The 72,089-nt window shown below is 36.1% G+C and overlaps 1 pseudogene; it reads left to right on the top strand.

Annotated features, from left to right (window-relative positions):
* Window positions 1-45,693: 45,693 nt before the first annotated feature.
* On the top strand, window positions 45,694-46,709 carry LOC124989261 (MAP/microtubule affinity-regulating kinase 3-like; annotated as a pseudogene).
* The last annotated feature ends 25,380 nt before the right edge of the window (window positions 46,710-72,089 follow it).

Here is a 72,089-nt window from a genome sequence, read left to right as displayed (position 1 = left end):
TGACTCACCAAGTGGTCATGGAATCTTCTTTCTAGAGATCTTTTAAAATAGGATTCTCATTTGATCAGAAAGATGTAAATTTCTGTTTTGTATTGCCCTTTGGAGCTCACAACATTTGATTTAACTGATACTTATTTTGAAAGTTGTATTATTGAGAGGAGAAATAAGTAAACACAAAGACAGAAACCTAACAAAACTAGATAAATGGAAAAGTGCAGAGTCAGAGAAGGATATGTGGAGTCAAATAAGAGCATTTTCTTTATTCTTTCTAGCAAAGCCCAAAGATTTGCTGACATATATTAATATTTTGAATCTTCTGGTTGTTTTAAAATGTAAACACATTTCTTTAAAATTAGGTAAGCAAAAGATACTCATTCTAACTTTAATTTACTCTAAAATTAGTTTTAAGGTGACGTACCGCTTCGTTTATTCTTTAAAACACTGATGATGACAGAGTCAGGGTCTTGCTGTTCAATTCTGAGTGTCATTTTTAAAAACAGTGTGTTAGATGAATTCTACAGGTGTTTATTGAATACCTTTTACTTGAAAACCTCAGGATCACATAGATAAGTTTCCTGTTTTCAAGAAACTTTCACTCCAGGGTGGTGAGAGACAGTGACTGACAAAACAGAGTTACAAGTGCCAAGGAGAGAACATTTTAACCATGTGTGGAAGACTAGAAAAAGGAGGGAGACACTTTGCTGTCCAGGAGCAGATGAGGCTGCTTTTGAAATAGGCTTTGGAATGTAAAAATAATTTGTGTTTGGGAGAAGGTGGTAAGAAATTCCATATAGGATCAAGAAACTGAATTTTCAAAGATAAGATGAATAACTGCTTGACTCATTCAAGAAACAGCAGGTAAAGCTACAGAGAAGTAGCATAGGTCCCATATAGGATGGCAAAGAATTTGGCTTTTGTCATATACTACCTGGTACTCTCCTGGAGCAGATACTGTGAACTGCCTACCCCACAACTGTGTCCTTATTTGTAAACAGAATCTCCATTTGATTCATTATTTTGTGCCCCAGGATTTGAATATCCACTAGCATAAACCAATTAAATCATGCAGTCCCTCTTTGCAGTGATTGGCTTTCACATGAAGGGGGATAAAAACCTGGGCAGTACAGATAACAGGATGTATATGAGGATCTCCTGGAAAAGGGATCCAAGACAGCAAGTTGATCTTTCCAGTCTTTGGATATTACTCTGGAGATCAGTTGCTTGAACAAATGGCAATTAACCTGTGTCTGTGAGTGCATCAGAGAATGCACTGCAGAGCCTTCTTGCTATGGAAAGGCTGACACAGCCACGCTGGGAACCACCTGCTGGGGCTCTTACTGTTGTGAGAGATGAGGAGGGAACTTCTTGCTTACAGCATTCTTTCCCTTACTTAGTGAAAACATGTGCAGTGAAATATCTCTTCTGCTTTGACCCATACGAATTCTCCTTGGGACATTCAGAATTAAAAGAAATGCTTACTTTTTTGTATGTCACTCATTGTAAGAAGCTTTTTCTTCTTAATCAGACTTTGTTTTGTAAATAATTCCTTTCTCCTTTAGAAACAAGTTCACTCCCTGAAGATCTGATCTGTTAAATATTTATTCTGTTGTTATGCCCAAGAGCAGAGGAACAGATGAATATGGAAAATGATCCAAGAGTTAACAGTATTCAAATATATTTGCATGCTAGAATTTTCTTCTATTGTTTATCGGAGAATATGATTTTTTTTTTTTTCTGCAGAAACATGTGAATATTGGTACTTTCTGCACTACTTGGGAGAATGACAGTTATCTTTATTAGACTTCTCATTTAAAACAAACAAACAAACTTTCAGCAAAGTTTTCATGAAAGAGATTATTTTCCTCACTCCAGGGAGTACTTTAAGATCTGTGTTGTGGATCAGAAAACCAAACCATGAAAAAAGGACTCCTTTGGAACCTAAATTTGTGGTTGAGACTCTGCCAACTTTGGTTTTATTCTTTTATCCTTGTTCCTGATGATTCTTTTATTCTTCCTTTCATTTTATCAAACTTTTCTGGAATTTCATTTATTCTAATTTTTTCATTCAATGAAGGATTTACCTCTGATCAGTGTGTTCATGGTAATTATAAAATTAATTTATATTTAGAGTTACCCCATATAACTTGAACAGTCTGACCAAGTGCAGTATGGCAGTTGATTTGCAAGGTACAGTCTCTTTCCCCTTCATGGTTAATAGGTCAGGGCAAAGCAATTCATAACTCACAGTATAACAAATAGCAGGGACATCAGCATGTTAATTCCAATCTCTTGATTTTAAGCCTCAAGGGACAATGTGGTTGCCTGCATGGCCCAGTATCTTTTGCAGCAAGCAGTAAACAAGCCACTCTTGAGGCTTGTATGGTAGTTATGCTGTGGTCAACTCAACCAACTTAATTGTTATGTGTCTAGCTACAGAAATTTTTCAGGTCAGGGGACATTAGACCTTGCAGCTTGTCATCCAGAGCAAGGATGTTCAAGGATGCCAGGGCCCATAGCAGCTTCCTTTCCTAATCGACTTGTAGTCAGATAAATTGATCCATATGATTGCTCATATTGTAATATCTTCCATCTCACTTTGAAAGTTTACTACAAATTATTTGACTAATTACATTGTTTGGGTTACAAAGGTTATCTCTATTTTTTTTTTTTACTAGAGAAATAAAGTACCATAAACAATCTTTATACAAATATTTGCTCACATTTTTGATTATTCACTTCAAACAAATTTCTTGAACTTGAATTATTGCATGAAAGGGAATGTGTATTTCAAGGATTTTTTAAAATCCCATTGCCAAATTTACCCTCCCCCATTATGTAGTTATTCCAGCAACAATTTTTTTTCATACAACAGCCTGTTTTCTCCTTTTCAGTATTTAGATCTCAGAGTATCAGATAAACTTTTCTTTGTCTTACTGAATTGACTAGAAAATCCGTAACATTGATATGGGGCATATTTACCAAGTAAAAATCTTTATTTTATTTTTTTTTAAATTTTGTTTTCAAATGATTTGCTTCCTACTCAAATAATAAAACATGTTAAAAGTCAAATTTATTTGTTCACGTTTTGTCTTCTCTAAGAGTCAAAACTTGGATAAAATAAAGTTAGTATCTTATAAAACAATAAAGAGAACATCTATGTCCTGAAAACTATATATGGTATTGCTGGATTCTATAATTATGGGCTGTTACAAATCATCATCATTGTTTTCTTGTAATGGAATTGGTGAAAATCAGAAAGTGTGGCATGTGGGTGATTTGTTTATATTTAGTTTTCATGTTTCTTCTTCCAGGTTTTGCTGACAGTCTCCTGTACCCATCCTGTTCTTGTTCCATAGTATTTTAGTACTATGTCAATCTGTTTCAGGATATTTTGCTGCAACTACAATTTGAACAAGCTTTCTAGTTGCTGCCTGTGTCTTTGGCTTAGCTTAGCATTCATTTGAGCTTGACTTTTTATCACAATTCTACCAGGGAGTGTTTACTTCTCTCCAAAATGCTTTGCAAAATGCTTGCTCTTGATTACTCATACCCTGGGAGCAGATTTGCTCTCCGCGAGGCACCAAAGTTCCAACTGTTCCTTTACTCTCATTACTCTGTGCTTTTGCTGCCTCTGGCCTTTTGTGCTTTGAACCTCCTGTGGCCCATGGCTGCTATGAGAAGGTCAAAGCTGTCCTGTGACTAAAATGATTGGTGGAGGGCCAACCTAAGAGGGTATTATTGATCAGTTCCTACCTGGGATGACACTCCATATTGCTCTGTTTTTAGCATTCATCTTGATAAAAACTGAAACTTTCAGCATTGCCAGAGATAAAATAGAGTTGAATCAAGAGTATACTTTATTTAATATGCCTTCATGTTGTGTCTCATCATATTGGTTTATCAAAATGTCCTTCTTCTGAGATGTTTTTGAGACCCAAGGGAAAGCAGCTGTGATCCCAGGCAGAAAGTTCAACTAGTCAGTCTCACAGGCAGTTCAATTACTTGAGCATTTCTTCTGTAACAGACTAAGCTCCATAGTCATTCTAGCTTTCCCAGGTTTTGCCCATGGGTATGATCTCCTTATCTGATCTCCTTCAGAGCCATCCTGAAGATGTGTTGGGGAGAGTTCCAACTAAAGAATTACTCCATCTGTAGGAATGTTTATCAACATCTTTAGTGGTTAAGTGCTTATATCTAAAACACCCTTGGTGTTTAGTTTCTCATCTTGGTTTGAGTCATTAATGTCTGTTGATCAATTTGTGAGTCTTCTCCTCCTACTCCTTATTTCTTTTCTTTTCTTTTTTAAACATTTTTTTTTTTTTTAGCTTTTAAGTTTTTACAGACTGCATTTTGATTCACTGTACACAAATAGGGTATATCATTTCATTTCTATGGTTGTACACAATGTAGATTCATACCATTCGTGTAATCATACATGTACATAGGATAATGATGTCTGTCTCATTCCACCATCTTTCATACACCCCCTCCCTAATGGTTTTAGTTTTAAAGTCTAGAAGAAAAACTGGCCAGAATTTCTTTAATCTACTCATGCTTATCACTCACAAGTCTTGAAATCCAATTTAGTTTTTGCAGTGTTTGCTTGTGTGTTAAGTTGTAGCTGGGGCAGGGAGTGGGGTGGGGAGAGAGGAAGTGGCCCACAGCAGGAGGCCGTACTCTAACTCACAAAAGGGTCATGGATAAGAACTCCTTTAAAATGTTGGTATAGTACTCCTCCCATTAATGACACCTCCCATTAGTGACATCCACCTAAGTTGGAGATGCAAGAGCACTCAGATAATTTGGATGTTGCCTTTTGGCAAGGTACATAATATCTTGCCTGGGCGCCCAGTATTTTCCAGATGTTATCCTGCTTTCCTCTTTGCCTACAGAGAGAAAATTCTTCTCTTAAACTTGCCTCTGGTGCAGCACATTTCACATCCTATAATCTGCATACTCTGATATCTTTAAATTGACTATGACACTCTACCAAGTCTCACTTTTTGTGAAAATATGATCTGACAGTCAGGGATAAGAGCTGATATCTGAACTATTTTATTACTGCCAAACAGAAACTGCCCACTTCCCATTCCTTGATTGAGGAATCTTCATTGACCTTGAAACTTAGCTTCCATCTCTTCCAACATTACATTTTTTTAAAAAAGATATTCTTCTAGTCAGCTTTGCATTGCTGTGACCAAAAGAAGACCTGACAAGAACAATGTCCAGGAGGAAAAGTTTATTTGGGGCTCATGGTTCAGAGGTCTCTCAGTCCATAGATGGCTAGCTCCACTGCTCTGTGCTAGATAGAAGTGAGGCAGAATAAATATTAAGACTGAAGAGTGGGGTGGAGGAAAGCAACTTGGGACACGGAGACAGGAAACAGAGAGAGAGAGAGCTCCACTCAACAAGGACAAAATATAAGCCCCAAAGGCACACCCTCAGTGACCTACCTCCTCCAGTTACCACCTAGCTGATTCATTCAAGTGAGTTAACACATTGACTTTATCAAGGCTCTCATGACCCAATCATTTCACCTCTAAACTTCTTGCATTGCCTCACACATGAGCTTTTGGGGGCATCTCATATCTGAACCATAAGGGATGTGTATCTGTTAATTATAAATTTATTTCTCATTCTAATTTTTATTGGCTTTAAGGCTATTTTGGCTCCAAATAACTGAAACCTACTCAAAGTGAATTAAGTAAAAAAGAAGTTACAGATGTACACTGATAGATGTACACTGCAGGCCTAAAGAAGAACCTATGTTAGGCTTTAGGAAGGATGTAAAATATGAGCATAAACAACTACCCTCTTAGTTTCAACTTGGGGGATCTCTCACCTCTCTATAGCAGTATCAGTGAGATATGACCTCATAGAACTGAGGAAAGTCTGTTGCCATTGGGACTCCAAGGGTCGGAATTTAGAATGGGGTAATGGTCTGGTAGACGTCCAAAAAATGATCTTCCACATCTTCCACTGGAAAAAGCATGGATGCTGTGGAACAGCACTAACTATCATCTCAGCTGAAGAAGCTCAGACTCTTTATCCATATTAATATGAAGGCTGCATTTGGTTTTGAGAATAATTTCAGACTATCGAAATTAACATTTTTGTTTTATTTCCTAATGTTTGCATAATAGCCACACATATTTAGCTTCGGCTCAATATTTAAATTGATTTTTAAGCTTACTTCTGATTAACCTTGTTTTTCCTGGTTTCCTCATTTCACTTCACATTTTCCTCTTTGACTGTATTGAATTGGCCAGTAGTTTTATGATCGAAGATCATGGATGTTGTAATCCCTGAAATTCATACTACTTTAGAATGTCTGTTTTCTTTATAGTTGCAGAATGGCTTAGCCAGACAGGAAGCTCTGGGTCCTAGCATCTTTTCCTCAGAACCCTGGAGACCATGCTCCAGTCTGCCTGACTATGTTAGTGTCATAGAGACCTCTAGGATTGTCTATTTTCTTCTTTCTTGAGGTATCCTTTACCTACCTGAAATTCTATATGATTCTACTGATGATGAAAGTTCAATAAATTCATCAAGATATACCTTGAGATTAATCTTTTGTGCCTATTTTTCCTGGGATATAATGTGCTCATGTTTCAGGGAAATACTCTTATAAAATATCTTTTATAAACTGAGTACTCTTTTTCAGGAATAATGAATATGTATATTTGGATCTCCTTTGCTGTCATGTTCCAGAAAAAGATTATTTATTTTCCCTCAAATCTCCATTGTCATTTAATCTCCTCTTGCAAATACAAGAACTACTTTACTGGAGTTTAGTCATGTTATTGTACTTAAGGTGATTAAAACCTGGCTTTCTTCTGGTGATATTCTGCATTGTTCTTTCTTTAGTGAGCTCTGATTATTCTTGACTTTCTTCTAGTTTTATGAAATCTCTTCTTTGAAGTCTCCTTTTTCTTCCTTGAACTTTGCTCCTTTGTAGAAGTATCAATTTGTTGCAAATTAATTGAGAATGAAAAAAAAATGGAGAAATTTTGTGATTTAATTTGTTCATATATCTTTTTTCCTCTTTATCTATTCATAGATCCTATTTGGTTGCTTTTCAAATATTGCTGATTTTTAAATGGGACCAGTTCCAGTGTTCTCTCTGATATGCAGATGCTGACCCACAATAGGTGGGAGGGTGGAGTTTCACCAGATTGGGAGAGGGGGTAAGGAGAAGGGTGTGGGGGAGGGAATGGGAAAGACAGTAGAATGAATCAGACATAACTTTCCTGTGTTCATATATGAATACAAGACCAGTGTAACTCCACATCGTGTACAACCACGAGAATAGGAAGTTATACTCCATGTATGTATATGTTGAAATACATTCTACTGTCATGTATAACTGAAAAGAACAAATAAAACACAACAGAACAAAAAAGGGGCCAGATTATATATTTTACACGAATAATGTAGGAAAATTGTTAACTGAGCTAGTGTAGCCCAAAACTTTGATTTGGGGTTTATTGGGTCTAATATCCTCTTACCAGATCTCCTCTTTTCTTTGCCCTAGATGCACATTGCCTTTGATGTGTGTGTGTGTGTGTGTGTATGTGTGTGTGTGTGTGTGTGTGTGTGTTTGTGTGATTGAGAAGTTGGTAGTTTCTTAGCTATAATCATTAAATCTCTATCTTTCTGATATGAAACCTGCCTTTTTCTCCTTACCTGTACCTTTTTCTGCTTCTCATAAGAACTTCTCAGTGAACTGTTCTTTGCTGTTCATCTTAGATATCCAGATGGTGTCATCTTAATCAGTGATTGACTAGGACTGGAAGCCTGTGACACTGATTTTTCTGTTTCTACTTTTTAATCAACTATATTAAAATCTAATTTACATACAACAAATGCACATGTTTTAAGTGAGAAAGTCAGGCGGAAGTAAAAGTATTCAATAATGAAGTATGACAAGGAGGTACACAGATTAAAACAATAGGAGAAATGGCGGGGGGCTACTCTTAGAAGACATCAACACCAAGGAGTCATAGACTTTAAGAGAAGAATGGAGAAATTGTTTAGAAGTGATAACGGGGAGTAGGGAGAATGCCCAATCCACTTCCAGGCCTTGAGGTACATGGGAGAATAGACATGAAATGGACTTCATTCAGAGAGGAGCAAGGAAAATTTGGTCCTCAAGGGTGGGCTGCATTTCATATAAAGCAGGATTGTGACCTTTGTCATGGGTCCCCACTGCTCACACAAGAGTCTTATTCCCATGAACACTTGAGACTGTTTTAGTTTTTTAAATTAATTTTTGCCAAAGTAAAATGTAAGAATTTTAATTTATTATTTTTTTTTTTACTTTTTTTTTTAACAGACTGCATTTTGATTCATTGTACACAAATGGGGTACATGATTTCGTTTCTATGGTTGTGCATGATATAGATTCATACCATTTGTGTAATCATACATGTACATAGGGTAATGATGTCTGTCTCATTCCACCATCTTTCATACCCCCGCCCCCTCCTCCCTCTCATTTCTCTCTACATAATCTAAAGTTCCTTCAGTTTTCTCTCACTCTCCATACCCCACACCTCCATTATGTATCATCATCCACTTATCAAGGAAAACATTTGGCCTTTGGTTTTTGGGGATTGGCTTATTTCACTTAGTATGATATTCTCTAGTTCCATCCATTTATCTGCTAATGCCATAATATTATTCTTTTTTAAGGGTATTTTTAAAAATGAAAAAATCACTATAAGATTTATACAGAAACAGTCAATTGCTTTAAGAGCCCTTTTTGTCCTGAGATTTCTGATTTCAGGAGGCAATAATTCTTGTACTGTCTACGTCCATATCTTAGTGAAAGCTTGCTTTTGTTACTGTTTCATAACTTGTTTTATTTCTGAATGTACTTTCCTAGCTGTACCATACACCTTTTATTTAAACTTTCCCAATTGATTCTCCCAATATCAAAATTTTAGAGTAAATATATGGGGCTTAATAATCATATAGTGGCTACATGAGCACTACTCAGTTCATTATATAACAAAGGAAATTTATTTTCTTACATAATTTCCTGATGTAAAATTTTTTATTACTTCAAAATGTGTTAATTTTAATAAACCTGTTGGTAATTTACCTAGAAACTCTTCAATACAACTGTTCATTTTATAAATGTGTCCCTCTGGGAGTCTTTTATCCCTTGGTTTTACTCAGAACTAGCATATGGCATAACCATCTAGAACTTTTCTGTTTGTCCTTTCTTCTGTTTGATTCCCTGCTTCTGCATCTTTCATTTTCTGTCTTCTTGGTTCACTCTCTACTTCAGTGAGACTCACATTGTCTAAAAGTTTATTAAAAGACAATATATCAGAATAAAATTTTGAGTGCTTGCATAGTTAAAAATGTCTTTACCCTTCCTTCAGGCATAATTGATATCTAACTGACTATAGAAAGAAGATTGGGCTGGAAATCATTAAGCCTCAGAAATTTGAAAATTTCATTATGTTCAAGTTTCTAAAGTTGCCTTTTAGAAGTTTGTTGTTTTTTGGTTTCACAGTATTAATGTTTACATTTTCCCCTCATTGCTTTCAATAGCTTCTATTTGTCTTTGGAGTTCTCAAATTTTTGATGTTGTTCCTTGCTGAGGACAATATTAATCCATTTTGTTTTGCATTCAGTGATCTGAAATGAATGTTTATGTACTTTGGGTTGGGTCTTGAAAAAATTATTTGTGTTATTTATTTGAGAATGTTTACCCTGTCAATTCTCTTTTCTCACTGGAATTCCTTTTACTTGAATGTCAAATATTGCCAACTACTGTACATTTTTCTATCTCTTTGCTTTTAGTTTTTATAAAATTTTTACCTCATTTTAAAAAGTATTTTTGAGAGATCTTAACAAATTTTGAAAATTAAAATAGTTTCTGTGACCAAATTTTTAATATCTAAAAATTATTATTTTCTGAGTGGCTTCTTTAAAAATAGCATTCATTTTAAGTATGTACAGTATATATTAATTATGGTTTATGTGAAATCTACTAGTTAATAGATGACACATATATATCATCTCTCTATACATTATTTTCTTTTGATTCTAGGGTAGTCTCTGTTGCCCCTGACTGCTTGTTTGCTTTGGTACCTAGATATCACACAGCAGGTCTTTCTTAATTGTCAGGTGATTCTTAAGGTTTATTGACTGCAGTGTTTCACCGATGAGTCAGGGATTGGTCATTTCATTAAGGTATCCATAGTAGTCAATGTCTATTGACCTTTTCTCTTGAGTTTCTGTTTAAGAGAATATCCTTAATCTCATACTAGTGATATGAACCAAAATTCTGGGAGTCCAGTGGACCTCAATCCTCTTAGGTCATATTTTGCTCAATTTCCTGGATTTTGGTTCCAGAACCTCTCCCTGAGCTCTGTCATTTCAGCCTCACTGGAGAGTTACTGACCAGACTTCTCACAATGGAGAAGAATTGCTTGGCTATTTCAAGTGGCCTAGGGGTTTAACTGCAAACTCTTAAAGATTTTCAGTCAATCCTTCTTTTGTTTGGAAACTACACGGTATGTCTGCTTCCTAGATATCTCTAATTCTTTACTAATTGCTCTTCTCATTCTGAAGATTTTACAGGGTTTTTAAGGTGCACATTTTCTGACTTATTGGTTTCCATACCCTTGAGCTCTGAAGTAACATCTTTTATTCTGCTTTGCATAGTTAGCTACTTTTATTTTTTATTTTTTTTAATTGAACCAGGGTGCTTTACTGTGGAATTACATCACCAGTTCTTTTTTTTTTTTTTTATTATTTGAAGCAGGATCTTTCAAGTTACTGAGGGTCTCTCAAAGTTGCTGAGACTGACCTGAATCCTGGACAGGATTCTCCTGTCTCAACCTCCCCAGTCACTGAGATTATAGGTGTGCACCACTACATACTTAGCTGTGATGTACTATTGGCTTTCTATTTTCTAAACTTTAAAAAAAAAATTTGCTTTCTATTTTTTTTTTTCTCATTCTCATTGTTTTTATAGATTAGTATCTCATTAATTCCTTCATTGTAACTGTGGTGGGGTTTTTAGGGGTGTTGGTGATAAATGCATGTATTTAATCAAGAGTTTCACTAGAAACTCTAACCTATATTTTAAAGACCTCAAACTTTCTTTAATAAAAATAGGGAGTTTTTCTGAGTCTATGGCAAAATGGATTCGAGATAGCAGTCAAGTACTTCATGTTGTGAGAATGATAGGTATGGCTCATCATGCTGAGAACCAAGTATGTTTTCATTAAATCTTATAGTTTCAATAATAAACCTTAGAAGTACTCTTTCGTGGCAATGTAAGTCTATATATTGTCATTAACTAAAATATGAAAAATTTTCCAAGAATGCCAATTGAGTAAATTCTTTCAAAACTTTTGGCCTGAAATTTTGCAGGAGGGAAAGGGAAATGATGCAATAAGTATAGTATTAAATCCAGATAGCCTCATACAGTGGAAGGATTGTTCTAATCTAACCTTAAATGTTCAGACTGCATTTAAACTCTGTTATTTTATATTGCCTACATATTTGCTTTGTTTATCTTTGGAAAGTCATGGGATTTAACAATGAGGTAAACTATTGCAGAATTGTGTCAGTATTATTTTTTGTACTAACAATTGCAGTGATTTTCCAGGGTTCTGACTCTAGGATATCCTTTCAGGAAAACTCAAATTTATTAACTTTGATGGATATCTGTTAAAGATTTTTACATTGTAATTTTGCCCTCTTAAAAAATACTCTCTCCCTTTTTTGACAAATATATATCTTAATGATGACTTTAATGCTGCATTTCCGTGGAATTAACATGTAGTCTACCATATATGCCATCTCAGTTTTTGAAAATATTTATTTAACAAAAGAAAGAAGAGAAACACTCTATAAATATTTATGTCAGTGGAGTAAGATGCTTCAACATTTTATAAATATGTTTTTATAAATATTCGAAAGTGAATTCCAGAGTCCCTGAAATATGTTAATTTTATGTATACTAACTACTATATATGTATGACAAGTTCTGGTATCAAACATTAAAATAATAATATAATTTTATACTCTAAAAAGCAAATTACAAAGTGTCAACTTTTATAAATCTGAAAAAAATCTTGAAATATTCTAAGTAACAGAATTTATTATTAATATATTGTTTTCCATCAAGAGTCAAAATTATCATTTATTGTTTTATTCTTTATGTTAATTGATAGACTGTAATTTAAGGAAAATGGATTTTCCTTAAATTATAATATATATTTTTATATATATTTCTCTATGTATTTAATTATTTATTATTTATTTTTTACAGACTGCATTTTGATTCATTGTAAATGGGGTACATCTTTTTGTTTCTATGGCTGTGCGCGATATAGATTCATACCATTTGTGTAATCATACATGTACATAGGGTGATGATGTCTGTCTCATTCCACAATTTTTCATACCCCCTCCCTCTCACTTCCTTCTACATAATCTAAAGTTCCTCCATTCTTCTCTCACTCCCCACCCCCACTGTATATCATATATATATATTTGAACTTTTTTCAAGGTTTATAAAACTTTGAATGGAAAATAGAAAAATTCTACCTTAAGTTTATTTTTTTTTGTTTTAGAAAGAGTGGTATTTCTTTGACTGACTTAGCCCTTTTTCTAACAAAAATAATGGAATCCTTAATTTAATTCTAAAAAATAATATACTTGCCATCTATACACACTATACTTCCAGTTGCTTAGCACTCTTAAAGCAACCACATGAATTGTATCATGGACATTTTACCTTTACAACATATGTAGTTATATGTATGCACTGAACATTTACCTATCTTTTCTTTTTCTTCCCCATTGATTCTTTCTCATTTTGCAATTGAAATTTAAAAATCTATGATTTTTTTCTTTCTACTTTTCAAGTTATGGTAGTACAGATCTTATGTACCCTCATAACCTATTTCTTGTGTTTCAACATAAGAGATAAGGAGGTAGGGTACCTATGCAATGTTTCCCTCTTTTATTATTGTATCATTTATATCTTCTAAAATAACTTTACCTTTTGAATATTTCTTGCAGAAAAAAATTAATATTCTTCAGCTTTTTTCTGTACTGTGACTAGAAAATAATTCAGTTTCAATCTTTTCAAGGGCAATATTTTTCTCTATCTATTTAGATGCCTTTACAGTGCTAAAATAAACATTTTGAAGGCATCTTCAAAATAATCTGATTGCACAAACCTTGTTGAATTTTGTGTATTTCCCTATAATTTTTATGACTTTTTTCTGTATTAATTTTCATGCCACTTTTATTTTAGTAGCAAAAGGTATATTTAATAAGTTCTCCACAGAATTCAATTCAGTTTTCTTAGGAGCAGTATATTTAGCACTTGAATTTCTTGTGTTATAATTAAAATAACATCTAAAACTGTCATAAACTTGTTTGTGTGAAAACATGACTGACTCCTCAAAACTGGTAGAAACACAAGAGACCCGGCATAATCTTGCTCAACAGCTTTGAATATTTAGTGTGCCATAGTAATCATTTACTATATTTTAATGTGACTAAAGAAATGCAGAGCATTGGTCAGTCCAATGAGTCAGTTATGCTGAGGCCTATAAAGGGATTTATTGCCATTGCAGAATTCTGAGCATATGCTAAGAGTGAGAAAGGGGTGATAGAACTAGAAGAACCCTGTGATACACTTTTTCAGAAGCAGGGATAATTTCTTTCATTAATATGCAAAGCTTGCATAGGTTTAAGTTTATGTATGATTTTTATTTGCCAATTAAAAATTAATTAGAAAAAGTTCTTTAAATCAGTGATGGAATTTCGTTGTGATAGACTATCTATAATGTAGTACCACACACATCAAGAAGTCAATATAAAACCTTAAAAAGAAAGATGCCCACGAGGCATACTTAAGTCTTTGTGATTGTCTATGTGTGCCTGTGTGTCTGTTTAACTGCTCCATAGTGGAATTACAGTGGGTGTGTGGAAAATTACTCTTTATATACTTGGAGCTATGTTTATAGTACAATCGTGTATTGCTTCTAAAATGCTACAGAAAAAAAAAAAAAAGAAAAGAAAAACAGGATGGATACCCTGGTTTTGAAGATTTATCTTTCCATTTGGGATATGTCTTAATTTCCTTCCCCCTGCACTTTTTGTTGACATACAGAGTCTCATGGGTGTTATTGACATCATTTAGTTTTATATCACCCACTGAAAGCAAAGTAAAGGAGAAGCCTAAGGAAGAGAATTCCAGCTATTCAGTGTCTTTCTTAAGTGGAATAATAGGGGGATTAAATGAGATAATATATGTAAAGTACTTAGAATCTTATCTTGCACATAATAAGCACTATATATGCTTACTTAAATTAGCAACAGTCTCAACATTACAGAATCTCATCAAATCTATGCTCATGGAAGTTCTGCCTTTAAGGCCATTCTTTTTTAAATATATATATATATATATATTTTAAATATATATATATATATATATATTTATTTGTCTTAATTAGTTATACATGGCAGTAGAATGCATTTTGAAACATTATACATAAATGGAGTATGAATTCTCATTTGTCTGGTTGTGCATGAAGTAGTTACACAGGTCATGTAATCCTATATGCACAGAGGGGAATAATATTCAGTTCATTCTACCATCATTCCTACCCCAATGCCCCCAATCCTTTCTTCATTCCCCTCTGTCTAGTCCAAATTACCTCTCTTCTTCCCCAAATTCCTTACTGTGAATCAGCATCCACATATCAGAGAAAACATTCAACCTTTGGTTCTTTGGGATTGGCTATTTTGCTTAGCATAATATTCTCCAGTTCCATCCATTTACTGGCAAATGTCCAAGGCCATTCTTGACAGATTCAAACCTCGAGAGAAGAAAGAGTAAGGGTTTTGGAGTCAGATCTGGTTCTGAATCCAGGCTTCATCTTTTACATCTATATGTTTGTTGACAGTTATTTTCATTCTCTGAGCTCCAAGTTTGTGTTCTATAAGATAATTATTGTAATGAGTGCCACCGGGGTTTGTGACACTAAAAGAACTTCAAGGGGTATAGACACTGTGTGGTGGGAACACTCAGGTGCTCAGGTGCCTCCTCCCTCTGTCACCTTCCATGCCTTCTTTCTCACCATCACTTCCTGCTTTTCTCTGCATGGTTAAATAATTTTTCTTTTCTCACTTCTTTCTTTCTTTCTTTTTTTTCTTTTTCTTTTTCTTTCTTTCTTTTTTTTTTTTACTAGAAGGAGCCTGTGTATTCTCTCCCTCTCTTTCTTACCATTTTACTTGCATGATACCTCCTCTACAGACATGCACCAAACACTGTTTTATTGTAATACTGTGGTTCTAATTGTTATATTTGTTATCAAATTATTTTATACAATTTGAGCTTCTATCAAGAGAGAATAAACATTAAAAGTTATCTCTTTTCATACTTTCTTGATCTTCATGGATACTGAATTGGAGCACAACTTTAATTATTCATTTCTACTCTCTCTATTCATTTTTTATGATCTTTGGAATCATAACTCACTTGTCCCCCAAACAGACTTCTTTTGTTGCTATACCACTGACAACCTTCAAATGAGTAATATGCCTTAGTGTAGTTAAGTTTTTGTCTTGTGAAATTGCATGGGATTCCAGAAAACACGCACACACATGCACATGTATATGTGGTCTTTTTTTAAAACTGATTCTCTTTATAGAAAGGTAACCTGAAAGGGGAAGATAGGGAAAGTAGGGTGAAAAGATTGTTAGGATGTTATCCCTTACTTTACACCAAATATGTCTACATTTTCTATTTCATGGATATGAAGAGCATTTCCAGCATGTGTATCACATAAGGCTGATATCATGTGCACAGAGCTTTCTCTACTTCTGCACTGTGTTTTCTGAAACCACTTTGAGTTTTATGGTTCATGGAGGAAGAGATCCTGGTTTTGTTTCAATTGAAGATTATTTAATTGTGAAGAGCCCTGCTCAATAAAATGAACACAAAATTTAAAATACAGAGTTAGATGCAAATGTGAACATATATTAAGATAAGAAAATTAAAGCACAACTTGCAACATTTTAAAAACTTATGTATTTTACAAATATTTGAAAATCCAGAAAAGTAATGCCTCACAAATTCTGCAATATTGTTGTACCTTGATTACCTCATTATAAGACAAAAAATTTTGTAATATCATATATAAGACTATAGAGACTATTTCTTCTAGGATGACTGATTAAAATTTGTGCTTTATTATTAATAGCTGGGGTACATTTAATATGAGATTTTTATAATGAAATATACCAACTATTTCTATTACCCCTCTTGATTTGTGCCATATTGATTCAGGAATTCTAATAAATTCTGTTGGAAGGGATTTTCTGTAAAACACATTATGTTGCTGGTAGTCATATATGCAGAGTTAGTGAAAAAGTTCCTGAAGGAATAGAATTTCCATTTTGATGGGCCAAAATAAGAACTGAATCATCTTAATTTTACATGTTTTATAACTTGAAGGATTTTCCATAATCTGGCTTCATGCACCATTGATTTCAAACCTAATTTCTTCTCTATTACCTATGATTCTTCTGTAATGAGGACCAAAGGGCATGTTTATATTGTATTATGATTTTCAGGTGTACATGTCATTTCAGTGTTGACTTGCATGTCAGCAACAACTTACATGTGAAAAACTTGGAAACAAATATATATTAGATCCAAGTAAAAATGCCTCCAACTTAACTTTTTTAAAAGCCATATTCTAAAATACCACAGCCACTCCATTGCTACCTGACTCCAGATATTTGTGAATGGGAGAAATCAGAGAGAAAGGAGACAGCAGCATAAACAATTGCTGGTTAAATGCCTCATTAAGGTGGGATCCAAGATGGCAGACTAGAGGGTGACTGCATCTCCTGTCGCTCCAGAACCCAGGATTCAAGAAGAAGAGGCATTGAGAGACTTGAACTAACATAGAGCCATGGGGTGAGTCTCCCCCACCGGGTGAAGCTCGGCCTGAGCAGCAGGCCCGAACAGGGGCAGCTTCTCAGAGCAGGGCAGGGCAGCTAGAGTCTTCCCCAGGTAGCCCTGCTCCCTCCGGCGGCGGGCTCCTTCCATGGCCAGCTTCTCAGAGCAGACTGCCCAGTGAGAGCCTTTCTGCATAGAGCCAGCTCCAAGTCCCGGAGCCAGCGGCGAACGAACTCAGGCCCACAGGCAGCCTCTGGGACCAGGGCAGGGCAGCCAGAGACTTCTCCAAGCAGCCCTGCTCCCTCTGGCAACAGGTTCCTTCCAAGTCCAGCATCTTGGAGCAGACAGCCCAGTGAGAGCCTTTCCGCACAGAGCCAGTTCCAAGCCCTGGAACCAGTAGCGGGCTAGGGGCAGCTTTCTTCAGAAACACTGCATTATCAAGTTCCTCCAAGACTTCAGGCTACTGAAGGCTGGGAGATGATACACTGGAAATCTACAGGGACACTATAAGCCAATAGAGGAAATCTGCAATATCTCAGAGTCCCACTGATATCTGACCAACACGGGAAAACAAGGGAAGAAAATGTCCCAAACAAACCTAGATACTATATCAATAAAACCCAATGACAGCACAGCAGAAAAAATGTCAGAAAGGGAGCTCAGAATGTACATAATTAAAACAATCAGGGAAGCAAATGAAGAGATGAAAGAGCAAATGCAGGCATTGAAGGAGGAGATGAAAGAGCAAATGCAGGCATTAAATGATCGCACCAATCAACAGTTAAAAAAGCAAATACGGGAAGCAAGAGATCATTTCAATAAAGAGTTAGAGATACTGAAAAACAAACCAAACAAACAGAAATCCTTGAAATGAAGGAAACAATAAACCAAGTTAAAAACTCCATAGAAAGCATAACCAATAGGATAGAACACCTGGAAGACAGAACCTCAGACATTGAAGACAAAATATTTAAACTTGAAAACAAAGTTGACCAAACAGAGAAGATGGTAAGAAATCATGAACAGAATCTACAAGAATTATGGGCTATCATGAAAAGGTCAAATTTAAGAATTATTGGGATTGAGGAAGGCTTAGAGAAACAAACCAAAGGAATGAACAATCTATGCAATGAAATAATGTCAGAGAATTTCCCAAATCTGAAGAATGAAATGGAAAACCAACTACAAGAGGCTTAGAGGACTCCAAATATACAAAATTACAACAGACCCACACCAAGGCACATTATTATGAAAATACCTAACATACAAAATAAAGACAGAATTTTAAAGGCCGCGAGAGAAAAGAATCAAATTACATTCAGAGGGAAACCAATAAGAATATCAGCAGGTTTTTCAATCCAGACCCTAAAAGCTAAAAGGGTCTGGAACAACATTTACCAAGCCCTGAAAGAAAATGGATGCCAACCAAGAATCTTATACCCAGCAAAACTTACTTTCAGATTTGACGACGAAATAAGATCCTTCCATGATAAACAAAAGCTAAAGGAATTTACAAAAAGAAAGCCGGCATTACAGAACATTCTCAGAAAAATATTCCATGAGGAAGAGATGAAAAACAACAATGCAAATCAGCAACAGGAGTAACTAACCTAAAGGAATAGTCAAATAAAGGAGAAACCAAATCATGTCAAAAACCAAAAATGAGTCAAATGACTGGGAATACAAATCATATCACAAAAATAACCCTGAATATTAATGGCCTGAACTCATCAATCAAAAGACATTGACTGGCAGATTGGATTAAAAAGAAAAATCCAACAATATGCTGCCTGCAAGAGACTCATCTCATAGAAAGAGATACCCATAGACCAAAGGTGAAAGGATGGGAAAAACATACCATGCACATGGACTCAGCAAAAAAGCTGGAGTATCCATCCTCATATCAGAAAATATGGACTTCAAGCCAAAACTAGTCAGAAGGGATAAAGAAGGACATCACATACTGCTTAAGGGAAGCATAAATCAGCAAGACATAACAATCATAAATATCTATGCCCAGAACATTGGCTCATCCATGTATGTCAAACAAATCCTTCTCAATTTCAGAAATCAAATAGACGACAACACAATAATACTAGGCGATTTAACACACCTCTCTCACCACTGGATAGATCTTCCAAACAAAAATTGAATAAACCATAGATCTCAATAACACAATCAACAATTTAGACTTAACCAACATATATAGAATATACCATCCAAAAAAGAACGAATACACTTTCTTCTCAGCAGCACATGGATCCTTCTCTAAAATAGACCATATTTTATGCCACAAAGCTACTGTTAGCAAATACAAGAAGATAGAGATACTACCTTGTACTCTATCAGATCATAATGGATTGAAATTAGAAATAAATGACGGAATAAAAAATAGAAGCTTCTCCAATACCTGGAGATTAAATAATACACTATTATATGATGAAAGGATAACAAAAGACATCAAGAGGGAAAAAAAATTCTTAGTAGTAAACGAGAACAAAGACACATCATATCAAAATCTCTGGGACACTATGAAAACAGTACTTACTTAGAGGAAGATTTATTTCATGGGGTGCATTCAACAAAAGAAGTAGAAATCAACAAATAAATGACTTAACACTACAGTTCAAAGCCCTAGAAAAAGAATAGCAGACAAACACCAAAAGTAGTAGGAGACAGGAAATAGTTAAAATCAGAGCCGAAATCAACGAAGTTGAAACAAAAGAAACAATTGGAAAAATTAACAAAATAAATAGTTGGTTCTTTGAAAAAATAAACAAAATTGATAAACCCTTAGCCACACTGACAAAGAGAAAGAGGGAGAAAACTCAAATTACTAAAATTTGGAATGAACAAGGAAATATCAGAACAGACACGAGTGAAATACAAAACATAATTAGAAGCTATTTTGAAAATCTGTACTCCAAAAAAACAGAAAACCTCTAGGACATCAACAAGTTTCTAGAGACATATGAATTACCTAAACTGAATGAGGAGGATATACACAACTTAAATAAATCAATTTCAAGCAATGAAATAGAAGAGGTCATCAAAAGCCTACCAACAAAGAAAAGTCCAGGACCAGATGGGTTCTCAGCCGAGTTCTACAAAACCTTTAAAGAAGAGCTCATTCCAATACTCCTCAAAGTATTCCATAAAATAGAAGAGGAGGGAACCCTCCCAAACTCATTCTATGAAGCCAATATCACCCTGATACCTAAACCAGACAGAGACACATCGAGGAAAGAAAATTTCAGACCAATATCCTTAATGAACATCGACACAAAAATTCTAAACAAAATTTTAGCAAATTGCATACAAAAATATATTAAAGAGATAGTGCACCACGATCAAGTGGATTTTATCCCAAGGATGCAAGGTTGGTTCAACATCCAGAAATCAATAAATGTCATTCACCATATCAACAGACTTAAAGTTAAGAATAACATGATTATTTCCATAGATGCAGAAAAAACTTTTGATAAAATACAGCATCCCTTCATGCTCAAAACACTAGAAAAAAATTGGAATAGTGGGAACATTCCTTAACATTGTAAAGGCCTTCTATGCCAAGCCCATGGCCAATATCATTCTAAATGGTGAAAAACTGAAAGTTTTCCCCCTAAAAACTGGAACAAGGCAGGGATGCCCTCTTTCACTACTTATATTCAACATTGTCCTTGAAACTCTAGCCAGAGCAATTAGATAAACCAAAGAAATTAAAGGGATACGAATAGGAAAAGAAGAACTCAAACTATATCTGTTCGCTGATGACATGATTATATATTTAGAGGAACCTGGAAATTCCACCAGAAAACTTTTAGAACTCATAAGTGAATTCAGTAAAGTAGCAGGTTACAAGATCAATGCTCATAAATCCAATGCATTTTTATACATAATTGATGAATCTTCAGAAAGAAAAGTTAGGAAAACTACCCCATTCACAATATCCTCGAAAAAAATAAAATACTTGGGAATCAATCTCACAAAAGAGGTGAAAAATCTCTACAATGAGAACTACAGAACACTAAAGAAAGAAATTAAAGAAAACCTTAGAAGATGGAAAGATCTCCCATGTTCTTGGATAGGCAGAATTAATATTGCTAAAATGGCCATACTACCTAAAGTGCTATACAGATTCAATGCAATTCCAATTAAAATCCCAATGGTGTACCTTAAAGAAATAGATCAAGCAATTATGAAATTCATCTAGAAGAATAAGAAACCCAGAATAGCTAAAGCAATCCTCAGCAAAAAGAACGAAGCAGGGGGTATCGCAATACCAGATCTTCAACTGTACTACAAAGCAATAGTAACAAAAACGGCATGGTATTGGTACCAAAATAGACAGGTAGATCAATGGTACAGAATAGAGGACATGGACACAAACCCAAATAAATATAATTTTCTCATAGTAGACAAAGGGGCCAAAAATATGCAATAGAGAAAAGATAGCCTCTTCAACAAATGGTGCTGGGAAAACTGGAAAACCATATGCAACAGAATGAAATTAAACCCCTATCTCTCACCCTGCACAAAAATCAACTCAAAATGGATCAATGACCTTGGAATCCGACCAGACACCCTGCATCTTATAGAAGAAAAAAGTAGGTCCAAATCTTCAACTTGTTGGCTTAGTATCAGACTTCCTTAACAGGACTCCCATAGCAAAAGAAATAAATCAACAACTGGGATAGATTCAAACTAAAAAGCTTTCTCTCAGCAAAGGAAACTATTAGCAATGTGAAGAGAGAGCCTACAGAGTGGGAGAAAATCTTTGCCACTCATACTTCAGATAGAGCGCTATTTTCCAGAATATATAAAGAACTCAAAAAACTCTATACCAAGAATACAAATAATCCAATCAACAAATGGGCTAAGGAAATGAACAGACACTTCACAGAAGAAGATGTACAAGCAATCAACAGATATATGAAAAAATGTTCACCATCTCTAGTAATAAGAGAAATGCAAATCAAAACTACCCTAAGATTCCATCTCGCCCCAATTAGAATGGCGATTATCAAGAACACAAGCAACAATAGGTGTTGGCGAGGATGTGGGGAAAAAGGTACACTCATACATTGCTGGTGGGGTTGGAAATTAGTGCAGCCACTCTGGAAAGCAGTGTGGAGATTCCTCAGAAAGCTTGGAATGGAAACACCATTTGACCCAGCTATCCCACTCCTTGGCCTATACCCAAAGGACTTAAAATCAGCATACTACAGAGATACAGCCACATCAATGTTCATAGCTGCTCAATTTACCATAACCAGATTGTGGAACCAACCTAGATGTCCTTCAATTGATGAATGGATAAAGAAACTGTGGCATATATATACAATGGAATATTACTCACCATAAAGAATGATAAAATTATGGCATTTGCAGGCAAATGGATTAAATTGGAGAATATCATGCTAAGCGAGATAAGCCAATCTCAAAAAGCTGAAGGACAAATGATCTCGCTGATAAGCGGATGATGACATATAACAGGGGAAGGAGGGGTTAGCGTTAGGGTTAGGGTTAGGTTTAGGTTGTGGTTAAGAAGGGGGGGCAGAATGGAGGAAGGAAGGACTGTATAGAGGGAAAAGAGGGGTGGGAGGGGTGGGGGGCAAGGGATAAAAATAACAGAATGAATCAAACAAAATTATCCTATGTAAATTTATGATTACACTAATGGTATGCCTTGACTCCATGTACAAACAGAAACAACATGTATCCCATTTGTTTACAATAAAAAAAAATGCCTCATTAAAATATCTCATTTTTGAAATTTTTAGAAAAACCGGTGATTGCATGAGCACACTGCAAGGGAATCTCTGAGAGCCTGGCAAGGACCCCGGTGAGTGAGGAAGCCTTGAGACCAGCTTCACCAGCCTCCTATAAGTCTCCCTCTGCTTCCTGGAGCTTCTGTGTACAGGGTTTTCCCGAGGGCCCTGCTCTCCTGGCTCAGATATGCCACTTCAGACTTTGTGTCTGGTGGTGCTTTCCTGGTTAACTTTTTCTCAAAGGTGAAGAAGAGTGACTCCAGTGGGACTGACACCGTGACCTAAGAACTGCTCTCGGAGCACCAGTTCTGTGCAGCCATTAAAAATGAATGACTCTCAGCCTTACAGAAACAAGGACGTTAGAAGGTAGTAAGGACTGTTGATCTCAAAAAGGGAGGCCTCCTTCAAACTGCTCAAGGAAGAAAGATGAATATTGAAAAGCCCAGGAATATTCAGAAGATTCCCAATGGCTGTCTAGCAAGAGGTCTGCCATAAGGGGACAACTACCTGGAATCTTATCCTCAGGCTCCTAGGCCGAGGTTTGTTAGTCTCATATAGAGTTGAGTGGATGAAGAGATCGACTTAAGATACTGGGTTCTCCAGAGACTGCAGTACAATCCTGAGTATCAAATTATTGATTTATAGTAAAATAAAACTCCTCACAAACCAAAGACTTGTGTTACTGTGACAAGGTTTCCCTGCTTATAGACTAGCTTGAATGGCAAGTCTAAGGATGAGCCATACTGATGTCCAGTCAGTGTCAATGAACATGAAGTGCCCATGACCTTTGGCAAAGTTTCTCACAACGGATGTTGAGCGATCATTTCCCATGTGTATTGGCCTCCTTGACTTTGTTAGAAGCACAAAAGTGCATTTGTCAGGTATGTTCTTTCTGACTGACATAATCTCTGTTCACACACATTAATGCTGTTGTTATGACAGCAGCCAAGTACTGTGCTGAACTGGGAGCTATATTTTAATCTTCAGGTGACATGGCATACATGCTTTCCATCTTTTTAAAATTTTTAAATTTTTGTTAAATGAGTATTCACCTGTGGTTGGCAAATCAAACGGCTGAAACAGAAAACACAGCCTGCTTCCTCAACACCTGTTCCCAGGTCCTTCCTGTGGTGGTTACCTACATATCTGCAAGTGTGTACAGTGGAATTTCTTGATTGTCAGCTTTCAGATATTTTCTATTAAGTCCTTACTAAGGTACATGAATATGAATTCTAGAAGATTTAGTCCACTTATAGCTACCAGAACTTTCTTTCTTCTAATATAATATTATCTTGTCCTTGAATTCTTACATTTGAACATTAAATAGTACTCATAACTTTATTTTTTCCATCAATTATAAACAGTAGTTTTTTATTCTTTGCTTTATAATATTTGATATTAGTACCTTTGACTCTTTCTCTGAGTTCTTTCAACTTCTGTTACTTGTATTTTATTTTTTACATTGTCAGGATTGGACAATTATCTACTATATATTACATGGAAACTAAGAATGTTTCCATTCTGTGTGAGTTGATCAGGAAAAAATTTAGACCAATGAAGTTTCATGCAATAACCATAGTCTTTCAGAACCTGAACATTTCTTCACTCAAAATCTCCTGTCAAGAAGTCTCAGAATATTCAACATGAGATACACATATACTATGTCCTTAAGATCTAAACACTTACATTGAATCCAATCAGGTCAATCAGGTCAACACAGTCAATCTTATTTGTTCCCTATATCAGGTAGATAGTCTCACATTATTTTCTATTAAACTCATGTTTCCACTGACTTCTGTGTATACATACATATGTTCATGCCCATGATGAGGTTATACAATAAGTATACGATTCAAGTGCTGCTTGCTTCTTTAATCTTGTAAATTTTAGAAAACTACTAGCAATACTTATGCTATTATGATTTTGTAACTACATTACACTGAGTAGTGTATTTTTCCCCCTACTTCTTTTCTTTCCCCTTTGGTACTGGAGATTGAACCTAGGTGCACTTCACCACTGAGCTACATTCTCAGTTCTTTTTATTTTTTATTTTTGAGACAGGTCTCACTAAGTTGCTTAAGCCCTTGTTAAGCTGTTAAGGTTGGCCTTGAACTTGTGATCCTCCTGTCTTGGTCTCCCAAGTGGGATGTGAGCCATCGTAACATGGCATTTCATTTCATTTCATTTCATTTCATTGCATTTCACTGTCTCAGCGTTTGTTTTCCAATTATCTTTCTTTTCCTCATTATTATTTGCCTCCAGTATATAATCTTTCCTTCACCTTATCCTATTTCATACAGTGTAGTTACATTTAACAAAGCAGGATAATTATAAGAATAAAAATTCCAAGGGTTGTTTGGTATGCAACTATAATAACAGCTACTTGGGAGACTGAAGCAGGAGGATCAGAAGTTTGAGGCCAGCCTCAGCAATTTAGAGAGACCCTGTCTCAGAAAATCAGAAAGACTGGGGATATAGCTCATTGACAGAATGCTCCTGAGTTTAATCCCTAGTACCTAAAAAAATAAAATAAAATAATAAGTAAAACACAAGAATTCCCCCTGGAATAATCATAGGAACCCTAAATTCAACATGTTAAAGACCAAATTCATCATCTGGAATCCAGCCCAGCTCTTCCTATATTCCAAGACCAAAAATCCAGAATGCTTCCTACTTCCCTCCTTTTGCTTTCTGTGTCCTTCCTACTGTGAAGTCTTATCTGCTAAGCATCATAGAGAGTAATTGGGTTGGGCAGTTTTCTCTGTCCCCACTACTGCTACCTCAGTTCAGTCCCAGTGAAATTTTGAATTCTCTCCCTGAAGAACGGCTGTGTCTTTACTGCTCTCCTAGCAGCCAGTCTTACTCACCTTCACACCCTTCTCCACTCCCAGTCAGAGCAATCTGTTTTATATTCGGGTCCAACTAAAATCAGCTTTTGCTTTCAAGCCTTGTTGCCTTCTCATTGTATGCATGATAATGGCTCAAATCCGTGACGTACTATTCATGGCCTTTCATTGTCTAGATTCTGTTTATCTCACCAGCCTGGTATTTTAACATGCTTTCAATAACTCTTCAGCCACACTGAATGATTTCTGAGCCTCTAACATGACCTTCTCTTTGTCCTTAAGTTTCTGCATATTGTGTCCCCTCCACTGGAACATCCTTCCATCACTCTCCTCACCTGGCAACCTTGTATACCCAGGCTCCATTAGGTGACAAGCCTTTCTTGAATATCCTCTTCCAGAGTCATTAAGTGCTAACCTTATGTTTCCAAAGATAATGTCTTAGCTACTTCTCACAATACATATATCATGCTGAAATGATCTCTATATCTATTTTACCTTTAAACTGGGCATTTCTCACAGAGATTATATCTCACTCACTGTTTATCCTCAATGCCCAATATAGATAGTGACATTGCCTGGTATCTGTTTGCTAAAAGTGGATGAATGACAAGTCCTTTGACATAGATTCTTCGATTCTCTCTGAATAGTTGCAGTAGAGCAGATGACTATGTCATGGGCTGGCATAAGTATAATTTTGTTTAAAAAGGAATGAATGAATTAGATAATATCTTTGAGCTGCTCTTATGGTTCAGAGAGAAATATATTTACTGCCATTGTAAAGTTGGAAGTAGACACTATGATATCAGCATTTTCTAACCCTCTTCAAACTAACAGTCTTCACCTATGACTTTCAAGAATTTCCACAGGACTATTTCACAATTCAGTTATTAAAATAAAAAAAAACTCAAACTTTCTAAATGAGAATATTGTCCTCCAAACTGTATTTGTCCTCCAAACTGACCTCTACACACTGTATCTGTCTTTCCTCTGCAGTGATTTCAAAATATCTGTGGTTCCTCTAATGTGCTTGTATCACTGGGAGAGCTGGGTTCTACTTTAAAGGTTTGGATTTATTGTCTAGGTTTTGATTATCCAACTCTTCTGTGGTATTATATCCATTATTAAAAGCAAACATTTTCTTTTCCAGATATTATGTACTTTATTCTGAACTTTGCCATATAGATTTGTTCTTCTTGTTTTGTAATAGCATCATTAGTGTTTGAGGAAATTTTGGTTAAATTGTTCACGTGTAAAAACTACTCTGAAAATCATATTGTCAGACTAAAAGTTGTCATACAAATTAGCCCAACAAGACTTCTAACATCTATAAATCCTGCTCCTTCATTTGTTAAATCAACTCTGTCCACAAGAATAATGGATTTCTAATTGTCTTCCTTAAAGCCCCAGCTGCACACACAGGCCTTAGGTCTGGTGACAGGAGGAAGCTGGGGCTGGGCAATTGGAACAAGTTCCCTTCCCCTACCCATACTGAACCTAAATAACTTTACTTTCATTTGGACTGAAGAATAAAGACTTTATTTGGAAAAAAAAAATAACAGAAAATGTTGCTATAAAACATTTTAAGATCTTTTACCCTAGACCCTGGGTAAGGCTTAGAGAAGATAGATGCAACACAAACTTCCCTAAGGACACCAATTCCTTCAGGTTATTTTCTCCTATATGGTCTATTTGATGTATAGCTGGCTAACTAATCAACATTGTAGTTATTCAACTATGGCTCATCATATTCAAAATCTTCAAGAACAATTCCCATATATTGTAAATGGACCCAAGGCTCATGCACTGCAATAATTGTCTGGTGTGTGCCTTTGAAACCTCCTTCACACCTAAGGTTGAGGAAGGTCGACTTCCTTCCTTGAGCATTCTGAAAGATTGTGTGTGTGTGTGTGTTTGCACGCGCACGCGCCTCAAATAAGCATGACTTGCATTTTATTCTATTTATAAATATAAATTTATAATTTAAATATATAACAATTTAAATATCCACTAAAATTTTTAAATATCTAAATTATGCAAGTACATGGCAGAAGCATATCAGGCCTTATGTATTTCTGTTTCTTTCCAGCGTACTTCTGGGGCACTGTCACTTGAGAAAGACATTGCTTTGGTTCATTTGGCCATCATCCCCACCTAGAATTGGCACCCCATTTTTCTCTTTGGGGAAATGGCCTTCCTCTACTTTATGGACTCAAGGGAAAAGGGTGTTTATACAGCCCTCTGGAAACTCATGGACAGTGAGTCACATGACCCTGTTAGCTAAACAAAACTACTGCTGTGGGATTTGTACTTCATTTAGAAAGAAGTAAGTTCTATTCTCCTAGATTTTACTAAAGTGAGGTGAGGGAAGCATAAAATATTGCAGATTGTACTTAGTTACCTGTAGGTCTACTCAGTTTTCATCTGTGTGATACAAGGGCTGATTTATATATGCTCCTGCTAGTATTCTCAGGTGGCAAGGAGTCTCTCTCCCTGGTAGGATGCCTCTAGCATAACTCTACCCAGGAAAAAGACAGTTTCTATAGACAATTTTTGTTTCTGAGATTTTTTTTCAAAGTTTTAGTTTTCCTATTACAAACACTGCCATCTCTTCTTACTGCAGAAAAAGTTTGAAAACTAAAACTAAAGTTTTAAGACAGATTGCTGTTCAGCATTCTGTTTTGTGGTTGGGATAAAAACAGACACATATTTAATGGTTTTTACCTTTTAGCTCTCTCTTGTTTGCAATATATTGGATAAATACATACAAATTATTCCAGTATGCAGTCTATAAAGTGTTCACTGTAAAATACGTGCTTTTCCTGTAGCCTATTTTCTTGTGCTGATGACATGGGTCTGTCTTATAAGCTTCTGCATTAAAAAGAATTAAATCAATGATCCATTTAAATTATTATAATTATGCTACCTGCATATTTCTTGTTCTGTGAAAATGTGAGCATAACCATCCTTAAACTGGAATCCATGTTCTTTCAAACTTCTGTAAATTTGTTTCTGTCTTCCCAAATAATGTGTATTAGATAGACTCCTTTCACTCCCCGACAAGTAGAGTGGGAAGGACAAATTGCAATTAAGAATCACAATAAAGTCTCTGCTCCCACTTTGGTCCTTGTTGCTCAACTTAACTGCATCCTACCTTAGTCCTTGAAAGACTTCAGTAGTTGAAAAAAAGCATCATTTTATCAGAGGACATTTCATTAATAATAAAAGTGAGCAAAGTTTAAAATTTCTTTATTCTAATTTAATTTTATTTGTTGGTACTGAGAATTGAATTCAGGGCCTTTCCCATAGTAGTCAAGCACCCTCCCCCCAAGCTATATCACCAGCCCTGCAAGTTTCTTTATTCTAAAGACACAAAGGAGATACAGAATTCCATTATATTACTTCCCTAGATTTTATTTGCTTCTCTGCTATTACAGGTAAACTTTCATAACCAGCCTACCTTTGGCTACAAACCTGGTGTTGTACTTTACTTCTGAGTTACTATACCCCTGCAATAATTGTCCACCTACCAGGCAAAGGGATACTGAAAGCCACAGTTAAAATGCACACTTAAGTCATATATCATGTCTACAGATTTCAGATTTATAAGTGCTGTTGAAATCTAAATCTCAGATGCCTTGACATTTCATGCGATTTAGATTGAGTAGTTGTAACATTTCTCTCCTACTGGCAAAGATTTCCCCAGGGAATTTTTGTTTGTTTGAATTAGGTGTATCATTCACAAACAATTATGCTTATAGTTTAGCAAATAATTTAACTCCTTATTACAAGTTGAAGTAACACATGTTTGAAAAAGAGTTCTGAGGATATTGTAATGTCCAAAAATGTTTACAAGTTATTTCCCTTGCTAATTTTCCCATTCAAATCTTTATTAAGTATACTTATGTAAGAGAAACAAAAGGAAGACACATTCAGAAACACAGTGTTCAACCCTTGGCTGCAAGGCCCCAGTGTACTGCTTTTGAGTCCCAAAGGAGCTCAGAGGATTCAACAGAGAGGGTCTGGACATTTTATTACTCACGTGCTCTTGGTGGCAACAGGCCAGGGTACAATGGAGGGCTGCATAGCATGTACAAGCAGGGGAATATACAGGATAGACTGCATGCTCACTGCAGAGGAGAATGTCTCCAGAGGTTTCATGAGTACATTCTTTTTCTTTATAACCAAGGTCACTCTGCTTTACTCCTCATCTAAAGATTGGAGAGAAGGGAAGTGGCCAGTTCCCCTCTCCATTTTCTTCTTTATCACAGTCTTTGGAGTCCTTCTTGTCTCGCTGCCAGGAACAGCCTTCCAGGCACTGACTAGTATTTACCCCAAAACACAGAGAGGAACCATAGGTAAAGGATCTTCCAGCTCCTCACAATAAGAATAGGGATTCTTGCCAGATGTGAGGACAGGAGGATCATAAGTTCAAGGCCAGCCTCAGCAACTTAGGAAGCCCTGTCTCAAAATAGAAACTAAAAGAGTCTGGGAATGTAACTCAGTGCTAAAGTGCCCCTGGGTTCACCCTCAGTACCAGGAAAAAAAAAAAAAAATATAGGTATTCTCACAAATCATGTAATTAAAAGAAGAAATAATAAATCTTTTTAGAAAAATCATATATTTTTATTTTTAATTAACACAACTAGTTGTACCCACTTATGAGGTAACTGTGATATTTCAACATGTATATAAAAATGTGTAACAATGTGTAATGATCATATGAAGGTAATTGGCATATCACCTCAAATGTGCTGTGCTGGGAACATTCAAAATTCTGTATTAGTTATTTTGTAATATTTAACTGTTGTCAGCCATATTTATCTTATTATGCAATAGAACATTAGAAGATATTTCTCTCATCCAACTGCATGCCTGTACTCCTCTCCATTCCTCCATCCCCTACTCCCTTCCTGGGCTGTGATCACCACAGTTCTATTCTCCAAGGAAGTAAACATTTTATCTTTGCAGCCCAATATTAGAATGAGGCTGTTGTTATTGAAACCTAACTGGTGTATATTTTGACAGTATTCACGTGTTACAGCAACTTAAGTCTCCACAAAGTCATTAAATACCTCAAAGGTAAATGGAGTGGCTAAAGAAGAATCCCCCCACCCAAAGCTATACCCAGTTTTCATTAACAATTAACAATTAATTTCATTAACGGATACCATTATCAGATATTCTTACCAGCACTATACATTGCTCATTGAAAAGCCATTGCAGGCCTATAATTATCATTATATTCACATACATTGTGTTTAAAGTGTATAATTTCTCTAGCTCTCTAGACAAATATGCAGAGCAGCATTCAGGGTTGCATAAAGAAAACTTCTTGAGTGTACAAAATGCAGTAAAATGTGAACAAATACCAAGAATATTTTTAGCTTCGGATAAGAAGATTTTGAATCGAGAGAGAAAGGCAATAGTATTAAGCTCTATATTACTTTCTGAAGTGAAAACATCTCTGTGGTCTGAATGCATCTTACTAGGCAAATCGGATCTAATGTTTGTCTCCCGAAAGGCAAAGTATAAAACGGAAAAAAGTTTGATCTAGTCCATTAAGTACATTAATAAAAAGCTCTGCTTATGAAATAACCTATCAGATAACTTCATGGATCATTAAAAGTATGTGAGAGGCTTATCGGCAATGTGGTTTTTGAGGTTCTTTTAACATAATCTTTATGGGGGAGAAAATGGAACATTTTTTCCCAGTGAGTTTAAAACCATTTCTTCTTTGTAATTCTAGGTCAGGTTTTACATTGGTTTTTGCTGAGAATTGGGAAAAAGAGGTCTTATTGTGCTTTCTGGGTCTGGGCAGAGCAATTTACAGGAGGGTAAGTTAACCTTTTTTCATTCAAACTCTCCGTATGAATCCCTTTCCAGTTTGGGATGTCATTTCCAGTTTTGGGTGTCATGATGGTGAAGATGGAAAATGCAGCTCCATTTCCCTGAGTCTGGAACTGAATACCCTCATTCATATCTTCCATCCACTTTTTTTCCCTAAAACCCTAACTCCCATTTCATGGGTGTATTGGCTTTAATGAGTTGAGGAAATATGTTAATTAACAGTGATTGTTTGAAAGGTTGACTTTCCATGGGTGTTTTCAGTGTATGAGAGTATACATAATCTCAAATCAATCTCTAAATGATCAGAATGAGAAACACAGAGGCTGCATGGTTAAGGGAGCATGGCAGAGGAGTCTTGGCTTACTCTGTTATTTACTTGTGTATATATTAAAAAAATTGAGAACAGTGTGGTAGGTGACTCCATAAGAACAGTTGTGTACTCTGTCCCAAGGCGATGGCAGGTAGGTGTCCACTTGGTAAAGAACATGAATGCTCAACCTCCTGAGATTGAGTTTGGAAGGGTTCCCTTTCGAGAGGTGTGGACAGGGCCAGCAGTACTCTCAACCCTAGCTTATTCCTCCTTTTGGTCTTTTCTCCAGAATGCAATCGCAAAGATGCCTCCTCACATACCGATGCCACTACTCCCAGAGCTGGAAATGTGGCAGTGGTCTTCTTTGGAATGTGAGATTCTAGGTCATTTAACCTGTTTCTTTCATCCCTTTTTTATAACTTAGTTGATAAAACTAATTTATAATCATTTTATAATTTAAGTAATTTCTATTAAAAATAACATAAAGTGAAATAATACATACCAAAAGTTCCAATCTTCTCATGAAATATTGAAAAGTACACGAGTAATTGCAATTTTGAGACAAAGAGAGCATTTGGTATCATTGATATAAGTTAGCTGAAGAACAGTCTTCTGAATCAGGCCTTGTAATTCAGAAGAATCTTCTGTAAGTCACTGTAAATAAGTAGTAGGAATGAACACACTTGAAGAAACTGAAGGGCCAAATGAATGGAGACAAAACAGAAGTAGCAAACATTTCCTAGGCCTTTAGATGCTTATTTTGCTCATTTTAAATTTATCTACAGACGGAAATGATTAATAGGTGGTCTGTGACATTTCTTCAAGCTTCAGAAACACTTGAGAATTTAATACTGAATTGAATCCTCCTGTGAAAAACTCACAGAATGACAGAAGGACATCAGATCCATAATAATGGCACAAACCAAGTGAGCATCTTTGCCTCATTCCTGGAATAGCTAATTAGGTAAACTGTACTTTGACAAACCAGCATAATGATGAGAAGTGACTCTACCAGGCAGTGGGAATTAGTCATGTACCCTGAGGGGGCAATATGACTGGCAAGGCATAAAGGCAGAATACACTCATGTACCCTGAGGGAACAGTGAGGAAACTCAATGCAGATAGCTTCCTTCAGCTGAGGTGGCCTGTGTACACCCAGCCTTGTCTCTCCTGATAAAATGTGTTTGGAGCTCCTGCCAGGTGTGGACCTCAGTGCCAGGTTGCTTCTACTGGCTTATTCATAAAGCTCAGTAACTTGGTACTTAGAGAAGCCTGTTGTCTCTCTTTGATGATTGACCAAAATCACTTCTGTGTACTGAACAGTGAGTGTTTTGATGCATGCTATGGAATTTACATCCCAGGATTTTTTTTTAGCTTTTAAATTTATTTAAAAATAATTTTTTCAAATGAATAGTTGAGTGATAGTATAAACTTCTCAGTAACTTTTGGTTGAAAAGGTGTCTTCTTTACTTCCCATACAAGGAAGCCTGATGGTTTAATTATTAAGATATAACCTATAACGTATTATAATAAAAACCTCTCTGTTATGTAGATCGGCTCTCCGATTGAGAAAAGAACATCAAGAGAAGCACAACATAAGGTACTGACATTTATCAAATTGATTTTTACCATGACCAAGTCTGAAAAATAAAGAACTTTTTAAAAGGGAAAATTTTTCATTTTATTTAATTACTCAGAGGGAATCTTGATGTATATTTTATAAATAGCCTTCTCTGTTACTTTGCACTTGTCTTTTCACCAATATTTTGCTGATAAAGTGATAAAATTAGACATTTCGAGGGAAGCTTTGAGTGTAATTCAGAGAGCAAAATGTTGCGAAATATGTGTTTTGAGAAATCTAAGGTTTCATGAGAAAATTACAAGGTAGTGGCATAAACTAGATCTTTTCTGTGTTATTCCCATCATCTTATGTGTTTTCTGTCATTTGTCTTCACAAATCAATATAGACAAGCTGAAAGACAATTGTCTTTACAGTGTCTATCACATAGCCTGGAGATAATAGTTATCGGAGTAGGAAATGTTTTTAAGATCTGAGCTTTCAAGGTCTGCACATTTTTTGTTTTTGGTGTGAAAGTAATGTTTTCTTATCTTTATAAACTTAGTTCTTAATTTATATTAACAGTATTTTAGGGATTATTATAGCAAATAACATTTTTAAAGACACCCGAAAGTTTTTATTTTTCCTCTGAAATATTTGGTAAGGGATTTTTTGGAATGTGCTATAATAAGCATACAAATTACTCTTTACTAAAATTCAATTAAAATATTTCATATGTGAATTCCTTTTCCCAGTGAGAGGTACCAAACTGGGTATGGAGTTAAGGTTTTTCAGTTGTCTACTTTATGAACATCATTTTGATAATGTTGTCTCTGGGGTCAGTAAGAGTTTACTTAGAGGTCAAAATGCCACAAATAAGCTCTTCGTGATACTTCAAAATGGACACATTTTAGTTTTGACATTACAGAAAATATCATCCTCTCCGATTTCCTGCCTTTTGGGGACTCAGTTGGTGTCCAACTGTCACTGTTTACATCTCCTAGCTTTTCAACAAAGAATTGCCTGAACCCTAAGGAAATGTTTCTTTTTGAAAATAATTAAAGTCATCCACCATGAAAATGCTATCATTTCAATTGTGAAACAATTATGTAATAAAAATTTGGAAAATCAAAGGCAAATTTTATAATTACAATGTCTCTTGACCAAGTTACCTACAGATAGATATCAATGAGGATTTGTCACACATTTCCTTCCTATAAACTTCTTATTCTCCTAGTCAAAATTTTTCTTTGTTATTTCAGCTTTTTATTTTTTTCCTTTCTTCTTCAACTTTCATTATACTAAGTCTACAGATATTTTACTTCTCATCCTGAGTCAAAATTTTAGAGATTCGCTGAATTTGCAGGTGGTTAAGAAGAAGCATGAAAACTGCAGTAAAGGGACAGTTATTAGCCATGACAAGATGCACCCATAGCTGATTTCAGAACTGGACCAGACTAGCTTTTACCATATGGTTAGATATATCTGGACTACGTGTAACTCCAGTCTGAAAGTTAGTTTAGTCTTAGCATTTATCTGATCAGCTGTGATGACCTTCTGAAGAAAACTTCCAGGACATAGACAAGAAAGCTGAAAGGAAGATGACTTCAGGCCCCAGGGTGATCTTAGGTGGTGGTGGGAGAAATCTTTCCTTTGTCCCCGCTAGCCACATGGTATAATAGCCACTGTGCCTGGGCCTGAAGTCATCAGTTCTCAAGTTGACAGCATGTGGGAAATTGTAGGTTAGGTGTACTGAAATATGTTTCAGTGCGAAGTCTTGTTTCAGAAATTAAAAACTGGGAAGTTCTTCTCCACAACATATAAAGAGCAATTGAGCGTGCTTGCTACTATGGTTTTGTCAGTCATCATAAGCTATAACTCCCTTTCCTTCACTCTCTCTCTCTCCATGGAAATGTAAATTCCCATTATACAATCACTGGAGATTGAACCCAGGCTGCTTTTACCACTGAGCTATATCATCAGCCCTTCTTTATTTTGAGACAGGTTCTCATTAAGTTGTGTACAGCCTCACTAAGTTGTTGAGGCTGGCCTCAAATTTGTGATCCTCCTGTCTCAGCCTCCCACGTTGCTGGGTTTATAAGTATAATTCACTGCACTGGCTTATATATTTATTTTATTACTTGATAAGCATTTTACTTTCAATATGTCCTTTAGCACAAATAAAAAATTAAAAGTAGGTATTAAATTTAAAAAAATGAAAGTGGATATTAAATTAAATGTTAAGGGCTAAATTTCTGAAAGTCAAGAAAATTGATGATTGTGTACTTTGTCTACCAGTGTTTACATTCACCATGGAGGCTGAGATGATGATTTTCCTGATTACATTAAAACCAGAAGTCATAGATTCTCTAAACAAACATCAGCACCTACTCAAAATATTAGAATTTTTTAAACATAAAGATATTTGTTTAATTCCTGGAGTCCCAGAATGTGAATTTATGCATTAATTCTTGAGATATACCTGTTCATTGAGATCAAATGACAGTTGTCCTATACTAATTATCAGATTTTTGTTTCTAAATTTTTATGGTCACATGTATTACAGTTATTGTATTTGATTTAATCAATAGAGGAATAGTTCCATAAATGTTTAAAATAAGAATAAGTTAAAACAGAACAAAACAAATTTAGAATTATCTAATCGAATAACAATTCATATTTGTTCTTTTAAGATAGGGAAACAAATACATCTAAAAGTTCACTCTGTTAAGATAAGACATTTATTATTTGCTTGTATCCTTGATAATTGCCATTCTGACTGGAGTGAGCTGAAATCTTAAAGTAGTTTTGATTTGCATTTCTCTATTTGCTAGGCTAAAATATTTACACATTTTTAAATAAAAATTTGAATTTAAAATTGTTATGGTAGCTGACACAAATATCCATGAGAGACATAGCTCTGAGTCAAGCAAAGGTTTATTGACAGAGAATATCTGCTAGGCTGCCTTACTGCAAGGTGCAGCAATCTGCTGAAAAAAACTTCTTAACTATATAGTCATGTACAAAGAAGTAGTTAAAAAAGTAACCATCTGGTCCTGTGATTTTTATTTGGCATCTTTATTGTGGTTTTGGTAGTTAGGGACTCTTTGGGGATGGGCATAACGGGAAGGTCATGCCTGGGTGTGCAGGTGCTGATTTTTAAAATGGAGTTAACTCTGACCAAGGACCAAACATTCCAACCTTTTTTCTTATAATGATAAGAGGCATTGTTCACTCTGGCTTTTTCAAGCTGAACCTGGGCAAAGAAGGGAGGGATGGTGTTATATTGGCTCATTAAGAGCTGGTTTATGGTTTGATTAGTGAGTGCCTTCACTTGATCTTATAAAAAAATTCTTAAGCAATTTTTCAGACAAGGTCTTATCAAGAGCTGTATGATGAGTGTAAGGAGAGGGTCCGTCAATGGGAACAGTCAAGGGAGAGTCTGGATCAAAAGGTTCCAGGGGAAGGACTGCTGCTGTTCCCAAAGGCATTTCTTGATGCTTTCTGGAGCTCAGCTATTTTTCCTTGGGCTATTCTGGATTCGTTGGTGAAATAACAGCATTCCTCTCCTAAAAAGACACAAGTGCCTCCCTTCTCAGCTGTTAGTAATTCAAGGGCCCTCCTATTTTGAAGGACTACATTGGCTAAAGTGGTAATTTGAATTTGAAGAGACTCAAGGGAGTCCGCTCCCCGGGCAAAGTCCTCATTCAGTTATTGAAAGAGTTTATAGTAAAGATGCCTGGTTATATCTTTTCCGGTTACCCCTGTGCCAGCTGCTTCCAAAATGCCTTATCTGATGAGGACTGAACTGAGGACTGCTCTTTTGTGTTTGGGTCATTGAACTGGAGTCCAGGAGGTGGAGGTGGAGGAAAGGGAAGTTCAACCTTCCCTTCAGAGTATATGATTATATTGGGTGTGAGGAGAACAGGGAGGAGGAAGGTGGGAATAGGGAGTTTCAGGCAGTAAAGAATGGAACTTCTTCAAAGGAGGAAAATGCCCAGTTGGCTCTGAAGTGGCTGGGTAACATTGTAGGTTATGTTGCGTAGGGAACTGGTAGCATAGTGGAGTAGAGACAGGGTGAGGGAAGGAGCAGCAAAGTAGGAGACATTTGAATAGAGTGGCTTCGAGGAATGACATGAGGAACTAGTGAAGAGAGAGGTTAAATTGGAAGTCCATGGAGAAGGGATAAGGTTTGCTATTAATGAGCCATGGGTAAGAGGGATGCAGAGCCAGCAGTCAGAGGTATAGGATGGATTAAAATTATTGAAAAGTTGTAAGATTGTGTTGAGAAATATGAGCAGAGGGGGTCTAGGTTGGCTTAGTAGTGTTTGTGATGGTTTGAGTCATGTTCTGTGTTGTGTTTTGGCTTGTCAACTGACTGGATGTAGGACTTCATAATTTTGATTATTCCCACTGTGTCTTTACCCCACCCATCTATGTGGACCCCTCCCCTGACAGTGGAGTCCCAGAGCAGGTTTTGAGGATCTGGATGTTGTATTGTATGGGGTTAAAATGGTTAGTTTTACAGGTTGGGAGGGAGGAACAGAGCTTTTGAAAGTCACTTCCTTGAATAGCTGTGTGAAAATGATGGCAAGACCAATAGGGACAGTCAACCTAGACAGCGCTACCTCGCAAACTGAATTTGATTGTTTGTGTTTGAAGCATATGTCCTTGTGCCTGGAAGCATGTTCTCATTCCCAACCCAGGGAGGAGCAACCTGTGATGAAGTCTTGTGGCGTGGTGATTATGTAAGCATCAAATCGGAGAATGATGGGAGTGTTGGATGTGCCATCCCAGTAAGTGGTGTTAAGAAGAGTTGGTGTGCCCCATGTTTTGTGAACCTGGAATTGCCAATAGCCAAATCTTATGGAGTTATATGGACAGAAAAAGAGAATAGAAGTAAGGAAGAAAAATAAGAGATTTCTTCTGGAAAGACGTCAGAGAGAGTGTCTTGTAGGTGGAAGGATGAAATCCATGCCTGAAATTGGGCTGGGGAAGATGTGGCACAAGGGAAGTATTGTTGTTCCACAGACAGAGTATGAACAAAAGACCAGTGATGGTACCAAGAGTGCATGGACTTATGGTCCCCTGAAATCCATGTTAATCTGATTGTGGTGGGACTTTTTAAGCTGCAAGAGTACATAGGACCTGGAGGGTGAGGAGGAGGTAGGCTGTTGTGCTGAGATGAAACCACAAGGGTCTTCTGGCAACCTTGATGGCCATTAGGTTAGTCAAGAGGACTTGGAATGGTCCTGTCCATTTGGGAGATAGAGGAGAAGGATGAAGATTCTTGAGATACACCCAGTACCCAGGATGCGGGTGACATAGGTGTGGAGAAGAGGGTTGTGATTGGGGTAGGAGCCTGTCTGTATGCTTGTGGAACAGATGCCTCATTAGAGAAAGAGTGGGAAAGTAATCACTGAGAGGGCTCAGGGAAAACAGGGGCAGATCCTGGGAGGAAAGGGTGGTTGAACATAAGCTCAAATAGGCTAATACAGGAAGGGCAACATGGAGTGGCCCTCAAATGCATTAGGGCTAGGGCCAAAAGCAGAAGGATGGTCCAGGGTTGCTTTAACTCAAGGGACAGTTTATGGATTTAAAGACAGAATTAGCTCTCTCTACTTTTCCTGAGGACTGAAGATGATAGGGAATATGTAGCTTCCAGGAAATGTTAAGGGTGAATGCCACCTGTTGGGAAATCTGAGAAACGAAGGAGGGAAATTGGTCAGTGTGAAGTGAGTGAGGAGGCCAAATCTGGGAATAATTTCCTCCACAAGAACTTCAGTGATGGTGGCCAAATTTTCAGTAGTTGTAGGGAAGGTCTCTATCCATCCTGAGAAGGTACAAACTAAAGAGGAGGTATTTGGTCTTTTTGTGTGTGGCAGGAGGTGGGGGCATGTGAGTAAAGTTGCCAGTCTTCTTCAGGAGTATGACCTCAGGCCTAATGGACTAGAAGGGAAGAGAGGTCGGGAGCTGCCTTGTGGTAACATGATGGCACATAGGGAGCAATTTTGAGTGACCTCACAGGGAGTTGGAAGTAGTTAAGGGTGAAAGAAAGGGCACCGGAGGAGGCAGAGGAGAGGTTTAAACTCATGTGAAGGGAGTTGTGGATCTGAGTGAAGACAGTGAGAAGCTGTTCCTGCAGGAGCACATATTTTCCATTAATCTTTAACCAGGGGCCTTCTGTTGTGGCACCCTGTTGTTTGTGTTCCTCCAGCATGTAATGAGGGGTTATTGAAGGAGTAAGGAGTTGGGTGCTGGGTAGATCAGAAAGTGCTGCTACTTTGGCTTCCCATCAACTTTATTGTTTCCTTGTGTAATAGGAGAGGAGTCAGTTTGGTTACCTTCAAATGATCCCTATTTTGAAAGGAAGTTGAGCCACTTTAAGCAGCTCAAGGATTAGTGGCCCATTAACTATGGGAGGGCCTTTAGTTATAGGAAACCTCTTTCTTTCCGTGTGGCAGAATGTGATAACAGAATGTGAAAGGCATACTTTGAGTTGGTGTAAATGTTGATACTTGGGGCCAGAGAAAGAAGCAATATTGTGTGTGTGGAAGGGAAAACATGACTGGCAAGAAGAGGAAGGAGAGAGATCTGTAGCCGCCAGGGTGGGTTGTTCCATATTGGGACTTATGGAAGGGAAATGAAGGGTGAGGGAGGCTTAAAATGTTGAGGGGAGGTCTCTTCCCATTAAGGGAGTGGGACAATGAGGTATAAGTAAGAAGAATGGGTAAGAGGAGTCCCCTCAGTGCTGCATGGGAGAGGTTAGCTACACGTGGGTTGGAAGATATTCTCTCTACCCTGACTATAGAGGTTTTGGAAGGTTGAGTTGGTCCCCCAAATTTGGGCAAAGCTGAAAAGTTTCTCTTGTTTCAATGAGGAAAGAGATTGGCCTACCTTCAACAGTGGCAGTTACCCTAGGCTCCTGGTGGGTGATGGCCGTCAGGGCAGAAAGTCCTGGGCACCTTCGATCCTCAGTGGTCAACTCTATGAGCTTAGTTAGGGAGGACGGAGAGGGAAGGTTTGGGCCCTCACCTCATGTGTAAGTGGGTGAGGGAACAATCAACTCCTCAGTGTTCATCCCTTTTGCATTTAAAGGCAAGGATCAGGTGGTGGGGGTTGGGAGCATGCACAGGTCCAGTGTCCTTCCTGTTTACATTTGAAACAAGGTCCAGGAGGTGCCTTGGAGTGCCCTTTGTTAGAAGCTGTACCCTTGAGTTTTCCTTGCAGGGCCTGTGCCAAAAGTTGAAATTTGACTTTATCTTGTTTCTCTTTGTCTGTTTTTTGTTGTTCTTTTCTAAAATTAAAAACTTTAAGGGCAGCATTAAGAATGGTTGACTGGGACATTTGTGGACCTTCCTCTGACCTCTTTTTTCCAAATGTCTGAGGCAGATTGGGAGATAAAATGAGTCATTGGGATGATAGTGCTGTCTCGGGATTATGGGTCCACCTTAGTATGGAGTTGAAGAGTCTCTGTAAGGTGGGGTGGAAATTGGGTTGGATTCTCATTAGGTTCTTTGGTAATTTCCCTACACTCATCAAAATTAACTACCTTGTAAGCGACCCTTTTGAGGCCCGCAGGATCTGATCTCTTAGTGTGCAGCCGTTGGTTTGATAATCCCGCTTAGGCTCCTCTAAGGGAACGGCAGTAGCTCCGACAGGTGAGCGGGATGGTTCTATGTGTGTCATCTGCATGTGCTTGGGTAGCGGCCCAAAGCCTCTGTCTCTCCTCCTGGAGGGAAGAGGGAACGATATAGGTTCTGCACCATGTAAGATTGTAGGACTGGGTAAGGTGTTGGAATTCTTTAGTATAGGAATTGGGACCAGTAGAATAGGAACCTGAATGTTTCTTAGTTTGGGAGAGGTCAGTGAGTGAGAAGGGAACAGGAACATGTATGATGCCTTCCGCTCCAGCCACCTCCTGAAATGGTGTGTGCGTGGGAGTGCTGCCAAAGCCGCTGGATGGGGCCCACAAGACACGTTATGAGAAGGGGAGAAAGAAGAAGGAGAGGTGAGAGTAGGAGATGTGATATTGAGGTCAGGAGAAGGGGACAGGCCATGAATGATGGACCGACCAGGAAGACCATTTAGTGAAGGTGTGTCCCAATGAGGTGATGAAGGTGTGGCTGGGTGAGTCCACAAAGAAGCATAGGGTGAAGGTCGAGGAAGTGAAGAGTGATTTTGTGGATGGAAAGAGGGGAAAGTGCTATGATTAGGAGGTGAAAGGGTTAATAGAGAGCGGGCAAGGAGGACCTGCCCAGGGGAGCAGGGTTGATGCAAAGAGGGGCACCAGGGAAGAAAAGAGAAGGCTTGAACTTAAGGAAACTCTACCCACTTGCCGCTGCAGTGACAACAGTTATATAAATCCTGTATAATGGTGGGATTGAGAGTCCCATTCTCCGGCCAAGAGGATCATTATCTAATTTATATTGGGGCTACTCTGTGTTGTAATAGAAAATGGGTTTTTGAGGTTTGAGATCTGCAGTCAGATAGAGAGACCGAAGGTTTTTGAGGAGACAGCCAAGCGGGGAGTTGCAGTGAATTTTGGATTGGGCAGAGCCCATGGCAAAGAGTTGTCAGGAGCCCAGAGAAGGGAAACAGGAAAGCAAGGGACATTCATTCCCACAACTCTCTGATTTCTCATGTAGGAGCAAATGGTCAGCGAGGGTAGTCACCATCTCTGACAGGTCCCCAGCAAAAACTAAGGAAGGCCCTGACCCAGCACCAGTATTTAAAGGGAGAGAGAGAGAGAACTCCGGGTCACTGTAGAAGTGTTCCAGGAACTCGCTGCCAGTGAAGGGGAAAGGCTGTTGAAAGTCGAGAAGGTCAGCAACAGCAAGAGGCAGAAATGCCCTACTGTGGATATTTGGCCTGGGAGGTTGGGGCATGGTCAAGGCCGCTCAGATCCCCGTGAAGGGAGAGCCAGCAGGCAGTGATCATGGGCCCATGGGCCCCATCCAGGGTTTCAGCAGAGAATGTCAGGGTAGCTGGTGCAAATATCCATGAGAGACATAGCTCTGAGTCAAGCAAGGTTTATTGACAGAGTATCTGCCAGGCTGCCTTTTTGAAAGGTACAAAATCTGCTGAAAAAAACAAAAAAAAACTTCTTAACTACATAGTCATGTACCAGGAAATAGTGAAAAAGTAACTATCTGGTCCTGTGATTGTTACTTGGCATCTTTGTTGTGGTTTTAGCCTTTAGGAACTCTGGAGGCCTGCCTAATGGGAGAGTCATACCTGGGTATGCAGGTGCTGATTTTCAAAATGGAGTCACTTCGGCCTAAGGACCTAACAGAAATATTTTTTATTTATAATAATTTTTACTGAGTTTGACAGGTACATAATAGTTGTTAGAGAGATTGTTTTGCTGATTAATAATATAGTATGCTGAAAAGAGTCAACTGAGAATATCAAAATATATGAATATTAATTATATAATTTCACTATGATCAAAATTGTGGAAAATGTACTAAAAATTTTAAATGAGATCTTGTTTAAAAACATATTCTTGAGAAAAATACCAGTGATATGACATTAGGGAACACATGAGATTAAGAATCTGATTAAAGAACATGGGTGTATGCAAAGAACTATCATTCTGCCCAAATAGTTTATAACCAATATAAAGACACATTGGTACTTACAGACATGTAGTATTTTAATTTGTATAAATATTTTATTTAAAATGAGCTTTTTATTAGAACCATTGTAGTAAATGAAAACATTACTTGTTTTAAATGGAACTATTGTTGTAGAAAATCATTATTTTTTAATTGTACCATTGTATAGGCATATTGAGAAAATGAAGCTAATTATCAGCTCATATAAAATAGCCTGAGAAAAATATTCCAAGAATAATTACATTTATTATTGAATATTTCTTGTGCCCTTTTTTTAGTCTCGAAACGTCTCAGTTTGAATATTAAATTATATGGTCATACCATAAGATTCAGACAGAATAATTTGAATTTTTTGTGGTTGTTAAATACCAAACAAAGCAAAATAAAACAAACAAACAAAAAGAGCCAAATTATCAGACCCACTTTGAGAGCCCCTGAGGGAAGGGCCCCAAGGATTGAAATCCTACATTTATTGATATTGCTAAAGGTGAACATGAATCATTGAGAAAAGGTTAAATTATTCACAGCATCAGTCATTTAAATGGGAGTGAATATATAAAAAGTTATTGTACAAATCCGGTAGACTCAAATGATACCTTTCTGCTGATTGCAAATACTAATGTATTTTGAATTCTTTATATCATCTTGATGTTGCTGAATGCTTGGTACTTAGCCCCAATGCCAATCCAATAACGAGGACACCGTTTTGAGAAAAAGGAAAAAGAAGGTTCATTACTTTGCTAGCAAAGGAGAAACACAGGAGTCTTCTGTCCCAAAGGCTGTGACCATCAGCAAGAAGAGGATGCTTTTAAAGAGGTGAGTCAAAGGCTACATTCCACTTTTCTCTGTCTATAGTTGTAATTCACTTGTTAATTTGGGAGTCATTTCTGAGATCTTCTGGCATTATCCCCAGAATCTGTATTACTTCCTTCCTGGTGTGTACTCAAGGACAGATAAATCTGCCTAAAATGGGGAAGAAATGTAATCCCGTTTCCCCTGAGATTAAGGAAGAACAAAGAGAGAAGAAAAGAAACATGTCCATTTTAAAAATCAGTTGCAGTGACAGAGCAGCAAGGGCTGTATTCAAAGCAGAAAGTGAATCACTGTAACATTGACACTAGATGTATGTAGTGCTGTCGGAATATGACGAGTGAAGACATTCAATATGAACAACAGGGTGGCTATTAACAAGGAAAGGCTGCACCAATGTGCATGTGCCCCTACACATATACACTCTCCTGGTAATGAAGAATCAGAAGCAATGTTAGTTCATTTATTGCACAAATATTTATTGAGTACATACCACATGCCAGACAGTGTTGAATAATTTTTTCTTTGTTCAAAAGTGACTTAATTTCCAAAAATCATGCCACAGGGTAAATAAGTAAAATTTAAACAGATGGAGTGCAAATGCACTTTTAATTGCTTCATGGTTTATTTTGAGAATGACTTGTAAGTATTAACTAGTTAACACTAACACGTGTGAGGCATTTTATTTTGTTTCTTTACTGATATTAAAAAGTCAACACGTTCAATAATTGAAATAAATTAATAATCTGTTTAAAGATATGGTGCATTTGGCACAAATGTGAGACAACTATTATAAAGAAGAGAGGTGAAATTAGTATTTGCATATTGTGGCCCATAAATCGACAATTTTCATCAAAAGGGGTTGAGAAGCCTTTTGAAAGACACTAGAAAGAAAAGCAGATGAGAAATAACACTAGAGGTTGGGTCTCTGACCTGTTATTGAAAAGTTCGGGCCTTTTCCCCAGTGCTAATCTAATAATAAGGATATGGTTTTGAGAGAAAGGAAAAAGAAGACTTATTGCTTTGCTAGCAAAGGAGAAATACAGGGAACTCCTGTCCCAAAAGCTGTGATTCTGCCTATCAGAAGAAGCAGAGGGTTTTTAAAGAAGCTATTCAAAAGTTACAGTCCAGGTGTGCGCGGACAGGATGTCCCAGGTGTGCCCTGATCGTGTGCTGAAATTCACTTGTTGATTTGGGAGATAGTCACTTCCTAGCTCTTCTGGTGACATCTCCTTCCTGTGGAGAACAGATAACTCAAGGTCATGTTGCTCCCTGCCCCGAGGGTGGGGAGGCAGAGAGGGAAAAGAGGAAAAGACAAACATGTCCCTTTTAAAATGAGCAGCAAGGGCTATATTCAAAAGGTAAAGTGGACCACTGTTACAACCCTGGTGCTGCCACCAATCAACTTCACCACCCAAATTGATTTGTCAAGTGTGTTTGTGTTCAGCTACATATGTCTGGAAAAAAGAGTCTGTCTTTTCATCAGGTCTTGACCCCCAAATTTTCTAGTACCATGCAGTAAAGTAATGGCCTAGGTCCTTGATCCACTTAGAGTTTATGGAACCATTCTTTATGCGGTCAGTACCTTTATGGCTGCACTGACTGCATAGCAGATTCTAGAATGAGAATCCTGGAAATGAGTGGACCTAGAACCACTTCCCTCGTTAACCTTTTGTCTTAGACTCACCCAGAAGGACAGGTTTAAAGTGGGCCAGCATCTTTTGTTGTGGAAGGTAGTTGAGGCTATTTGATAGCATTCTTTTCACCTTCTATCTCCAGTTCTTTCCTTCTTTCCCCTCCCCTTGCCTGTTCCTCACCTATCCTAAATCTGCCAGTGGCACCCATCGGCATTTATTAGCTTTGCTAGTGGAGTAGATTTAGGAGTTCAGTTCTTTTGCTCTTTAATCATCAAAACACATTGAAGATATTCAATGATAGAGAACCTTGTGCATACCATGCATACCTCACATAGAGATGTCTGGGCGACAAGAAGTCACTTCCTGCACTGGGAGCTCTGGAGTGTGGTGTAGAAATGCCATAGCTTCTGGTGCCAATGATCAATCTCACATCAGAAACTACAGACTGTTGAAAACCATCAGCAAGGGGAACTTTGCAAAAGTGATATTGGCATGACACATCCTTATAAGGCAGAGAGGTTGCAATAAAAAATAATTGACAAAATCTAGTAAGTCTATCAAAGCTCTTCAGAGAAGTAAGAATAATGAAGATTTTAAATCATCCAGACTTAGTGAAGTTGCTTAAAGTCATTGAAACTGAAAAACAAAGTAAAACAAGAAAACACTCTACTTAATCGTGGAGTAGACAAGTGGAGGTGATGTATTTGACTATTTGGTTGCACATGGAAGAATGATGGAAAATGCAGGAGGAACTAAATTTAGACTGATCTTATCTGCAGTATAGTATTGCCACCAAAAGCAGATCTTTCACAGAACTCAAGGCTGCAAATCTGTTGTTAGATGCAGATAGAACATTAAAATAGCAGATTTTGGTTTTAGCAATGAGTTTACTTTTGTCAGTAAACTAGACACCTTTGTGGGTAGTCCTCCATATGCAGCCCCAGAGCTTTTCTAGGGCAAGAAGTACAATGGGCAGGAAGTCAATGTGTGGAGTCTGGGCATTATCCTGTACACGCTAGTCAGTGGGTCACTTCCCTTGGAGGGCAAAATCTGAAGGACCTTAGAGAGAGTGCTATGAGGAAAAAACAGAACCCCTTTCTACATGTCCACAGATTGGAAACCTGCTCAAACGCTTCCTGGTGCTGAACCCAATTAAGCTAGGCAGCCTAGAGCAAATCATGGAGGACAGGTGGATCAATGCAGGGCACAAGGAAGATGAACTTAAAACCATTGTTGAACCAGAACTAGATAGATATCTCCAGTTCTAGAAGAAACCTTTCACTTAGTAAGGTGCAGCCAAGCAGTGACCTCAGCAACAGCACTGACTGCTCTGTTAACCACAGATCCCAATGACATGACGCGGGAAATTTGCAAAGTGCTGGACGCCAATAACTGTGACTATGAGCAGAGGGAGGGCTTTCTGCTCTTCTGTGTCCATGGAGATGGGTACACAGAGAATGTGATGCACTGGCAGATGGAAGTGTGTAAGCTGTTGAGACTGTCCCTGAACAGGATCCAGTTCAAGCGGATATCAGAGAAATCCATAGCTTTCCCAAAAATATTGCTTCCAAAATTGCTAATGAGCTAAAGCTGTAACCCAATCATTATGGTGTAAATTAAGCAGCAATTTAAAGTGGTTTCCTGAATACTGATGGATGTATTGAATAATATTTAGGCAATTTTCAGGAGCAATGACTAAATTATGGTTCTTGAACTGTCCCTTGACTGAAGCAATGTGTCTCTTGGGAATTCTGGATAGGAAGTCTTGGGTACTGGCTCATGGTCATTGTGCTACACCACAGAGTAGTATCCACCGGGTCCCAGCTTTTTTTAATCTCCTTGTGTGTCAGTCTTTTCTCATTCCCCATCGTCCCTTGTCTGGTTTCCTGAATTAATAACCTGCATTTCTGGTCAGTTGGCACCTGAACAGGGATATTACACTTTGTGGAGTGTGATGATCATGAGCCAGCACAGCATGTTTATTATATAAATCTTATCATCATAAGTGTTATTGTGAGAAACTTTCTTCAAAGCAAGCAAAACCAAGGTCATAAGTTTGAGCAGCCTGATTGGGATTAGCAACTTGTGCTCATAACTTTTTAGGCTTGAGCAGCCGGTATCTGAACCTCAAGGTCAAGAAGGGAATAGCTCAGTGGCTGGCACAGAACCTCCTTTTGAATAGGGCATCTTCATAGTAACTGGTCGGTCTCTTCCAGAGTCTTCCCACCAAGAGTTCCCAAGAAAGGCATTGCCTGTGTCACAGGGCAGTTCAAGAACCATAATTCAGGTGCTGTTCCCTACAGGACTTGATGTCTGCATCTTCTACGTTGGGACAGTAAAGTCTGAGGATAAGCACACCACACTGGGAGCAGAAGCTGGCCTTTTCTACAAATGCACTAAAGTCATGTGACCCTGAAAAAAAAAAAAAAGGAAAATACCCATTTGAGACATGCAAATTTCTAACAGCTCAGTGCTCCATAAGTGGCTTTCAGTTCAGAGGTAATCCATCTCTCCTAACAGGCTCTCCATTTAATGTAGTGTGAACTACCATGTAATGATTGCTACCCATGCAGATAAATGCTTTTATAATTAAATCTCTCTTGAATGGATTTCTTTATCTTTCCTAGGCAGTTTCCTGCTGTGTGTTTAAAGTTGTTGGAGTATTGTCATAGAAAAGTGAATTGTGTTCTGTGGTGGGGGAAATATAATTTTGTTAAATAAGTAGGCATTGAATTGTGTTTATTTATCAAATTGCATTACTTACAATGCCAGTTATAGCTTAGGAAAGATGATAACTTTTGTGAAATCTATGGAAAATATTATTATAAAATAGTTTGGTGAAAAATATAAAAATGTTTATAATGATTCTTTACAATCTGAGTACTCCACAGGATACATGACTTTTGGAGGTGGGAAATACTGACTCAGGAATTAGCCTGAGTTTAATTTCTCATAGTTCTGTTTACTATCAATATAACCTTGGGTTATTTACATTTGTGAGTCTGTAAAATTGGGCAAATAATAATATATGTGACGTAGAATTAGTTTGAGATTGAAATGTAAATTGCCTCATAGTTTCTGGTGCATTATAACTATTATCAGTTATGATTTCTTCATATTACTAAAATGTCTCTCAAGTTATATTGCCATCCTTTTTAGAAAATGAAAGATAATAAAAGAGAATACCAAAAGAGAAGGAAAAGGAGCAGACCTCAACAGAACAGCCTGCTTTATTAAGCAGGGAGGGGCACATTTTCAAGAGTGAAAATGGTAGATGGCTATAAGAAGGTCTGAGTTTTATAGGGTTTAGCAGGGCCAGGTTCTGGGAGGAGTTGGTCAGTTACTTTTGGCGGGCAGGGGATTTGGGCAGGTAAGGGAGACCATGCAGGTCTGATTCCTCAGTTTCCTTTTCCCCCAGAGGGATTGTAAGTTTCCACCTCCTTCAGAAAAACTGTGTGGATGTATACACTTTGAATTTAGCTACAAATTAGGGAGCATATATACATAGAAAGTACATTTTTATAAAATTATTTATATCAGATTTCCCATTCCACATATTATATTGATTTATTAAAAATTAAGTTATGTTAAATGTAGTATTTTAACTGTTAAATTCCACAAGATGATTATTTTTGAGTCAGTTTTTATGATTACATCTCAGTTCTCTTTTGGAAACTCCAACATAGATTTGTTAATTTTAGTAAAAAATATTTTTGAATATGTGTGAACCTAATAATTTTTTTACAAAAGACAGTTTTAGGACTGGAGATGTAGCTCAGTTGGTAGAGTGCTTGCCTAGTATTCACAAGACCCTAGATTCAATCCCCTGCACCACCAAAAAAATAAATGAATATCCATTCACCTGTTGAAGGGCATCTGGGTTGGTTCCACAATCTAGCTATTGTGAATTGAACTGCTATAAATATTGACGTGGCTGTGTCACTGTAGTATGCTAATTTTAAGTTCTTTGGGTATAAATCGAGGAGTGGGATAACTGGGTAAAAAGGTGGGTCCATTCCAAGTTTTCTGAGGATTCTTCACACTGCTTTCCAGAATGGTTGCACCAATTTGCAACTCTACCAGCAATGTATAAGTGTGCCTTTTTCCCCACATCCATGCCAACATTTTTTATCATTTGTGATGAATGGATAAGAAACTATGGTATATATACTCAATGGAATATTATTCAGTCCTAAAGAAGAATAATATTATGGCATTTGCAGGTAAATGGATGGAATTGGAGAATATCATGCTAAGTGAAATAAGCCAATCCCCAAACACCAAAAGCTGAATGTTTTCCCTGCTAAGTGGATGATGATATATTATGGGTATGGGGAGGTGGGGGTGAGAGAAGAATGGAGGAACTTTAGATTATGTAGAAGGAAATGAGAGGGAGGAGTGTTATGAAAAATGGTGGAATGAGACAGACACCATTACCCTGTATACATGTATGATTACACGAATGGTATGAATCTACATCATGTACAACCATAGAAACAAAATGATGTACCCCATTTATGTACAATGAATTAAAATGCAGTCTGTAAAAAATTTTTAAAAATTAAAAAATAAATGAATAAATAAAGAAAGTGTTAGTACAGAATTTATGACTGTGTTTTACAGTCATGAAAATATACATGGTTGTCATAGAAAATTATTAGTTAGCTAACAACTAACAACTCTAAGCCCGCAGAGTATTAGGACACATGGGCACAGCCTTGTCTGTAATTAAGTTATACTTTGTCTTGTATTCTTAAATGTCATTGTTGTTTTTCTCCTCCTTACTGGGAATGGTCATATTTCTAGAATTTCTACCATTAGAGTTCATGCCTGAAGATATTTAAACTGCAATTACTGCCTCAAATCATTTTGCTATTTTGTCGTGATGGTTGGAAAGTGAAAAAAGAGAGAGTCTTCATATTATCATACAGTTCCAAAGATTCTGGAAATTAAAAGTTAAGTGAATATAAGATATGGGATATGCTAATTAAAATGTTTGATGATAAGCATTGTCACAAACAGATGGAGGGATTTGTTTTACTTTCCAAGCAAGCACAAATACAAATGCATTAAAATATATTCATATTTTTGATAGATTTGGAAGGAATAGGGAGCTGATATTCTAGTGTGCGACCTGGTCCACTCCACTGTCCTGTTGGAAATGAAAAACTGGCTCCTTGTATTTTCATGCAAACTTGAAATGTAATTACAATTAAGTAGGCTGTGTGTTTGTTTTCTTTCCAGAGGGCATTTGTTCTCTGGTCTGAATCTGTTTTCTCTGTGTTAAAGAAAAATATGAGATGAGTTAAATTTAGTGCGGTTTACTTAAGCAAGGACAAATGTTGTAGCACTGTGCGGCATTTCAGTCTGAAGCTGAATGCCTCACCCCATCTCATGTGGTGTGCTGTATGTGTCTATAACTAGAGAAAGGGTGGCAATCTACAGAAGCAACCTGACAGGCTGTAGTCAGCAGTCTTATGTGGGGATAGTCCAACTAGATGGCAATCTGTGACAGTCAGAAGCTCAAGTGCTTGCACACTTGTAACTGAGACTCAGCTACCAGTTATAAGAACATTGTTTTATATTACTTTGCAGTTTCTTTACCTGATAAGTTAGGTTGCTGTTGCTAATGCATGGAGGCAGCTGTGAGCCAAATTTTGTCCCCCGAGTACAAAAATAGACTTAGACCAAACTTCACAATATCACCAACCCATATGGGCCAGATTCTCCAAACCTACAAAGAATAAAATGTCATTCAAACCAGCTCTCTGGGTGGTCTATAAACCTGTGGGCCCAAATCAGCTTATTTCTGTCCAGTAACTCACAATGGAACCACATAAAAAGACCTGGGTTAAGGGAAAGATTTGGAAAAGCATTTCACTATTAACTAACAAAGAAGGACTTGTGCCTTATTATATTAAAATTACTTAGGCAAGATGGAGATGATTAACACGTGTGCTAATGAAATACTCTTCATCTAGAGTTATATAGTTCCAAAAGTAATGCTTGCTGTCTACTGACACAAGTAAAAATCTGATGTTAGTACATATATAAGTGACTACTAATTGTCAGTGTCCTTACACTATAGTTCACATGTAACATGGCATTGGCTATAAATCTTACTATTTTAATGGATTTTTTGAGTTCTGTGATGCCTTGTGGAATTTTGAAAAGCATATTGGTTTTGACATTAGTTCAAAACTTAACTCTGTCTCTTATGAATGGAAGAGTACAACTTATTTCATTCTATGAGCTTTGGTTTTAATTTTTTTTCAAATGGAGTTATGAAAAGGTTAGTGTGAGTGTGTAGTTTTGATAACCATTCAGGCTGATTTTTTGTTACAGGTTTTATTTATCTGTTTAGGTTATTGTTCATTAATTAATTTTTATATCTGAAGCAAACTCTGTTGTTTTATTAGAATTCTTTTTAAAATATCTCTTTCCATATCAACTGGATTACTAGCAATAATAGAAATGCTATTCTGAAATATTTATGTGTCCTAAAATTAAAGTCATTTGCTTGAAAAAAATAAGTGACAGAAAGAAACGTAAGTACCAAAAACCTGAGTTTGAATTGTCTCCTTATAACTTAATAGGTGTGTAATTGCCTGGGTCACAGTTTCATCATTAGTAGATTAAAAATTATAACAAAACAACATGCTTTGTCTCATGTAATGAGAATCAAATCAGAAATTTTAAAATGTTTCTTAAACTGAAAAAACAATATGCAAATTCAGTCTATCCTCTTTATTCAGCTGTTTTTCAAGTAATGGTTTTATTTTTGTGGAGTGACTGAATATCAGGTTCTTTAAACCTTCTTGACATATTTTTTCTTAGTCTCACATTGGTTCTTTCAAAATGGCTGGCTGCAGTTAGGAGGGCAGCTGTTGCCTAGCAACAGCAGTTCCTGAATGACCTCTTTAGCAATATAGCTTTTGGACACAGGTATGCACTACTAAACTACTGTTCACATTCACCAAACAAATCTGTAACTTCTGTAGCTAATCATGTAAGAATTTGATGACCAGACTAAGGACCATACATGGGTTAAAAACTTTAAGAATATTTTTTTAGAAATTAGGTTTTACTTATTTGTTGTGTACTAATTTTTATTTTTGAACTGACATCCCCTTTGTTTATGCTGCTCATCACCAAGAGCTAATGTCCTTGTATTTCACAGACATCTACTACAGTCTGTGTTTTTTATATACCTGGCAAGGATCCAGCCTTACTAAATTCACACTTGTAATGATAGCAGTAGCCAAAGCATAGGGTTTTATTTAAACTAGCAAATAATTACCCTGCATAATAGACCTATAAACAGACTCTTTATTAATATATTTGTTAATGGTTGTTTGCAGTTTATGGAAATGATCAAATTGGCTTTTGCCCTAACATAAGCCTCTAGTTTTATTAAATGTCAAAGTGAATAGCTGTGTTCACGTGTGTAAGTATCAGTTGGTTAGTCAGAGAGAGTCCTTGCATTAATTGGGGGGAGTTTTTAATACATGCTGTTCTTAGGTTCTACTAAAGCACGTTTTTCTCAAAGTATCTATGTAAATCACTGAGAGTGTACAGGCATTTGGAGTAATCAGATATCTCGCAGTAATCAGCCTGAAAATAGTTCTAACAGTTCGCATTAGAGCTAATTAGTTTGTGACTATGTTAATTGCTGTAGGACTAGCTAATTGTTGCTTTGGGATTATTTCTTGTTCTTTTCCAGTCTTTGAGGCAATCATAATATCCATTTGTAGAGCCTGATGTAATAATGGAGATAAATGACACCTCGAGTTTTGGCATTTGCACTTTAACATCTTATTCTATGGCATTAGCAAGATGAATGGTTCCTTGAGACCTAAAATTCAGGATATTAACTTTAGATTCCAAAAAGAGATACCAGTTAAAAACTAAATTCATCTGAAGTTTCTTTCTCTTTTCTCAAACCATCATATGACATTTTAAAAAATGAAATCTTATTTATCATGTGTAAAGTCTTGTTTTCCACATAGCACTTGAGGCAAGTGTGTGCAAATTATTTTTCCTGTCACCTACTGTGGTATTTCCAGGTGCTTCTTCAGAAACAAAATGGTTGTGAGGAGCAGAGATTTGAGGGGGGAAGGATTGGGAATGGTGTTTCATAACTTGTAAATTCTTAATACTGTTTGTCACAAAGTAAAATTTTGCAACATAGCTATCTCCCTAAGGCATGCACATCTCTCTCCAGTCAACAATGCCAAGTATGTTTTCTCTAGAAACTTCAGTAGAAAACAATATGCTACTCAACTAATCCAATGAAAATGTTTTTTTTTTAGAGAAATAAACAAGATGTATAAAATTCAATTTATAGTCATAATCATTTAAAAGGATGTTATTCCACTGTAAATAGAGAAACACAAGCAAAAAATAGTTACTTAGTTATAGCCCACAGATTGGCAAAAGCGTAAAATTCTAACAATATCAGGTGTTGAGATTTTCTGGAAAACAACTGCTCTTCGACAGATGAAATGTATGCAGTAATTTTAGAGGCTATAAACTGAAGATGTACATACTGTGACCGGTAATATCATTGCTGGGTATCTGCAAAAGATATTAGACATCTGCCTAATAGAGATGGGAACATAAATGAATTGGAAACAAATTAAATGCTCACCAAAAGGAAAACGTAAAATGTGGCACAGTTATATAAAATAACAACCACTTGCAAAATTCAGGAGAAATAATAAGCTGCAAGATCAGAGTTTCACAGAACTTAGAGGTAATAGATGAAGTGATAACTATATAAAATGAGGGTACTATGTTTAAAGAATAAAAGACAGAATTGAAAGTATGGTTAGGAAATGAGAGTCTGCCAAAGTTTATGGAAAAATGTTTTTTTTTTTTTTTAAAGTATCTAATAGAGTTTCTAGAACTCAAAAGAGTACATAGCAATTGAAACAAACCAGAGGTAAAGATGTAATTAACAGACTGGAAGATAGGGCAGAGAAAATTATTCAGAATGAAGCTATGAGAGACAAAGATATGGAAAGAATTAGAGCATTTAAGATGATAGTGAAACTAAAAGGGTTCCATCAGAAGATACTAAGGGAAGAATACTGGTATTATGTGAAATAATAGGCACTTTTACCTAGAACTTGTTAAGGTCTTAAGTCTGTAGATTCAGAAAGTCTTGCATTTCTCAAGCAAGATAATTAAAGAAGAATCCACACTTAGACAAACCATAGCAAAACTGAAAAACCCAGAAGAAAGAGGGAGGCTCTTAAAGTCAGAGAAAAAAACTGAATGCTTAGAAACTGTTAACATTTCAACCCCAATAGAAGCTGAAAGATAATGATAATAACACATGAGAGAGGATATTCAGCCCATAAATGTAATTTCAGAAAGATTACGTTTCAACAGTGACATTGGAATAAAGGTGTTGTCAGACAACAGGTATTTTTTGTTATCAATAGACTCTCATAAAGAAACTTTTGTACTCTATAACTTCAGGGAGAAGAAAAATGACCACAGGTGCAGAATACAAAAGGAAAAGGTCAACAAATAAAAAGGAAAAATTTTGAGTAAACTAAATAAGAACTATTTGTATAAAAATAATAAACATCTAACTTGGGGAGTTAAAAATCAAGCTACTCCTGAAATCCTAGAAAATAGCATAGAAGTTAGGAGGGCAGGGATGTTGGTTAAAATATTCTAAGTCGCTTATATATTTTTTTCCAGAAGACAAAGCTACTAATTATCCTTGAACTTTATTCAGATTTAAATATGTTTGTGAAAATATCTTTGGTAATAATTAAAAGAAAATAGAGGACTGGGGATACAGCTCAGTTGGTAGAATGCCTCGGCAAGCACAAGGTCCTGGGTTCAATCCCCAGCACTGTAAAAACAAAACAAAACAAAACAAAACAAAACAAACAAACAAAAAAAACCAACAAAAAAGAAAATAGAAAAACAAATTGTGAAAAAGCAAAAACAAATCCAAACAAGGCAAGAAAATTGACAGAAGATTAAAGAAAAAATATAGACTAAGAGAAAATACAAACTTAATGACAGAAATGATACAAATGCATAAGTAATAAAGATTCTTGTAAATGGTCTCAATTCTCCTATAAAAAACATTGATTGTCAAAAAATCCATTTAAGCTGTATTGTATAAAAGACATAGCTGAAATATAAGCACATGAAGGCAGGCTGAACATGAACGGATGAAAAAAATGTATATAAGGTATAAATCAAATAAGATAGCTCTTAGAATAATACTCAAAGAAGATTTTTTCTTTTTAAAAAATTTATTTATTTTTGTGTACATTTTTAAAATTTGTTCTTTTTAGATATACATTACAGTAAAGTGTATTTTGACGTACATCATGGAGTATAACTTATTCTAATTAGGATCCCATTCTTGTGGTTGTACATGATGTAGAGTTTCACTGGTGGTGTATTCGTTCATGAACATGGGAAAGTTATATCCTGTTCCTTCCACTGTCTTTCTTATTCCCTTCCCTGTGTTCACCTTTGTCTAATCCACTGAACTTCTATTCCCCCTCTGCTCTACTTGTTGTATGTTAGCATCCTCATATCAGAGAGAACATTCAGCCTTTGGCGCTTTGGGTTGCGTGTTCATCACAGGAATCCTGAGGTAGCTAATCGTTCAAGGTCTATGAACAGCATTGATTTCAATTTGACAAATCTTCCTGTCAGGATGAGTCCTGCTACAGCCACAGCACTTCCTGTAATGCAATTTTCCTTTAGTCAGATGTGTTTAGTGTAGGTGAAATTTACTGCCTAAAGAAAAAGAAAAAAAAAAAAAGGGTCAGTGTCAATATAATATATATCCTGATGGTTAATCAAACACAGAATTAGGAAAAATTTTCACAACTATTTCTCAGTGGAAATCTGATTACTTTTAAAAAATATCAATAGATTTTGATTAAGCTATAGTTATTCATGCTCATATATGATATGGTTGCTAATTTAGTCAACTTATTCCTATCTGCAGTGAACCAACTGTACATTTATATGAGACATGTTTTACCCTGAGGGACACTTGGACACATCAGTAGACCCTTACCTAAGGTATATATTGCTCCTGGCAAGAATCTGTGGGTGAGAGTTGACCATTTATCAAAATCTAAATACCCGACATTTAGTTTTGCTGCAATAATCTCAGGGTCTTCATTTTAAGACAAGCTAGAAATGAAATAATCCCAGAGGATTTAAGCAGTCAAGTCCTAGGGCACACTACTTGCTGTCAACTATTCTCCCTGAATAGAAGATACATTGTACTTCTCCAATTTTGTATATTAAATTCAGGGAAGTATGATATGAATTATGTTTTGCTATCTAATCTAAAATCTTCTACTTTAATATATCATAAATTTAATCATTTTCTTTAGAATATATCTATTAATAGCTTTTCACTCAGAGAATGAATTTGTTTATGTAGATCGATGTTCTGGTTATAGTATCACCTTTGGATCAGTTACCTATACACTTTATATTATGGGTACAAGAATGAAGGGAGGTGAACGAACACACAGGATTTGATGACCAAATCAGACTCACAGTAAGTAGAGATTATTGCCCAGTCACCCACTTTACTGATAAGTTTAAGATTACAGGCAATCAAAAGAATCAGAGGAAGCAGTGAAGGACTATGACACCTGGGTGATTTCACATCTTCCAGTATCAGCTATATTGTGTCCTAGAGAAATAGATGATGTTTCAAATGGGGTTTCAGGTCACCTCTCATAACGGGGAGTGTTTAGAATATATAGTGTTCATATTTTCTACCCCAAAGAGTACAAAGGCTTATATGTCATTCTTCAGGAAGCCATGACTCATGAATTCATACATTGGTGTACCATAAAGTATTCTTTTCTATTACTTTTTGTATACAGCATTAGGATTCATTTTGACATAATTATAAAAGCATGAAGTATAATTTACTGTTATCAAGTTTCCAGTAGTTCCCTTTCTCACCCCTTCTCTCTTTCCCCCTTTCCCTTCCCTCTGTTCTACTGATCTTTCTACTATTTATTTACAGTGTTTCAAAAATTAGTACCTTGTGGAAATACAACATGGTGAGATTCACTGTAATATATTCATATATGTTCATAGGAAAGTTAGCTCAGATTCATTGACCCCTATTCTTCCTTTATCCTGTCCTTCCTCATTCCCCCTCAATCTACTTCCTCTAATCCACTGACCTTTCTTCTATTTTGATGGAATTCCCTCACTCCTTTTTCCCTCTTTTTCTCCCCCACCCCTTTATTTTGGATTAGTTTTGGATTAGTTTCTATGTATCAGAGCACATTGACCTTTTGACTTTCTGGGTCTGGCTTGTTTCATTAGCAAGATAGTGTCCAGTTCCATCTATTTATCGGCAAGGGCTTTAATTTTATTCTTCTTTACAACTGATAATACCATTGTGTATATATACCCCATTTTCTTTATCCGTTCACCTGTTGAAGGGCACCTAGTTTTGTTTCATAGCTTGGCTATTGTGAATTGTGCTGCTATAAACACTGATGTGGCTGTGTCACCATAGTATGCTGATTTTAGAACTTTTGGATATTTACTAAGGAGTGGGATAACCTGGGTCAAATGGTGGTTCCATTCCTAGTTTTTTGAGGAATCTCCATGTCCCACCAACATCGTATGAGCGTACCCATAGCCTCACGAACACTTATTATTTGTATTCTTACTAATTGCCATTCGGACTGGAGTGAGATGGTATCTCAATGTGGTTGTGAATCTCATTTCCCTAACTGCTAGAGATGTTGAACATTTTTCATATATTTGTTGGCTATTTGTATTTCTTTTTTTGAAAAGTGTCTGTTTAGTTCTTTTGCCCATTTATTAATTATTTTTTTATTTTGGTATTTTTAAAATTTCTTATTTATTCTGGATATTAATGCCCTATCTTATTAATACTCCTCAATGATCAGCACAGATTTTTTCCCCCCTCAGGATTGCTTTGGCTATTCTGGGTCTCTTGCTTTTCCAGGTGAATTTTAGAACTGCTTTTTCTAGTTCTGTGAAGAATGTTATTGGCATTGTGATGAGATTGCATTGAATCTATATAATAGTTTTTGATAGGACCATAAAAAATGCCAAGGCAGAGACAAGGACATTCTGTTAAAAGTATTCTATAGATAAAGATTTTGTTCCCAGTCAATATCATCAGTTTACATACCATGAGAGCCAGATATAAAATTATTTTAAAGTTGATTAGACCACAATTACCTTACTTTCCCCTTCCCTGATAATACTGCCTCCTGATCCTCGTAAATGACAGGAGAAATTCATCACAAGCCAGGGCGAAATGGGAGTGGCTTCTTCCATTATTTTACTTAATAACCTACTGTAGGACTTTGACTTCCCAGTCCTGTAACTTTGAATTTTGCTGATTTGAAGGTTTTTATTCCCAAGGGAAAAAAATGCCTCCCCCAGGCATATAAAACAGTCCTACTAATTTTGGAAATTTTGACTGATACCTGAGTACTTTTGGGAGTTACAGTGTTGGCTGAGGTGTTTGGCCCAAGTTATCAAGGGAACATCATGTAGTTGCTACTCAATGACCAGGAAGCACTCTGTCTGGAACCCAGGGAAACTGTTATGGGAGAAGTATCTATTATAAATGTCAATAGAAAACCATAGTAATCCAAAATTGAGAAGGACCACTGAGATTTTAAACCTTCAGGAATGAGCAGGTAAAGAATTCCAACCCATTAAAGTTCTGGTTAACTAAACAGAGAATGTGAAATGGTTTGTGGAAGAAGAAAGTATGTACATATCAATTATAACTGTGTGGCTAGTAACAGAATAAAACAAAGCTGTCAATCAGAAATGAATGGAATCATGGTTGAGATGTTGTAGTTCCTCTTTGGGGAAAGTAACCTAAACTAGAGTATCTTTACTTCTGGGAAGGATAGTTATATGTTATTATAAAGTATAAAGTCATTACTGCTACATGGGTGAAGATACTGAGTAGCCAGAGGGATAGACTGTCAATTGTTAGTTATTCTCTCTCAGCTCCAAATTCACCCTTCAATACTTTGCTTTGTGATGCTAGGTCTGGAACTTTGTGAAACATATTTCTGCTTTGTCAAAGTGCTTCCTATTAGGTTTTGCCTATGAGAGCAATAAAGGGAGTCTGGAAAATTATGCTGAACTATGTTATTTGGGTTAGCGCTTTCTAATGTGCTTTAGGCATCTGGTTTAAAATGGCTATCTAGGAATTCCCTCAAATCTTCATCTAAGTAAAAATAAGAAAAAGATAGATCATCATATTTCCATATTTAAAATTCACAATGTATTGCCCTATTGTTGGAATCTGAGAGAAATTGTTTTTAACTAATTTCAAGATTGGTGAAATAAGAACAAGGGCAATTGGTGGCTCAGTCATAGTCTGCAGCCACGGGAGGACTCCACCCCACTGGTTTGTAGAATGAGGACCTTTGGTTCTTTTTCCCATGAACTCTAATAATTAGTGTTGTAGAGAATAAGTTTGATGTTGATTCTACTCATGATCTTTTACAAATTGCCTGTTTTATCCTTCCTTAAAGCATTTGAACTTCTTTAATATTTAATATTTTGAAATTTTATGATTTATCTGGAGGTCTTAATTTTCCTTATTCTATTTACAAGTCACAAAATGGGCATTTCTTATCTAAACTCATGTACAACTTCAGTTTTATTGTATTCTTGTCCATTATTCTTTAGAAAATTCTCTTTTGTTTTCTTGTTTTGTTGTTCTTATTAGTTGGATATTGAACTCCTCAGTTGGTCTTGTTCCCTGAATTGTCACTGTTGGATCCACATTTTTTATAATTAATTTTTTTTCATTTGCCATGTCAGTTATCTTCAATGTGTATTGTTTCTTACATATGTACTTGGAATTAAAAACAATATTTGTAGAGATACTGACTGGTATCTATCTTCTGCAGGCTTTCCCAGGAATGAGAACAAATCTCAAATTTCAGAATGTGGGCATGTACTAAAGCGAAAATGGTTAGGGCAATTTATTTCCTTTCTTTGAAGATAAACACATTTTTGGTCGTTTTAAAATTCTGTTACTTTTCTTTTCATTGCTAAAGGGATAGAAAGTTGCCTGCCAGTCATTCTATATGCTGGAGTGGAAAGTTCCATTGTTTTATACTCATTATTCAAGAATTCTACTTCTCCTAACCACATTCTTTCACACTGCTTCCTCAAACTATTTTTTTCCAGGGTCTAGCCTGTTACATCCTTTTCTGTATGCCCAGTTTCAGTAGGTGGATTTCAATACCAGATATCAAGCACCATTCATCTATATGCTCTCTAACAGAAATTTGAAGTCATATTATCTATCATTTTCTCCATAGTAAATGCCAGTATTTCAGTTCATATCCAAATAATGTCTTTTCTTTCCTAATACAACCCATGGTGCCACAAGCTTCTACCTCTCCCTGCCAGCTGAAACTTCTCTTTGCCTCCGGAGATTTCCACCTAATTAGCAAGTGCAAATATGTCACTATGATATTTAAAAACTTATCTCATCTTATCATCAACTATACAATTAAATGTGAGACTCTAATTTAGTCAAGTCCTTAAAAATCTATTACCAACATAATTCTTGAGTATTCTTTAAATAGTTAACTTCACTTATTTGACTATATTTTTTCTGTCTTTTCCAGATCATTTTCCTATGAGGAAAGAGTCATGTTTCATTTACCTGTGTATCTTGGTGCCAACACAAGTTTTGGCACAAAATATTATTTCAATAATCTATTCAAGGTACTTCTTGAAAACCCATACCACGTGTCAAGTTTTCCTAAATTCTGGATATACAGGCTTAAAGAAGACATATGGAATTATTAGTCTTATGAAAATTTCCCATTTTTGTCACCTTCTACCCTGCTATGTCCTGACATTTGTGCTTTTTACTATTTTCATACAACATGAAGAATATTCATAATTCCATGCTTTCTACATTCCATGATAGTGGTTAGAATTTATAATAATTAATTGACATCTGGTGAGTTTGGGAGGGCCTTAAACAACCTAACTTCAAAATTCTCTCCATATTCTGCTTTCACAGATTGGGTTCCCTAGCTAATAAGCCCTAGTTCTACATTGTGCACAACCATAGAAATGAAAAGATGTACCTCATTTGTGTACAATGAATCAAAATGCAGTCTGTAAAACTAAAAAATAATTAAAAACTAAAATAAAAAGAGACAGGGCATAGCTAAGGCTTATCTCTGAGTAGTGTGTTTCACTTCCCTGACAGCTGTGGAATTATTTGAATAAGCCAATTACATTCTCCCACAGGAACCAGGGGTTGGGGGTAGCCCACCATCTTAAAGCCACAATGCGTGTCTTCACAGTCCCCAGTTGCTCACTCTGATCCCAAGTGGTGAGGGTCCTCTTCCTCCCTCTGTGAGTTCATGTTACTAGGTTCAGCTTTTGATCTCATCTGTCCAGTGCTGCATGCATGCGTGAAGTCATCTCTATTAACATACAACCTTCTTTGAACACTTCTTCACCAATGGGGTGAATGGGAAATGACTAAAATGATTCCTCTGCTAGAAAATTTATACCTTTCCTTCCACACATTTGACAAGGTAAAGGACTTCCTAACCTAAAGTGTGTAAATTTGTGAAGATTTCTGAACTTTTCAATACGAGTTACTAAATTTTCTTCATTCTTGCTCACTTTAATTCAATTTTCTTGTGCCATGACATAATTTTTGCTTATGTGTATCGGCTCCTTTCATATAGTAAGTATCTCAAAGGGGATATTTTTGTTTCCCCAGTAACTAATAAAATTCACAATATTTAAGTATTTGTTCAGAATTATTTGTCAGAAAAATTAGTGTATTTGAATGTCTTTTTTAAAAAAACTGTGACTTACCCAGCCATTTATAACCATTGCACTGGGTCAATCTTCCATGGTACTTGCGATTTTAGTAAAACTTAGCAATCTAAAACTGCAAGTCATGGCAGGGAAAAGTCAGTTTAATTTCTTAAATAGTTGGTGCACAAAAGAAAATAAGCATGTAATAATATGATTGACTTGGAATGTCTTATGTACAATTGAGTACAATTTTAAAGATTTCTTTTTTTATGACAGAATGTTGACATAACTAAATAGAAAAATAATTCTAAAAGATTGACTAGGAAACAACATGTTCTAAAAATGTATCTCATGGAAGCAACTAGTTTCTGAAAGGTATAGTTAGATTTAGGCAACATAATTATATTGAAATTGCTGAGAAACTATTTGAAGTCAAAAGAGTGGCAATCTCTTCTCCATTCAGATTGTTTCATTAAGTGGAAATTATAGGAAGCCATTGAAACTTTCCATTATTATTTCTTAACTTTTTAAAAATCCCTAATGGATAATGGAAGAGAGAATAAACCAAGTGGCATATTGTTAAATTCTTGCCCTAAATGTTCTGAGATGAAGTCTTGGAATTAATGTTCTATAGATTTCTATATACATCAGTAAGTAATGCAATTTACCAAAAGAAAATTGTGGTCTTTGTTTGAGTCATGGGTTGCCTATTTCCTTCTATATGAGCAAGAGAAGGAAAAATGGGAATAGAAATATGGATAAATGGAAGGGAAAGGAAGAGACAATGAGTGATTGATTAACAGAAGTACAATGTTTCTCTGGCTTTCAGCAAGACAATTACAACATACTGCAGCATACATAATTTTAAATACTGGCAAGAGATAAAACATTTTGTTGACATTATACACAAGAAACATTCTTAGATGAAAGCTTATATTAGGGAATAACATTTCATATTGATATGTCAATTCACAGCCTATATCTATGAGCAATGTCTAATTGCATTAAATAACTATTGCTATGAAATACACTGGAAAGTTATGACCTAAAACTGCAACCATTTATTTAGCTAATGATTTTGTGTGGTAATATGGGCTGGGCCTAGCTGGGCAGTTTTTCTACTTAGTTTGGCTCCTTCATACCTCTCTAGGTGATCAGCTTTGCTCATCTTGACTGAATTTTTTCTAGAACCTTTTTTAGGACACGTAGGATGAAACTTTTATTCACACAGTCTCTTATTGCCCAGCAGATTAGCCCAAGTTTATTCACATGGTGGCTGAGCAGACAACCAATACAGAAGGAAGCCTATAAGGCTTCTGAAAAGTCTTATCCTGGAAGGGATACACTGTCACTTGTACTGCATTATATTTGCCCAAATAAGCCACGAAGTCATCTCAGACACGAGGGAGAAAGTCACATTGCAAAAGTGGTAGCTATAGAAAGGAATCAAGAACATGGTCCTTATTGCACACTGTCATGCAAATATATGAAAAGGGAGATTATTGAGAACAAATTTCTGGGAACGATGCTGATGAGATAAAATATTTTTAAATCAGAAATTCTTTCAGAAGTTTTCTGGTAAAATTTGATTAGTATTTATTTTATATTTCTATTTCTACTATTTTTTCTTGAAAATATTGATGAAATGAAAATAGTAGATCTTGATGAAAATATAAATACACTAATTAGGAAGGGAATACACATTAAACTGTCAGTACTAGGTATACAAGTTCATGGTCTTGAATTGATGCTATTTTAGCTATATATAAATTCTCCAGTTATTAATGTCTATGTAATTTATAGGTTATAGCATTTGAATATAAAGCATTTAATGATAAGTTTGGCATTTTATTAATATTATTTAAAAATAATATTTCAAAGTTTGGATTAGTAACATTAAAAGACATAAAAACAGTTTTTTAGGTATGTTTGTTATTAGAGAATAAAATTAATAGGTTCACTTCATTATCCATAAGGGATAATGTTTTGTTTTAAAATTGTCATGACATAGCAAAAAATGAAATAAAGACTGATTAAGTTCTATAACACTTCCTACTACATAGTGAATGATCAGCATCAGTCAAGGTTGTTAATAAAACATAAACAAGGTAAAATTTCTGCAATGTGTTCTAGGTTACCATTCTCAGCTTTATATAAGATAAAGATTGATTTTAGGATCAGAAAACTGAGAAATCCATGCAAAACATTCTGTAACATTCTAATTGTTGATTACCTTAAAAAGCAAAGACTCCAAAGTTATTATCCAATTCAGGCTTTTCATATCCATAGGAAATTACTATGAATACTTGTTTTTAATAACCTATATTTCTATATTGCAGACTAAATAAACCAAAGCTAAAATGAATTAACACTAGAGTTATATATCTTTTTCTTTTTTTTGGAGAGTGAGGGACTTCTACATGATTTACTGAATGCTAGTAAAGATACTAGTATGACATTTTATATAAAATGGTCACTATACTCTTCCATGAAAAATAATAGAAGATAGAACAATGCAATTGCTTTTATCGGACCTAAGTTTTAGTGTGTGCCATTGCTGAAAATTGTTTGACTTGAGCACTGAATGACAAATCTGCAACAAAAAAGGAGACACAATTTAGTTTAAGCTTTAGATTCAGTGAAATATAGAAAGTTGAATAGGTTTTCCTTATTTCAATATAAATCTAAAAAAATTTTAGATAATAGCTGAGTTGAATTGTAGTGCATTCCCTTGTCCCTTCCCCCCCAAATTAACTAACTGTCTACTATTTGGTCATTGGCACAATCAACCACATCAACTCTGGCCTATTGTTTTTGGAGACTGACAGGGAACTTTGCATTTAATTGAGGTTTCAACCACAGCTATGAGTCTAGCACTTAGTAGCACTGACTTTTTCTCTCATGGATTTAATAGAAAACATTTGAATTAATTTCAAAACCTGCCAATGTTAATGTCTCAATATGAATGAAATATTCTGGTAAGTCAATTTCTGTTCCAAGTCCACACATTTCATTTCGTTGTTCAATTAAGTAAAACTGAATAAAGGATTTCTCCTTAAAAATCAATAAAAAGCCTCTTCAGCTATTTTGGTGCACAGAAAGTTAAATTATTACATTATTTCCAAAATGTGTTCCAAGCTTAACTACTTTATCTAAGACAGAATTAGAATATTTTGACTTGGTCTATTATTGACATACTACCTCATAGGTAGCATGGGAATTTCCTATTCAGAACCACCATTTCACATTGTATTACAAACAATGATGGGCAAAGCACTATGTTAAATTGTTCAAACTAAGACAAACAATCTCTTTCCATTAAATTTGACATAATATCTTTCCATTAAATTTGCAATTGAATGCAAAAACTGGATTTTTTAAAAAATAATTTTTTAAGTTCCCAAAATTTATGTAAATCCCATGCAAAGTTAAGGTTAAAATAATAAGTAGTAAGTCTAATGAGGGGTAAAGGGCATTTTGTTTCTAATTCAAAAACTAAATTGCAATATTCTTATATTTTATATAGTATTTTATTTTTATTTATTTGATACTGGGGCTTGATTCCAGGGATGCTTAACAACTGAGTCACATCTCCAACCTTTTTTGTTTTGTTTTGTTTTGTTTTTTTGAGGCAGTGTCCTGCTAAGTTGTTGAGGTTCTCACTAAGTTGCTGAGGCTGGCCTCTAATTTATAATCCCCTGCCTCAGCCTCCCATTGTTACCTGGCTTATATTTTATATAGTATTTTAAGTAACTAAGTTTCAAAGAAGTTATCATGCCAGTACAGGTTCATCCTTAGAGATGTGTACCTATACCCTGTAGCTATGCAAGTTAAGATAATATTGCTTTGAGACTTGACTGATAACATTGATCACATGAAGCAGTCAGTCATGAAATGGGCACTAAATGATTTGCCCTTTTGAGGGTTTCAGCTGACTAGTTCAGGCATTTGATATAATTTCATCCTTGTCAGCTACAGTATAATAGAAGCTGCTTTAAAGTAACATATTTTAAAAATACAGAAATTTTTAAAATGCCACAATTTTAATGTTCACCTTACTCCCTGAGCAAATATTCTTGTACTCCAAATGATATCTAGCATTTTTTCCAATTGAAGACAGGGTTTCTTGAGGAAAAATGAATAAATGAAAATGAAATTTAATATTCCTTTGATTTAAAAGTTATCCTTAGAGGGTGGGCAATGACTGTCCTTCACTTACAGTACTTAGACTTGTCTAGCTAGGCCATGGTCTGATGAACTGGGGGCAGGAATCCTCATCTAAGATTATGGCTGATGATGAATAAATCAGACAGGGTTCATTGGTCTCAAAAAACAGAACAAATCCAGGCTAAATCTAGCCCCAAAATTTTATTTTAAGACTGATGAACCAGGCCTAATGGACAGCATTTCTTGGGTGCTTAATAGGTAAAATGTGCTATTCTCAGTATGTGGATTATTTCATTTAAAATTCACCATAACCCTATGAGGTATAGTATTATTGTTCTTGTTTTACAGATAAAGAAGTAGGGAATATAGAAAATTAAACTGCCCAAGGTTACACAGCCAGTGCAGTGTAGTCCCCAGGATGGGAGTCAGGGCCACTCTGGGTGACTACACACTCAACTGTCCTGCCTGCAAAGGACAGCTGGACTAAGCACACACCAGCCATTTTAAAGTGCTTGAAGTTCTTTGTTCTAGAGTCAAAACCTCGTGAATGATACCCATTAACTTAGTTGGCTCTTAGCTAATGGGCACTAAGGACTTTAAAAGGATTCCTACATAATACACAATAGCAGAATTAAGAAAAGGAATGAATGTCAGGTATTTTAGTTCATCTGGGTTTCTGTAACATAAATCTATAGCCTGGGTATCTTGTAAACAACGAAATTTTATTTATCACAGTTCTGGTAGTTGTGAAACCCAAGATCAAGGCAGATTTGATGTTTGGTGAGAACCTAATTTTGTTTAGGTGACACCTCCTTGTTGTCTTCACATGGTGGAAGTGATTAAGCTCCCTTGGTCCTCTTTTATAATGGCGCTAATCAAATATATGAGGGCTTTTCCCTTTATCCTAATCTTCTTCAAAAGGTCCCATCAGGCTGGGTGTGGTGGTATATGCCTGTAATAGCAGTTACTCTGGAGGCTGAAGCAGGAGATCATAATTCAAAGCCAGCATCTGTAACTTAAGGAGGCCCTGACTCAAAATAAAAAATAAAAAGGGGTGGGGATGTGGCTCAGTGGTTAAGTTGGGCTCAATCCCCAGTGCCAAAAAACAAAACAAAACAAAACAAACAAAATGCCCCACCATCTAATAACCATCACAGTGGGAATTGGGATTTCCATATATGAATTTTGGGAGGATAATAACGTTCAGACCAAAACAGAGTGATCTTCTAAAAATCAAATTGCTTCTACACTGAAAGACTAATAATATTAAAAATCAAATCTCATCTCCTACAAAAGGGAGAGGAACCAAAGGAACCAAAATGGGAATAAAACTAAGATTTTTAGAATTAGGTGAGAGGAAAAGAGTAGTTTTCTAAAGAAATAGCTGTGAGAGCCTGTTTTTATATTGTATACATTTAACAAAGATAATTAGAAGGTAACTAAAGAGATACTGCAAACTAGAACAGCACAGAGTTACCATCCAGCTAATTGAAGCATATAACCAACTATGAACAATATGCAAGTTTTGAAATAGTGATAAATTCACATATTTTTCCAGTTAAGATGCTGAGGAAACACTTAGTAAATAAGCAATTTTTTCTTTTCTACTTTAGGTTCTCTGTAGTCCACATACACATATCTGGTATCAACTTTTCTTTGCAAAGGTTGAAATAAAAATCTTAAGGGCTACTTAGGTACATCTTTTCTAAAGGAATGTCTATACAAAATTGACATCCTGCTCTTGGAACTGAGCACTGGACAGATCAGGTAAACAGCCTTCTTCTCTCAGCAAGGCATCATCATGTTTGGGTGCACCATGCTATTCACTGGCAGGACACAGGGAAAGCTAAAGAAGAAGTGCCTGATCTAGCCACTATCCCTATTTATTCTTTCAATTCAATATCTTAAAGTTGCCAAGGGGATCTTATGACAAGGAGATGAGAAAATAAAAGCTGGGAAATGCCAAAAGGGAACTACAGGGAACCATGGCTAGAAATCTTTCAAGAAATTCTCTGCGATGCATGATATATTCTCTCTCACTGGGAAATTTGCTTACAGGTGCACTTGTGACCAATTACTTATATTTAACCAAAATATCCGGTAAATTTTGTTTAGTTTCTTCCATTGTGATTATTTTATGGCAAATCCTTTTTTTTGTTTGTTTGTTTGTTTCTGTCCTAGTTTTAACAGTCCTAAGGGTAATTTTTGCCTAAAAGTATTACTGAGGATGTTTTAGATTATTTTTCATAATGTTCTTATGTTTGAATAGCTAGTAATTAGATTTTAAAGTTAGAAGAAAAATGTAATATAATTTTTGAATTCTAGATTGGGTTAGCTTTCCATCTCTGTGACCAAAATGCTCACAAAAACAATTTACAGGAGGAAAAATTTACTTGGTCTCACAGTATCAGAGGTCTCAGGTCATGGTTGGCTTACTCAATTGCTTTGTGTCTAAAGCTAGGCAGAACAATATAGTTTATGGTATCCAGGAGTGTGAGGGTGGGGAGAGAAAGAGAGCTTGAGAGAGCGAGAACACACACATCAGAGAAATAGGGGACAAAATAAAATCCCCAAGAGCACGCCCCCAGTGACCTACTTCTTCTAGCCACACCCCACAGAGTTACCTGCACACAGTTACCACATTATACAATAATCCTTTCAAACGATTAATCCATCCAATGGCTTAACCCACTGATTAGGTTATAGCTCTTATAATCTAATCATTATATCTATGAACATTGTTATATTGTCTATCTCATGAACTTATTGGGAAATACCTCATATCCAAACCATACCATAGATGGACACTATTAATTATGTATAACGTCATTTTTGTTAGCCTCAAAAGAGACCCACTAACTTTTGTCATGTGTGAGTGGAATGCTTTGGTACCAAGTAGAGGAGAAAGCAAAATATGAATGAATTCCATGACTGCCTAGCAGTATAATTTACTTAATTATTAAAAACACATATGTTTATGCATATGTTATTTTAGCTAGAATATAAGGTGACTTGTCTTAATTTGATCAAATTTAATCCAATCAATATTGTGAACAGGTGGTGTTTTGTCAATATTTTCTCTCTTTTAAATATTCTTTTTAATTTTTATTTTATTTGTGTTGCTGAGGATTGAACCCAGTGCCTCACACTTTCAAGGCAAGCACTCGGCCTCGGAGCTATAACCCTAGCCCAGTATTTTCTGAACTTATTTGTAGAGACACTACTTTCATGTATGGATGTGATAACTGTAAAACTTAGACGGAACAGTCTCAGATTTTTGGAATCTATAGGGAATAGTATTAACTATTTCATCCATTTAAAAATTAAACAAACAAACAATGGAAAAGACAAACCACAAAAACAATAATGAAGAAGGGCAACACCCGGGCTTGTGCATGCAGAGAAAACAGGAGGGGATAGCAAAGCCAGAGAGGCTGTTGAGGAGGACACGCAGTGTTAATTCTTAATGTCCTATTTCAGAAGCAGTACTGAAAAAAAAAAAAAAAAAAAAAAAGAGAAATGAAGATATCCTAGAATTCCTAGGAAAATAGCAGCTGTTTCTCCCATCTAGTAATTAGTGAATGAATGAGCTACTGCTATAGCTTTTTCCCTTCTCAGACAAACCTCTTGAAGAAAACTTAGTTACTCTCAACACTTAACTATAATTTGATTTTCACTTCTACTTCACTGAAACTTCTCCTATCAAGGTCAACAAGCTTCTTCCACATAAACACATCTGGATGTTTTTGGTCTTCAGCACATTAGCCTCTGTATTATATTTAATTCTTTTTTTTCAAACACTTACTTAAAAAATAAAAATTCACTTTTTTAAAAAACATTTCATAAGTGATCATTGTTTACTGAAGACAAAGTAATAAAAGGTAATAGTCCTGATTATCAGCCAGCAACACTCTCCTCAGACTCTCCAGACACAAATGACTTGTTTCTTAAAATTTTTTTTTTTTTGGTACTTGCTATTGTAGTTATAAGTGATACTAATACAATAATTAATGGTTTATCAATTCTAGACTTTATCCATTTTATATCCATTATCATGCTACTTTTTGTTTTATAGTCCATGAATATCATAGCTTATACCTTCTCTTCATCCAAAAGTATATTTTCTCAGTACAATCATGCATAAATTTTTGGATAAAAATATATTTATTACTGTTTTAGTCAGCTATTTTGCTGCTGTGACTAAATGATCTGATCAGCACAATTATAGGAGAAGAAAGGTTTATTTGAGGGCTCACTGTTTCAGAGGTCTTAGTCCATAGAAGGCCTGCTCCATTTCTCTGGGTTTGAGGTGAGGCAGAACATCATGGCGGAAGAGTGTGGCAAAGGGAAGCAGCTTGCATCATCAGGAAGCAGAGAGAGAGTCTCCACACTCCATATACAGAATATATACCCCAAAGCTGTGCCCCAATTCCAATCTCCTCCAGCCACACCCTACTGATTGGGTTAATACTCTTCTAACCCAATCATTTCTCCTCCGAACCTTCCTGCATTGTCTCACATGTGAGCTTTTGGGGGATACCTCACATCCAAACCATAACAATTACCTTCACTATTTTGAAAATTTAAATATTTTTTATTTCTGAATCAAACGCCATACATGATTTTCTTTTCTTTCTTTTCATTAATAGCATCTTCTTAGTTATTTTATTAGAATATTTGCACACCTCTGTAAAATACTTCCCAATACCATTTTCCATTTGGGCAATGTGTTAAATAATTTATCAGTTCAATTATATTTTTCTGGTGATACCTTCCTGGAACTCTGACCTCCTCTTCCAGTCTGAAGGGTTCCACTAGCAATTCAAATTGTTTGAACACGTACTTAGGCTTACGATTTCAAGTGTGTTTTAAAGGCAAAAACCACAACTGAGAAGGAGGATTAGATCAGTTGTTTGTCAAGAATTTAAATATATACAGGCGGGGTAGCAAACTTCCTAGTAAGAAAAGGATTGAGTAACTTAATGTATATATGTAAAGCAGTTCTCAGAAAGAGAGGAAATGAACAATGAAATTCTTGGGAAGCAAAGTGAGTCAGGGGTAGATGACCCTGGTGTCTATCTGCAGTATCAAAATGTTCCACTGTAATGAAAACTGCAACTCTCTAGGATGTAGCCAGTGTGGGCCTAGAAAAGGAGGCACAGCTTGCATGGTCATAAGCTTTCTTTGGGGCTGATAGGAAGCCTGGTCTGTACTGTCCTCTCATCCTACTATTCCAGGGTGCCTCAAATAGTTTGATTTTAATTTTTCCACGTAATTTTACTGATGGTTTAAATAGGGGAAGAACTATACACTGGATTTTATTTTCACTCGGAATTTTGAAAGCATGGGTTCACTGTTTTCATTTTCTTATGCAGGTTTGGAAAACATGAGATTGCCTCTTTTATTATTTTTTTCTGTGACCTTGGTTTTATTGGGAAAGCTTTTAGGGCTTCATTTTTATCTTTCTGTTGGAAATTTTCTAAAACCATGTCTCAATCTGGGGTTATTTAGTATAGGCTTTTCACCCCCAAATTTGGGTGCTTGAGTAAGCATTTTCTTTATTTAGAAGGTCTTCAGTTTTGGAAAATATTATTTTTAAATTTTTTTCAATAGTTCCCTTTCTTTTTTCCATTTCCATTTTCTGTTTCTGAAATTCCTTCTGGTTTAATGCTTTACATTCTAAATTAATGCTTTCTTTCCTATTATTTATCTTGATTTTTTTTCCATTTT

The sequence above is a fragment of the Sciurus carolinensis genome, chromosome 7 (assembly GCF_902686445.1).
Source record: "Sciurus carolinensis chromosome 7, mSciCar1.2, whole genome shotgun sequence".
NCBI classification, from domain to species: domain Eukaryota; kingdom Metazoa; phylum Chordata; class Mammalia; order Rodentia; family Sciuridae; genus Sciurus; species Sciurus carolinensis.
The sequence above is the reverse complement of the archived record's forward strand: the minus strand, read 5'-3'. Positions and strand labels throughout refer to the sequence as shown.